At 40.1% G+C, this 72,089-nt stretch overlaps 2 protein-coding genes across 5 annotated transcripts; one reads left to right on the top strand and one right to left on the bottom strand.

The window, feature by feature from the left end:
- Nucleotides 1–2,891: 2,891 nt before the first annotated feature.
- On the bottom strand, nucleotides 2,892–11,177 carry LOC133567356 (cysteine dioxygenase type 1-like). 3 transcript variants are annotated; one of them, XM_061919513.1, is made up of 4 exons: nucleotides 11,086–11,177; nucleotides 7,464–7,618; nucleotides 5,154–5,323; nucleotides 2,892–3,337 (listed from the first exon to the last, which is right to left on the bottom strand). In XM_061919513.1, exons 1-3 carry the CDS (start codon nucleotides 11,115–11,117, stop codon nucleotides 5,157–5,159), a joined length of 354 nt encoding a protein of 117 aa, XP_061775497.1. In that variant the 5' UTR covers nucleotides 11,118–11,177; the 3' UTR covers nucleotides 2,892–3,337; nucleotides 5,154–5,156. The 3 variants fall into 3 exon arrangements, with proteins under 3 accessions (XP_061775497.1, XP_061775495.1, XP_061775496.1); XM_061919511.1 differs by lacking the exon at nucleotides 11,086–11,177 and adding an exon at nucleotides 9,395–9,472; XM_061919512.1 differs by lacking the exons at nucleotides 2,892–3,337; nucleotides 11,086–11,177 and adding an exon at nucleotides 9,395–9,473 and having other exon boundaries at nucleotides 4,853–5,323.
- Nucleotides 11,178–36,869: 25,692 nt separating this feature from the next.
- On the top strand, nucleotides 36,870–69,214 carry LOC133552364 (AP-3 complex subunit sigma-1). Of its 2 annotated transcripts, XM_061899581.1 has the most exons (7): nucleotides 36,870–37,187; nucleotides 48,358–48,449; nucleotides 49,746–49,857; nucleotides 49,940–50,011; nucleotides 50,685–50,792; nucleotides 54,973–55,014; nucleotides 68,493–68,617. In XM_061899581.1, the coding sequence occupies exons 1-6, from the start codon at nucleotides 37,119–37,121 to the stop codon at nucleotides 55,006–55,008; spliced, it is 489 nt and encodes a 162-aa protein (XP_061755565.1). In that variant the 5' UTR covers nucleotides 36,870–37,118; the 3' UTR covers nucleotides 55,009–55,014; nucleotides 68,493–68,617. The 2 variants fall into 2 exon arrangements, with proteins under 2 accessions (XP_061755565.1, XP_061755560.1); XM_061899576.1 differs by lacking the exon at nucleotides 54,973–55,014 and having other exon boundaries at nucleotides 36,872–37,187; nucleotides 68,493–69,214.
- The last annotated feature ends 2,875 nt before the right edge of the window (nucleotides 69,215–72,089 follow it).

The raw sequence follows: 72,089 nt of genomic DNA, 5'->3' as shown, positions 1-72,089 counted from the left end.
TCGAGATGTCAAGACTGCCATTAGAGAGGACCTGAATCCCAGATACACTTCACCCCCTACTCTACAGGACTACTGCCCTCCCCACTGAGATTGTGAGCAGTGCACTGAAGACTGTGATGAAGTAAATAAAAATAATATTATTTAAAATGATAAAGCTAAATCTGGTAGCACGTTGGAAGAGGGGTTAGAGCGTCTGCCTCACAATACGCAGGTCCTGGGTTCAATCCTGCGCCCGGGATTTTTCTGTTTGGAGTTTGCATGTTCTCCCCGTGACTGCGTGGGTTCCCTCCGGGTACTCCGGCTTCCTCCCACCTCCAAAGACATGCACCTGGGGATAGGTTGATTGGCAAATCAAACTCAGCTTCTTCTATGCGACAGTTGAGTCTGTTCTCCACTATGGCAGCGAATGCTGGACCCTGAAGCCAACCCTGGAGAAGTCTCTGGATGGTTGTTACACCAGGATGCTACGTGCAGTGCATAACATCAACAGGAGTGCGCACGTAACCAACAGAATCCTCTACAAGGGAATACCAAGGGTGAGCGAGAAGATTGCTGTAAGAAGAATGAGGCTAGCAGGACACTGCCAAAGACATCAGGAGCTGCCAGCCAGCAAATTGGTGCTGTGGGAACCAACACATGGGCATCGGTCAAGAGGATGTCCCACACTAACATACGTGGACATACTCAAGAAGGATGCAGGAGCTCAGAGTACCAAGGAACTGGCCAAATGTATGGCGAATCGGGATGACTGGAAGCAACGATGGAAGGCTCGTCTGAGGACGACCTAGAGAGTGTAAATGTGAGTGTGAATGTTGTCTGTCTATCTGTGTTGGCCCTGCGACTTGTCCAGGGTGTACACCACCTTCCGCCCGAATGCAGCTAAAATAGGTTCCAGCACCCCCGCGACCCTGAAGGGGACAAGTGAATTTGAACATCAAATATCTTGTCCTTGTAGTGCATTCAATTGAATATGGGTTGAAAATGATTTGCAAATCATTGTATTCTGTTTATATTTACATCTAACACAATTTCCCAACTCATATGGAAACAGGGATTGTAAATCAGAGGCTACCCAGAAGGTGAGATAACTCCAGGAAATGACTGGCTTTTAATGGACAAAGGTATAGCAGTTGTCTGGGACAACTTGGCACACAAACAACTATCTGAAATGCAGCTAATATTACATACAGATAATATGTCATGAACGATGCAAAACTAGATTATATACAAAGAGGATAAAAGTAAAGGATATTAAATGAGCTCAAATATACCAACAAATGAGGCATAATAATAAAATATGTACATACAGCTAGCCTAAAAAGCATGTTAGCATGCAGTCATGCACTGACCAAATATGCCTGATTAGCACTCCAACAAGTCAAATACAATGGTATTTGACAGGGAAGCCAACATGCTACCATACATGGGATTTAAATGGCGCAGGGCGTTCAAGCTCCTCGACATGACCACACTGTGTGTGGACTGAACATGCGCAAACTTCTTTTTTTTTCTCCATAAAGCAAACTGCGGATCACGTGTGTGCCGATCCGAAGATATTAATCCGAACGGATCACGGATCAATGTCGATCAGTTGCCCCACTAGTGGATTGGACCAACAATCACAATATCTATTACTCGGACTTAACGTGACCCTAGTCTATTTGCACAAGGAGGTCTTCGTAGTTTTATTTAGGCATAACAAGCACAGAAGAACACAAACTAATTAGCTCTCTTGTCCTTTCTTTACATATAGATCTGCTCTCAAACACTACTAATACAGAAGAGAATAAAGTGGATTTCATCACAGAAAATTTCTGAAACAAATAAAATGTTCAAACATTTTACAAAGTGATTGCTGCAGACACAAGCATGTCCAATTGTATCCAACAATATGATAGTGATATTTTTAGGAGCCATTTCCTTCCACGGAATTTCGTATTTTCCCTCAATTCATTACCTTTACAAACCATTCTTTTCTGGACTCTATGAAAGTTATTTCCTATCTTTCCATTTGAACGACTGAAACACTCAAAAACAGAACAGCAGTACGGCATTTTCTGCTCAAACTTTACACTCACTCTCACTTTTTTTTAATGCTACGCGTAAGCTGCTTGACCATCGTGTGAAAAAAATGGATGTGACGTCATATGCAAACCACCTATTTCGTAGTATTTTTCTTGTTTTTTTTACATTACATTATTGCTATATTTTCTCCTGGCTTCAGCTATATTTGCTTGCTTTTTTTCCGCCCTATTTGTTTTCGTGACACTTGGTGCAAACAATCGGCCAGTGTCATTTTTTTATGTTAATCCATTGGTAAACATGACATTTTACACTACTCAGAATTCCCTCTCTGCTTTTGGGGTCCAATCTTGACTTGTTCGTAACAATACAATTGTCATTGTCGCAAAGACACACAACAAATTAAATACTGACGCTTTGTAGAAGAAGAGAGTAGAATATCATGAAAACAAAACAATCTAATTGAAAACATGCACAAATGGAGGAATGTTATCAATACATTTTAGCTTCAAAATTTTTGTTTACCTTTTTTTCCATTTAGTATTGCTCATTTTCATGCCTCTGGTCAAAGTCCCAAGTACATGTGCAAGCAAGGACTAGTTCCATTTTTTTATGTCAATTAAGTCGACATCATTCGGCCGGTGTAAGGGGTGGTAAAACAATAGGGTTTCACTGTATCCACTCTGGGATAGAGCCTTGAGAGACACCATCGTGAATTAGAAAACAGTATGAGTTTTACACTGTTGGCGTAACAATTTCAAGACCATATGTCACATATTTTCAACAGTACATCCAAACATGATAAAGAAAAAAACACAACATTAAATCCTGTGAACAAATAATCATGTTTATTGTTCATTGTGATCACATTATTCATTTCTTCATTACACCACAGAAATAAAACCTTCATTTTTTGTTTGTGCTACCGTGCTACTCTCTTCAATTAGACTCCTTCACTTTGTGAATTTAGTCACAAATAAAACAGATACTAAGGTAATTTTGAGTGAAATTGATTACCAGTAAGACAAATAAAAAGTGCTTAACTGTGAGGGAAATTTGGATCACCATCCATCCAAGGAACATGTCCATGGATTATATCATTTAAGAAGTTATAAAGCAGTTATAAAGCCTTCTTACTTAACGAGATGTCGTTTAGAACTAACCTGCAGCCCCGGATATTGCAACATTTTCCATCCATCCATTTTCTAATTTGCGTAGTTAAAAACCCACAATTACTAGAAATAAAGCCTTTTAAAAGCAAAACTACAGATTCTCTGTTGGAAAGCATTAGTTGTTCTCCTTTGCTGCTGTTGTGCTGTAAAATAAAAAGAAGCAAGAGTTAGAGGTGAATAAAACAACTATTCTAAATTATAATTGCAAAATAATTAATCTTTTAAAATAACTGAGAAAGAAGAGCACTGCCTTGTTCTCCCGTGAGCTTATCTTGTCTGTTTGGTGTCTAAAGCAACTCAACAATGGTTTGGTCGTATATTCTTTAACAGCTTGTGGATTTAAATGTAAACATTTTATGAAGTAAATTTTATATAATTATCGTCATTCAATGTGCTTATTTTTTTGTTGTTTAAGATTAATATCAGTTAGCTTTATTTTTCCCAGCATTTTTCCTTGGATATAGGCTGGGAATCTAGATTATAAATTGAGATATGCAGGTTATTTTATGACATTTATAACTTATTAATGCAGTATATTAGTTTGAACATGCATACACGCACACATATATATATATATATCCCATCCATCCATCTTCTACCGCTTATTCCCTTTTGGGGTTGCGGGGGGCGATGGCGCCTATCTCAGCTACAATCGGGCGGAAGGCGGGGTACACCCTGGACAAGTCGCCACCTCATCGCAGGGCCAACACAGATAGACAGACAACATTCACACTCACATTCAAACACTAGGGCCAATTTAGTGTTGCCAATCAACCTATCCCCAGGTGCATGTCTTTGGAAGTGGGAGGAAGCCGGAGTACCCGGAGCGAACCCACGCATTCACGGGGAGAACATGCAAACTCCACACAGGAAGATCCCGAGCCTGGATTTGAACCCAGGACTGCAGGAACTTCGTATTGTGAGGCAGACGCACTAACCCCTCTGCCACCGTGAAGCCCTATATATATATATATATATATATATATATATATATATATATATATATATGTTAGGTCAGGAAAAAACACAGAGGCTATATCATCCCTGCAAGCCTGTTTCACAGGTTTCCTTGTTCGTCAGGGGTTTTTATTATTTAATAATAATCAACCCTACAAGCCTATTTCGCAGGTTTTCCTACTCATCCGGGGATTTTTTTCCCCTGATGAGGGAAACCTGCAGGTTTGATGCCTTCACTGACAATCTACAATGTAAATAGTCAGGAAAATAAAGAAAACACATTGAAACGAGAAGGTGTGTCCAAACTTTTAGCCTTTAACGTATAAATATATTCTTTTGTTGGCGGTGCCGCTACATCACGATATATTGAGTCATGTAGGGCACGTGTTGAGATATACAGAGAGCTGGGTAATTTAACACAAGGGTGTGAGTCTTGCAGGGTATATTTTTGGGTTTATACATCTGTTATAAAACATTGCTTAGTATTTAAAAAGACATTTATTTGGGAATTACTCTCTTGCGTTACAAGGAGTCTTGCAGGGTATGTTCTTGACATTTTGAGAGTTAAAAAAACAACAACATGCTATTAAATTATAATGATCTACAAACAGAAATATTTTATTATTCCCCTAGGGGGAATTCAGATTATTCTATCAATGCATTATCATTTTTTTTAAATAAATATTAGTTTTATCACTATAATTCATTTTCTTTGCTTCTCAGCTGATTCAAATAATGCATTTTTCCAATGCTTTAAGCAGTCTTGCAGGGTACTTTTACATGTTTTCTAATCTTTTTGTTTTGTTATTATGATCTATCATTGATTTTTTTTTGTTTTATTACGAATAAGTTTATTTTCTTTTAGGCTGGAAAAATAATGTGGTCCGATTACGCTCGAATAGCCACTTTTAGGTAACCATGTGCCACGAGTAATAATAATACTAATCACATCATTAGCATGAGTTGGGTGAACAAGTGCACAATAATTATAAAGTGACTTACAGATTAAACCCTCACTCCATATCTGCTATCGTACTCCATTTTGATTGATGACCTGTGGCCGGTGAGCTTGTCAAAGATGTCACAATAATCAATTGGAGGGATGTAAATGTGCAAACTGACTGCACGCTTGGTGTCGCTGACATTTTCCACACAGTGCAAGCCAATGGAGTCTAAAACACACACACAAACAATGTCAATGGAGTGTTTTGAAACACGGTTCATTGCATGAATCAAAGTTTCCAATACATTGTTACCAATAATAGTGATAGTTGACCTAACTGCAAAAAGTTGTGGACCTCTGTTTTTCGAGTGGTTTATGAATTGAGTTTATTTTGAACTTGTGTTCAATTCCAACATAATATAGCACGATTTCCAGTTTCTCTTTTCAGCACATTCGAAAAGGAGTAGGAAAAAGTAGAGTTTGTTTAATCCTACTCCTTTTCCATTTCATAGCAATTGCACTTTTTTGACTTCCTTAGAGGCCTACTGAAACCCACTACTACCAACCACGCAGTCTGATAGTTTATATATCAATGATGAAATATTAGCATTGCAACACATGCCAATACGGCTTTTTTAGTTAACTAAATTACAATTTTAAATTTCCCGGGAGTTTCGTCTTGGAAACGTCGTGTAATGATGACGTGTACGCAAGACGTCACGCGTTTTTAGGAAGTATGAGCGCTACGCACACACACAGGTATATGTTGTTTGCTTTAGCGGCATAATTATACAGTATTTTGGACATCTGTGTTGCTGAATCTTTTGCAATTTGTTCAATTAATATTGGAGAAGCCACAGTAGAAAGATGGAGTTGGGAAGCTTTAGCCTTTAGCCACACAAATACACGGTGATTCCATGTTTAAAATTCCCGTAGGTGAAAATTTACTATGGATCACAGTGCGGTCAAGCAACCATGAATCCAGACCAATAGAGTCTCAAAGGGCTGTTAATTAAAATAAATCACAATTTACTCCATAAACAAAACAATTCTAAACAATCAATAAATAGTCCAACAAGTTCTTTGTACTTTGAGTTTGAACAGTTTCTTAAACGTTTTAAATTTCAGCTCATTTTTGTCTCTCACTGAACCAAAAGTAGTTTAAAGATGCAAGCTAACTCTCCGGTGGCTGCAATCCAAATCAGTGGTCAAAAAAGCTTAAAAATTATCAAAAAACAGAAAGTTTGTTTTGTCGACTGTCCCTCATGCCTTCGTCTGCGAGCACGGCTGCTGGAAGCGCGCCGGCACACGCCTCTGCTCGCTCTTCCCGCATCACGGCCACGCTCCTGCTCAGCTGCAAGCAATCTGTAATAAGTGCACCTGGGACTAATGAGGGCAGGCAGCATAAGGGCCAGTGGACCCCAAGATCCAGCGCCGCAACATAGTTCGATGTATACAGTAAGCTATCGCGTATCTGGCTCCCCTCCCATGTACTTGCTCTCTCTGTGTGTCTTCCCAGTTCCCGTGTCTCATGTCCTTTGTGTTTTCCCGCAGTGCTTTCCCTGTCTCCCGTGATCGAGCTGTGTGCCTTGATTTCCTGTTAGATTCTTTTGAATGTTTTTTTCTCAGGGATCTTTTAAAGGCAGTATTTAGCATAGTTAAAGGGTAGGAGGAATCTACCCTCCGCCTGGCCCCCCGCCTACCACCCTTTGTGACTCTTCCGGATTTTGCAGGAAGCGTCTGGCATCCGCTTTCGCAGGGGGGGTATAGTACGGGATGGCTGTGCTGGTGGGGTAGCACAGCTGCGGCTGGCAAGACAGCAACCACCTCTCATTCGGTTTGCCTGGCCGCATCCACCAGCCAGACTGTTAAAATAATCATGTATACCGGTATACATTATCGCACAACTTTAAAATGCTTAAAGTCCGTTGCTATAGTTATTTGCTAATGTGCTCAAGCTGCATTTTTTCTCTCTGTGTAAGGACAAAACTTCTAGTCTGAGAGGTGGCCTCAGCCACAGATGTTAAAGTACGTGATATATTAAAGCTGCGGGAATCAATAATACAAAAATGCAGAAATAACAAAAAGAAACTGTCCAGAATGGGGTGGGAACAGTTGGAGTGCTGGATTAGCACAAGAATCTAACAGGAAGTCTCATGGCCACTATATATATATATATATATATATATATATATATATATATATATATATATATATATATATATATATATATATTATTAATCATTGAGCTTATCTATGCCCTCTTTTGGTCTGTGCCGTCTACTCCCCCCGTAAACATAACATCGACACAATGTATCAACACCCTGGAGAATAATGCAGACGTGTCAGCAAAAACGCTTTCTTCTTACCGTCCATGAAGGAAACCTTGTTTTCCTTCAGGGTTGTGTGAAACCTCTCAGTCATCTTGCATCCGTCCTGTTTGGGCCAGTCGAAGAGTGTCTCCTTGACATCGCCCTGCAGCATCTTCATGAAGCAGTCGGACTTGGGGTGGTCGTGTTTCTCACTGCAAAGTGGCCACAGTACGCAAGCGTTCAAACCGTGTCAGTAGGTGGTAATTGTACAGTTATCATACATACGTACTCTGTAACCATCGTATCTTTAAAAAATGTTGCGTCGATTGTGTGACGGAGTAGCAAATATTTCCACACAGCACTACTTTAACATGTAGGAAACACTCTAATAATAAAGTCCACCAAGGAGATTGTTGAACCACACACAAAAACTGCTTACATTTTGTACATAATGTACAATACCCAGAACCAGTGAAGTTGGCACGTTGTGTAAATGGTAAGTAAAAACAGAATACAATTATTGGCAAATCCTTTTCAACTTATATTCTATTGAATAGACTGCAAAGACAAGATATTTAATGTTCGAACTGAGAAACATATATTTTTTTGCAAATAATCATTAACTTACAATTTAGTGGCAGCAATACATTGCAAAAAAGTTGGCACAGGGGCATTTTTACCACTGTGTTACACGACCTTTCCTTTTAACAACACTCAGTTCTGGAACTGAGGAGACCAATTTTTGGAGCTTTTCATGTGGAATTATTTCTCATTCTGGTTTAATGTACAGCTTAAGTTGTTCAACCGTCCGGGGTTTTTATTTTACGCTTCATAATTGGCCGCACATTTTCATTGGGGGACAGGCCTGGACTATAGGCAGGCCAGTCTAGAAACCTGCACTCTTTTACTATGAAGCCACCCACGCTGTTGGTAGATGGTAAAATCCCTAAATTCCTTGCAATAGCTTGTTGAGAATTGTTGTTCTTAAACTGTTGGACAATTTGCTCACACATTTGTTCACAAAGTGGTGACCCTCGACCCATCCTTGTTTGTGAATGACTGAGCATTTCATGGAAGCTGCTGTTATACCCAATTATGGCACCCACCTGTTTCCAATTAGCCTGTTTACCTATGGAATGTTCCTAATAAGGGGTTTGATGATTATTCCTCAACTTTCTCAGTCTTTTTTGCCACTTGTGCCAGCTTTTTTTAAACATGTTGCAGGATTCAAATTCCAAATGAGCTAATTTTTGCAAAAAAAAAACGAAGTTTCTCAATTCGAATGTTAAGTATCTGTTATGATCCATTGCGGATCATGTTTTCTTCTGTTAGTTTCGAGTACCTCAGTTCTGTTTTCTGCACCCCTGGGTTTGTGTTTCAGTTGCCATGACTGCAGATTAGTTCCACCTGCCTCTGATTAGTTTTCGAGACGCTCACCTGCTCCTGAGCACTAATCAGAAAGCTATATATTCCCGTATCTTTCTACTATCTGTCACGCCTGTAAGTTTGTTTTGGTTTTGGTCAGGTTATGTTTAGTTTTTTGGACATTTAAGTTCTGTCTTGGCACTTCCTGGTTTGTTTTCGTCTCCATGCCAACTCATTAGTTTTCACCTGTCATGTCATGTCACGTCCCTGTTCTCAGCCTCACACCTGTTTTCACTAATGATCATAGCTATTTATGTCACTCTTTTTCTTGTCTTCGTCCTGGGATCTTCTCACTCGCACACACGCGAGCCATGCTGCACCTCCTTCACGCCCTCGTTTATCTGCTTCATGCCTTATTACGCTGTTCATTTTGTCCAAGTAACTCTTTGTTTATAGTTCATAGCCAATTGTTTTTGTGCAAAGTCCTTTAGTTTATGTCCATCATTTCATGCCATCGAGCAGGTGTTTTTGTTTCATGTTTGTACTGTTTAGCCAAGTTTCTTCTTCCATTGTGAGCGCTTCTTGTTGTTTGTTTGTTTATTAAATAAATGTCATGTACTCACGTCCACGCCTCGCTCGTGCTGATCTTCATCTGCATCGAAGAAACAATCCATGTCCAAGCCAAGTTGTTACACTATCAGTCTTGCTTCCTTGTTTGCATTGCGGAACAGTGACGACATTTTCTACCTGCTTCCATGCAAACCCATACGCTAAGTATTGTTCTATGAATTTTGATTCCTGTTTGTGTGCTAGCTTCCATAGTATGCTCTTCTTTAGTTTTGCCACCCGTGCTATCGGCATGCTTTTGTTTTCTTCTGCATGATTTATGCAAAGAAATCATGTCCTACCTGCACACTGTGTCTGGAGTTCCTGCCGCATTTAGGGAGAATGACCCTCGCACTAAAATGCAACCAAGTTACAGTATCTTGTATCTTAGTCTTTGCAGTGTATTCAATTGAATATAGGTTGAAAAGGATTAGCAAATCATTGTATTTTGTTTCTATTTACGATTTACACAATGTGCCAACTTCACTGGTTTTGCATGAGTAGTAGTAAGAAAAATTAAGTCAGGGGTTCGAGGGTATTTTTATGCGGCGGGAGGCTGGTGGGAAGGACAAGACGGGACAGGCCAGCAGCCAGCTTGTGTGAGGGTGGATTCCATCTTCTAAGGTGTGCTCTGCGGCGTGTAGAGGTGTTTGGGTGGGTGGTTGGGTGCCTGGGTGTCCGGTTCTGTGTTACTCCCCTGCTGGGCTTTGCTGTTGGGTGCCGCACCACTGTCCCCTCTGCTAATCTGTCTCAGCCTGTCCTCCCTTGGCTGTGGTGGTGCAGCTTTCTGACCGCAGTGGCGTACCTGTGGCGTGCCGGCCACCTATCTTGCGGGCCGCCGGAGTGGCTTGCCTGGTCTGTTGCTGACCGGGGCTTTGGGGCTGTGTAGGGGTTGTTCGGGGCCAGATTGGTTGACCAGCCGAGCCGAGTGTGGTTGCCTTGAGGCCCTTGTGGGGACGGGGGGCATATGTGGGCTCAGCTGTTATTGTTGACCTCCTAATTTTAACTTCACAGTAGACAGTTTGGAGGCTTATACACTCCTGCATCACATGCACAGAATAATGTTATTAAAAAAAAAATAACTGATAGGCCATCATGATGTTTTTCTCCAGACCAAAACTAGTTAAAACCGGCTCAACAGCACCTCTGTTGGTTGCTGCAAGTAGTGCATTTCATTCTGCCTTAATATTTGACAAGCCATCAACGATTTAATTAATTCATATGATGCCTGAGCTAATCAGAAATAGTCAAATAACTGAAATTATCATCACATTTACTTATATGTATACATATGTTAATTGTTCCATCCATCCATTTTCTACCGCTTATTCCCTTTCGGGGTCGCGGGGGGCGCTGGCGCCTATCTCATTGTTGTGCCAAATAAATAGATCATTCAAATAATCAAAAAATGTTTAAAGTTTTTTGTACAATGCTGTTGTCAAGCAAGGACTTGGATTTGTTTTGCTTCTTCCACGCAAAGGATGATTGGCACGAGCCAGACGAGAGTGTGAGTACATATTTGATTTATTTAAACACTATAATACAAAACAGGAAAACAAAGGGCGCGCACAATGGCGGATAACAAACTAGACTATACTCAAAAACAAAAACAGCACAATGGCATTGCTATATACAAACGGACAAAAGACACTAACTCTTGACACAAACAAACCAAATACTTGCATGAGGCATAAATAAACAAACTTACGTGGCGTGATCAGAAAACAAACAGCAAGGCATGAAGGTAGATACATGAAATGTCGTTTTGGTATCGGAAGGTAGGATAAAGTTGCCAGGACGAGGACAGGGACAGAATGGCTTAAATAATGACTATAATGATTAGTAACAGATGTGAGGGCTGAGGACAGGGGCGTGACTTGGAGACCAGGTGGAAACTAATGAGTTGGCATGAAGACGAAAACAAACCAGAAAGTGCAAAAACAGAACTGAATGTCCAAAAACCAAAACATAACATGACCAAACATGACAAAAACACAACATAATCCACTGGCGTGACAGCTGTATTATTAACAAAACTGAAAAACCTAAAGGCACTAAACCATCAAAAGGAATATTTTTTGTGGATGAACAAGAACAGAGTGTACTTTACATTTCTTTAAATGCCATTAAATAATATAATTGTGACTTGTGATTAGCCAATGTATTGTTTTTGTACACAATAAGGGCCTAAAAGTTATGTCCTGTCTTACCTGGCGATTCCTTTTTCCCAACCGATGACCATCACAGTGAATTTTCCTTTGCCGTCATCAACCAAGTTCTTTGTGAACCTGAAGATAAAATAGAGCATACTGTTCATGAACATAGCAACTCAGCTCTGTATGTAAAGTAATTTATGAATTTTAACTCAAATCCGAAAAAATTATCTTTAATTGATGTGATTGGTAAACATGCACACAAAAAACAACATTGCAGTGACACCCATGAAATGGTTCATTGACTTTGAGGCAGGAAGGGTTGGGTGTGTGTGCATGTGTGCGTGTGTGTGTGCGTGTGTGTGTGTGTGTGTGTGTGTGTGTGTGTGTGTGTGTGTGTGTGTGTGTGTGTGTGTGTGTGTGCGTGTGTGTGTGCGTGTGTGTGTGTGTGTGTGTGTGTGTGTGTGTGTGTGTGTGTGTGTGTGTGTGTGTGTGTGCGTGTGTGTGCATTTTGCTAGTGTAAAAACATAATGCAGGTGTGTCGTAGAATATAAATATTGAATGCATTAACATGGCAATACATACAAATATTAAATTCACTAAGTTAAAAATAAACAATGAAAAAATATCAACTTAATTTTTCTCATTTGATTTTAAAAGGCAATTTTTTATAACTACTATCAGCTTCCATCACAGCTAACTTTTATTATATTTTTTTTACATCAACATCTTCTTATTATTTAAAAAAATGTTGATAATTTGTAATCGCTGTTTTTGTAATTGTTTTTATTTTGTAGAGTTGGAATTTGCTGCAGACATTTTTATAAGTTTCTATCCATCGATTTTCTAATGTTTGTCCCTGTCGGAATTGTGGGGGTTGGTGGGGTTGGGGTGTTTTTATATATATATATATATATATATATATATATATATATATATATATATATATATATATATATATATATATATTGGTCCTAATGTGTGAATGTGAGTGTGAATGTTGTCTGTCTATCTGTGATATCAACTTAGTATGTTTAAACATTTGCTCTCTTTTAAACATAACTTTTTCAATAAATTATAAAATTTTTGACATTGAGGGCCTAAATTACTCAAATCCAAACGTCACGCAATGAACAGCGTGAGCAATTTATAAAATTGCGTGTACTATTAGTGTGTGTGTTACGTGTAAAAATTTGAAAAAAGGTGAAGATCACCCTATTTAAATAAGGATTTTGCATGTACTGTAGGGGGAATCACCACGGAGACACTCTTATTTAATGCTTTTGGCGTTTTAATGTTTTCAGACCTGCAGGAGACATGAACCACTTTTTATGGGCATTTTAGAAGCAGTCCTGCAGTGCAATGAAACCCCTCCCTCCCCCCTTTTTTTGTTTACCGCAGAATGTGCACTCATTGGTGGGAGGCTGCACTTACTCCGCTCAAGACGCAAAAAAACCCCTAACATGAATCAGTTATTTTCCCATATCAAAACTATTTTATTAATGTATATATATTATGGAGGGCTTCACGGTGGCAGAGGGGTTAGTGCGTCTGCTTCACAATACGAAGGTCCTGAGTAGTTTTGGGTTCATTCCAGGTGTTGGGAACTTTCTGTGTGGAGTTTGCGTGTTCTACCCGTGAATGCGTGGGTTCCCTCCGGGTACTCCGGCTTGCTCCCACTTCCAAAGACATGCACCTGGGGATAGGTTGATTGGCAACACTATATTGGCCCTAGTGTGTGAATGTAAGTGTGAATGTTGTCTGTCTATCTGTGTTGACCCTGTGATGAGGTGGCGGCTTGTCCAGGGTGTACACCGCCTTCCGTCCGATTGTAGCTGAGATAGGCACCAGCGCCCCCCGCGACCCCAAAGGGAATAAGCGGTAGAAAAATGGATGGTTGGATGGATTGATGGATATATATTATGTGAAGATAATTTTACATTATTAAAAAAAAATATTAAATGACACCACAACGCATTAATTGAAATCGTTTTAATCAACAACTTAAGTCGTCAGCTGATATTTCACCTGCACCATGTGACGTTATGAACTGAAGAGGCCCCATTAGGTTAAGTCGGCCCTGCTTGGATCCAATGACCAGTACTTTAGTAAAATTTTTGAAAAACATTTTTCTAACCAAGTCAATGAGTTTTAAAAAAATATTTTCAACATTTAGCAAGACATCAGACTGGTTTCAGGATTAAGCACAGTATTGAGATTTTTTTTTTTATAACATCAGATGGAATTTAGATAATAAAACGCTTACAGTGTTGGTTCTGCTGGATCTGTGGGCCGCTTTTAAAACAGTGGAACATGACATTATCTGGCGATGTGCTTAATTAAGGCGGATAGATGAATGCAAATCATATTTCTGAGTAAAGTGGGTAATGACATATTTTATCGGAAAACAGGGTGAACAGGAAGAACTGCTACTAAGGAAAAGTAAATCAACGGGCTAACATGAAAGCATGTATCCTCTTCTCAACAAGCATTTCGATTGATTGATTAAATGATTGATTGATTGATTGATTGATTGATTGATTGATTGATTGATTGATTGATTGATTGATTGATTGATATTTGTATTAGTAGATTGTACAGTTAAGTACATATTCCGTACAATTGACCACTAAATGGTAACACCTGAATAAGTTTTTCAACTTGTTTAAGTCGGGGACCACGTTAATCAATTCATGGTACAAATATATACTATCAGCATAATACAGTCATCACACAGGTTAATCATCATAGTATATACATTGAATTATTTATATTATTTACAATCCGGGGAGTGGGATGAGGAGCTTTGGTTGATATCAGTACTTCAGTCATCAACAATAGCATCAACAGAGAAATGGACATTTAAACAGCGTAGGTCTTACTTGGTAGGATATGTACAGTGAACAGAGAAAATAGTGAGTTCAGATAGCATAAGTGCAAGTAAATTCATTAGAAGTACATTTGATTATTTACATTAGGTTATTTATAATCCGGGGAGATGGGATGTGAATGGAGGAGGGTATTAGTAAGAAGGAATACAGAGATGCACTTACTTTTATACCTGTTGGGAGTGCATTCCACATTGATGTGGCATAGAAAGAGAATGAGTTAAGACATTTGTTAGATCGGAATCTGAGTTTAACGTGGTTTGTGGAGCTCCCCCTGGTGTTGTGGTTATGGTGGTCATTTACGTTAAGGAAGTAGTTTGACATGTACTTTGGTATCAGGGAGGTGTAGCAGATTTTATAGACTAGGCTCAGTGCAAGTTGTTTGACTCTGTCCTCCACCATGTGCCAGCCTACTTTGGAGAATTGGGTTGGAGTGAGGTGTGATCTGGGGTGGAGGTCTAAAAGTAACCAAACTAGCTTATTCTGGGATGTTTGGAGTCTAGATTTGAGGGTTTTGGAGGTGCTGAGGTACCAGGAGGTGCAAGCGTAATCGAAAAAGGGTTGAATGAGAGTTCCCGCCAGAATCTTTAAGGGGCTTTTGTTGACCAGAGAGGATATTTTGTAGCGGAATCTCGTTCTTTGGTTGACCTTTTTGATTACCTTGGTTGCCATTTTATCACAAGAAAGATTAGCTTCTAGAATGGAACCTAGGTAAGTGATCTCATCTTTCCGGGTGATAACAATGTCACCCACTTTTATAGTGAAGTCACTGACTTTCTTAAGGTTGATATGGTACCCAAATAGGATGGATTCCGTTTTACCTAAGTGTATGGATAGCTTGTTGTCAGCGAGCCAGGTGCAAATATTAAGGAGTTCAGCACTGAGGATTTGTTACACCTGTGACTTGTCCTTGCGAATACCAGCAGGGTCGAGTCATCCGCAAACAGGAACAATTCACAGTTGCATGCTGATGGCATGTCATTTACGTATATTAGGAACAGTAAAGGTCCTAGTATACTGCCTTGGGGGACTCCACAGCTTACTGAGAGGGGAGGGGACATGGTTCCGTTCACCTCTACCACCAATTTCCCTCCACTCCAAGTAAGATTGCATCCAGCTCGATGAGGTTTTATTGAATCCGATTGCTCTGAGCTTATCCAACAGTATAGCATGGTTAATGGTGTCAAAGGCCTTCTGAATGTCCAGAATGACCATGCCACTGTATTTGCCCGCGTCCACCTCATGTTTGATGTGGTCGGTCAGATAGAGAAGGCAAGTGTCAGTGGAGTGGTTAGTTCTGAACCTGGATTGGAATTAGTTTATTAGTAGCATGGTATCTATCAACCTGTTCATAAAGTATTTTTTCCATTACTTTCGAAATGGAACTGAGAATAGAAACAGGTCGGTAGTTACCAGGTTCTAATTTGCTTCCTTTTTTATAAAGGGGGGTTACTCTTGCTATCTCGAAATCCTTGGATACTTGGCCTTGTTTGATTGAGAGGTTTATTATATGTGTGATTATTAGGGCAATGGTGGTGGCAGAGTCCATGAGGAATCTGGAGGGGATATTGTCAAGGCCCGTGGCCTTGTTTGGGTGGAGCGCGCTCAATTCATTAAGCACCTAGTTAACTGAGACCATTTCTAATTTGAAATTGTTGTTGATTACTCCTATCTTTCTGTAGAAGGCTTTAATGTGTTCTTCACCAAAGCGACCAGAGTGATGGGACAGCTTGTTTACGAGTTGTGGCTATGCTGGTGAAAAACGGTGTTAAGTCTACTTGCTACCTCCATTTTGTCTGTAATGAGGGAGTCACCCACCCTCCTTGATGTTGATGTTGGTGAGTCTGGTTTTAAGTTTTTGGCTGCATCTAGGTGTCAGGCTTGGACATGGATGGTGTGTGCTCCTTCGACGCAGCGGGATTACAGGACGAGCCAGACGTGAATTCAGGTACATGTTTTTTATTTATACTCAAAATACAATAAATAAGGCAAAACAAAAAGCGTGCTCGATGGCGGATAATAATTTATACTAAAACTTAGAACAAAAACAGCACAATGGCATGACTATATTCAAACAAAACAAAACTAGCACTGTGGCATAAATACACAAACTTACACGGCATGGAACTGTGGATGAGGGCGTGAAGGTTGGAACAGCATGGGTAGGGTGCGTGCGAGTGTAAAGATCCCAGAATGATGAACAGAAAGAAAATTACTTAAATACTGGCTGTTACAATCAGGAACAGGTGTGGGACTGAGGGCAGGGGCGTGACAAGGTGGGAATTAATGCGTTGGCATGGAAACAAACAAAACCTGGAAGTGAAAAACGTGACTGAATGTCCAAAAACTAAACATAGCATGACCAAAACCAAAACATAACTTACAGGCGTGACACTAGGAAGCTGGTTGTTGAGAATTTTCCAGAGCTCACGTGGCTTATTTGTGTTTTCCTCTATTTTGTCGTTGATATAATTTTTTTTTAAGGATTTAGTCAGGTTGTTTGTCTTATTTCTTAATTTATTGCATTGCTTTTTGAGCGTTGAAAGTGATTTGAGGTTATTATCATTGGGTTGTTTATTTACTTCGGTTTTACACTTTTGGTATTCGAAGTATTTTCTGTCTCTGTCTTTTACAGCAGCTAATAGGTCTGAATTGATCCATGGTTCAGAGCGGGCTTTGATCCTGACTGTTCTCACGGGAGCCATATCATTTAGTATCGCCAGGAACACTGTTTTGAAGCGATCCCAAGCATTTTCAACCAGGTTGCTCGTGAGCACAGGGGACCAGTCCCACTCACCTAATTTGAGGTTGAAATTATCACTGGAGTATGTTTTAAGGGATCTGGATTGAGCTGTTATGTGGCCATTGGCTTTGGGTTTACTTATTTTGCTCGTGCAGAAGGTTATATATTGGTCGCTAAGACCACAGATCATGACCCCACTATTTTTTATTTTATGCCGGTCTGATGTGAGGATGAGATCTATGGTTGATTGGGTGGAATCACACACCCGTGTGGGGAGTGTTATTAGCTGGGAAAGAGCGTGCAGATTACAGAATTTGCTGTAAGATTTGAAGACAGGCGCATCTCTGCGCTGAATATCTGTGTTCAGATCTCCAGTTATAATATTCTACATGTCGTCTACACCAGCTAAGCACTCTTCAAGAGCACCATAAAAATCACTCTGATTAGGGGGTCTGTATATAGTCCCTATCAGTACCGGCTTAGCGTTTGTGAAATTGATTTCTGCCCACACAGATTCAAGGGCATTGTAGTTGAGATCAGAGCGAGTTATGTATTTAATATCCTGGTGAATATACATACAAACACCACCACCATGTTTATTTCTGTCCTTTCTGATGACCGAGAAGTTTTCTATCTCTATCTCTGAGTCAGAAACACTTTCATCTAATTTAGTTTCGGAGAAACACAGGATTTTTACCTTATTGTTGTGGAACATTTCTCTGATTTTGTTGAGTTTATTTCCAGAGAGGCTGCTCACATTAAGATGGATGATGTGTAGCCCACCGGAACCAAAAAGAACATCAGAGTCCGTTGGGGAGAAGTACTGTCCATAAGATGGAGGGATGTTGGTTGTTATTAAGGTTTGGGTGGCAAGACTTGGAGGAGGGAGAGAGAGCCCCATTGTTCGTCATCCAGGTGATGGGGGAGTGGTGGTGGTTGACGTGGTTTTCACGGGTTTTGGTGAGGTGGAGAACAATGACCAGCGGTCCACGAACAGTCCCCGGAAACCTGTGTTGGCTGTGGGGGGTCCAGGTGACGCGGCGATGACCCTCAGAGTTTCGGGAGAGGTTAGGAGGACCTCCGCACTGCCGACTTTAATAGCAGCTAGGGTGTCATCAAAAGCAAGCGGTGCTGCTGTGGACTTGCTTGTTACATAAAAAACACAAAAAGAAGCGGTGGAAGTACAGTGAAGAAAATAAATATTTGAACACCCTGCTATTTTGCAAGTTCTCCCACTTAGAAATCATGGAGGGGTCTGAAATTTTCAAGGTAAGTGCATGTCCACTGTATGAGAGATAACCTAAAAGGAAAAATCCGGAAATCACAATCTATGATTTTTTAACAATTTATTTGTGTGATATAGCTGATAATAAGTATTTGAACACCAACATTAATTTTTGGTAGATGGTATTTGCATCTATGGAGGACGTTGCACTCAAACGCCTGCAGATGGTGTTTGCCTGCTTCAACGAGCACATCCTTAAGCTCTCACCCAAGAAGTGTTTGTTCCTCAGGAGGAATGTGAAATTTCTCAGGCACGTCATCAGTGAGGATGGAGTTCGGACAAATCTTGAGAAGGTCAGAGCCATAAGTGACCTGCAGGCTGCAGGCGTCATGGAATCCGATGGTAAAACACCTTGTCCTAGTAAAATCAGATCGTTTTTAGGCATGGTGATGTACTACCAAAGTTTCATTGAGGCATGTTCTGCGAAGGCTAAACCGCTGTTCAGGCTCACAGCTGAACCTAGCGCTCAGTGCAAGCGCAAGAAAGGTCGCAAACCTGTGAAGAAAGGAGGTCCACTGAAGCTGACTCCTGCTGATTGGTCCGACGCATGCCAGGCCGCGTTTGAGACACTGAAACACGACCTCATGACAACTGTCACTCTAGCCCATCCAGATTTCAATGCCCCGTTCATTCTGGCTGTCTACACATCCTTTGATGGGGTTGAAGTTGTCCTATCACAACTTCCGCCTGTTGGAAAGGTCGCCAGACCTGCCGCCTTTACGAGTAGAACGCTCGCTCGCTCCCAGCTAAACTACCCTGCACACCGGCTTGAATTTCTTGCCTTAAAATGGGCAATATGCAACAAATTCAGCCATTGGTTGAAAGGCAGACACTTCACCACATGGACCGACAATAATCCCTTGACATATATTCTGAGCAAACCCAGACTTGACGCGTGTGAACAGCGGTGGGTGGCGAAGCTGGCTGCTTATGACTTCGAATTGAAGTACATTCCCGGCCCAAAGAACGTCATAGCTGACGCATTGAGCCAGGAGCCTTTTGTCCAGTCGTGTGTGGGTCATCACCTTGTCACCGAACCTTATGCCTCACTGTTGGAACAAGTCAACAATGTGAATGACAGAACCGTACAAGAGGTAATCAGAGTGTCCAACAACTTTCAGGCTGTTGTGGGCGAAGGTGGTGAAATATCAAGACGGCCCAGTGCGAGAGGCAATTTCACCAAACACGAGAGGCTCAGTTGCATCACAGGAAGTCTCTGCCATCTTCAGTCCTCAGTCCACTGGAGGTGTGAGTCACATCATTGGGGCAGACGCTGCCTTCAGTCTCCTACAGAAGGAAAACCAGTCCACTGCACTCCCTCAGAGTCAGCTTGTTGGTCAACAGGAGCCAGACAAGACAATAGGCAGGGCCATGTACTTTGTACGGAGACACAAGAGACCTACAGGCATGAGCGAGCTGTTGAGTCACATAGCATGATCAAGCTTCTAAAGCATTGGAGTAGACTGACCATACAGAATGACATGCTGTACAAGATAAGAAAGGATCCCCAGATGAACAAAAAGATCCTCCAGTTCATAGTACACGGCTCTTTAAAGCAGAAAGTGCTCCAAGATCTCCATGATTCAGCAGGTCATCAAGGCCAGCATCGTACCTGTTTCTGGTGAAGCAGCGATTCTTCTGGATTGGCATGGAGTGTGATGTTGTGACCTATGTTCAGTCCTGTCAGCGCTGCATAGTAGGGAAGACACCCGAGCCACACAGCCGTGTACCTCTTAAGAACATTGTCACCTCTGAGCCTATGGAGTTGTTATGCATGGATTTTTGAACTGCTGAGCATGGGAACAAGTCTGTGGATGTTCTAGTTGTGACTGATCACTTCTCCAAGATGGCACACACCTTCCCATGCAAGAATTAGACAGCCAGGCAAGTTGCTCGTCGTCTCTGGAATGACTTCTTTCTAATTTATGGTTTTCCTCGGCTCATCCATTCGGACCAGGGAGCCAATTTTGAGAGCAAACTGATTAAGGAGCTTCTAGAGATGGCTGGGGTACAGAAGTCCCATACGACTCCGTATCACCCCATGGGAAATAGTGTCACAGAGCGTTTTAACAGGACCCTGAGAAATATGATCAGGTCTCTTCCCCTTCAGTCCAAAGCAAAGTGGCCACAAATGCTGCAGCAACTTACCTTGTGCTACAACTGCGCAGAGCATGAGGCACCCTTCTACCTAATGTTTGGAAGAATTCCTTGTCTCCCTGTCGACGTCATGTTTCAGCATGCTCTCACCAATGACGCTGTTGTCAGTCACTCAGACTTTGTGTCCCAACTGAAGAAGGATCTGCAAGAAGCTGCTCAGATTGTGCAGAGGAACAGTTTTAGGGAACAGACTCGCCACGCCAAGCTATACAATCGCAAGGTCAAGGTTTCACCCCTCATCATTGGAGACAGAGTGTTTGTTGATTGCCAACAGAGGTGTGCCAGGAAAACGCAAGGTTGCAGACAAGTGGGAGTCGACCGCTTATGAAGTCATCTCAATCAGACCTGAAGTCAATGTCTACAGAGTCAAGGATTGCCTGACAGGCAGAGAGAGAGTCGTTCACCAGAATTTACTACTCTCTGTTAGCTTCCTGCCCTGTGACAGAGATCTGGAAAATGTCTCTGGGAACTCTGAATGTGACGCTGCTGCGCATGGAAGTGTTGTATGTCCTGACGTGCCTGATCTGGCGGAAGACAGTGATGTACGTCAACTGGCTGATGCGGACAGGTGAAGAGGAAGTCCATTCTGAAGAGGAGGATGACTCTTTTGACCGGAGGTCTAACGCTGCTCAATCCGACTCTCAGTTATGGCGTCCAGTCAGGACAGTCAGCGAGTCCCTGAAGATGTTGATCATGCTGCTGTTAATGGTGCGGAAGGCTCACCACAGTGCTCTGAAGATATAGTCACTGACACAGACTTGGCTCCTCCTGACAAAGACCCTCAACAAGACATTGCCTCCCCGGACACTGACGCTCCTTTGACAGCCATTCTTGACACTGACTTTCTTAACAGTTACATTCCAGGCCCGCTAGCTCAAGCGATTTGCACACAGCCTGGCCGTTATGGTCTCAGGGATCGTAGTTCCGTGAACCCTCCACAACGCCTTAATTGTCAGATGAATGAGCAAGTAGTAGATGAGGATTCTATGTCCACAGTATCAGTCAGTATCTTGTTTAAGTTCTTTAGAGATGCAATTTCAGTTTGAATTATGAAAGTATTTGAGCAAAGAAGAGTCCAAGTAGTACTTGAAGCTATAGGAACAACATTTCGCATTTCAGAGGTGTAATAGGAGATTGATCACCTTCTTTCTTTCCACACTCTTTTTTGAGAGAGTTTTAGAACTGATTTGCACACCAGTCTTGTTCATAGTAATACACTTATTATTTTTCGTTTTTGTCTCTAGTGTTGCACTCCTATATTTAGCAGAATTTCAGGGGGGCGTATGTAACGGGTATAAGAAATAGTTTGATTATTTGAGTGAAATTCCTGCTAAAATATGTATATTATTTTGTTATGCAATGAGATGTCCAATTGCGTCATCTGCTGGTACCTAAAAGTCTGTAAATATGACAGGAAACCGGACGCTATTAGCAGACTTCCTGCACTCTGGTAATAGTAAGCAACGTTTTGATATTGCTCTGCAAAATATTATAAATTACACTAAAGTTAACGTGAGATTTATTGTAAGATACACAGTTATTTAACAGCAGTTGAAATACTATGTTGTGGAATTTTCGTTTTGAATTGGTTGTTGCTCACGTTAGATGTAGTACTATGTTGCATTGAAGTCGATATTATTTTCCCTCTGTAGACATCGAACCCAGCAGAGGTGCTAACAGCATATTGTGTGTATGTATGTTCTGATCACTCATTACAGCTACCAGTAAAGAACCATATCATCCAATCCAGCCAGTGTGTGTGGATTCTTGGCGGGACAGGTACACAACGGTTACATATATATAAATAACAAATAATAATATGAAATAAACAAGGGAATGGAGTGTGACAAAATCCAAGAGTGTATGGTGTTGGTTCGAGGACCAGTTTTTGAGCGGGTACTAGTTCGGACACCAGCCTTGGAGCGGGTGCTGGTTCGGGGACCAATCTTAGAGTGGGTGCTGGTGCGGGGACCAGTCTTTGAGCGAGTGCTGTGTTGGGGACCAGTCGTTAAGCTGGTGATGGCTCAGGGACCAGTCTTGGCGCGACTGCTGGTTTGTGGACCAGCTTTGACGAGGGAGCTGGCTCGGGGACCAGCCTTGGAGTGGGTACTGGCTTGGGAACCAGCCTAGGAGTGGGTGCTGGCTCGGGGACCAGTCTTGGCGCGACTGCTGGTTTGTGGACCAGCTTTGACGAGGGAGCTGGCTCGGGGACCAGCCTTGGAGTGAGTACTGGCTTGGGAACCAGCCTAGGAGTGGGTGCTGGCTCGGGGACCAGCCTTGGAGCGGTTGCTGGCTCGGGGACCAGCCAAGGAGTGGGTACTACAAGCTCAGGGACCAGCCTAGGAGCGGGTGCTGGTACAGGAACCAGCTTGGAGCAGGTGGTGGTAGTCTAGCTGGTGGTTGTGGCTTGGCTAGCCGCAGCTGTACTACAACTCCAGCACAGCTGTCAGTACTACCCCGGTGCCGCTCACACCGGTGAATGAATGATGAATGAATAATTGGTGGTGGTCGGAGGGGCCAAACTGGCAGCCACGCTTCCGTCAGTCTACCCCAGGGCAGCTGTGGCTACAGATGTAGCTTACCACCCAGGTGTGAATGAATGATGGGTTCCCACTTCTCTGTGAGCGCTTTGAGTATCTAACAATAGAAAAGCGCGATATAAATCTAATCCATCATTATTATTATTTTTATATGGGGCGGATCTTGAATCACTAGGGAAGCGGAGCGTCCCGACAGCGAGTCAAAGTCCTTCTGGGAGGTCTTCATCCTCGCCGGCGCAACCGGCACGGTGTTTCGGCAGTCTTTCCGGGCCAGATGGAGTCGATGCAGACCAGCAAACCCTCGGGGCCCCACATCATACCTTCCAGCTAGCTCCTCGGGTGACTAGCGGAGGGCCTCCGCCATCATAGCGTCCAACGCACACCACGTCCCGGTACATCCCCGCAGTCAGCGTTGCGAAGATCGGATATCCGAGAGTTCCATGCCTCCTCCTCCTCGTCCTTTGAGTAGTAATATGGCTGCAATGGATCTGCCTTCAATTTGGCAAAAATCCTCTTCTTTTGCCGGGTAGAGAGAGACACACCGCCTGGCCGGGACAAATCAAAGCGTCGAGAACGCATGGTCACAGGGAAACCGTGGTGGGCCGAGAAAAGGGCGGGTACTAAGGTTTTGTGCCATCTGGACCCTAATTTTTGGGCCAGAACGTACTGTTGTGTGTACGGGAGGAGGAGATGGTACAGACAACAGGGGCGTACTATTAAGCTCTTTATTTATATATATGAACGATATACTGTATATACTGTATATAAATAACAAATTATAATATAAAATAAACAAGGGAATGGAGTGTGACAAAATCCAAGAGTGTATGGTGTGTGACTATGTGTGGGAATTAATTGCTGAGTGTTGCCCTGAGTGTTGAGCGAGGGAGGTGGACGTCCAACAGGGGCAGAGAGGGTTCGTAGATCCATGAGCAGGCAGGAAGTTGGGGGCTATAGCGAGGCGTCGAAGGTCCATGTCTAATCGTTTGGTCGAGATCCAAGAGGCAGCCAAGAAAACAGAGGGAATGCGGGAAAACGAGTCACACAGCTCGAAACGTGGAATGAAGGCAGACTGCAGGGAGGACAACAAGGAAGACACGAGACCAATCAAACACGACGGTGGAGAAACACAGAGAGAGAATGCATAGAGCTTCATGTTGGATCCGCTTTGGACTGGACTCTCACGACTGTGTTGGATCCATTATGGATTGAACTTTCACAGTATCATGTTAGACCCGTTCGACATCCATTGCTTTCGTCCTCTCCAAGGTTCTCATAGTCATCATTGTCACCGACGTCCCACTGGGTGTGAGTTTTCCTTGCCCGTATGTGGGTCTACCGAGGATGTCGTAGTGGTTTGTGTTGTGGTTTGTGCAGCCCTTTGAGACACTAGTGATTCAGGGCTATATAAGTAAACATTGATTGATTGATTGATAAGTCGGCTTAATGTACAGGAAAAGATGACTATGTTCTGGCGCGGGATAGCAGGTTGTGCAGGCTTATGAAGGCAGATCTGATGGTCAGGTTCAGGTGTGCTGATTGCCGGTGATTGATTGTAGCTGTGCACCGGCGCAAGAAAGACAACATTAAATCAATTTAAAGAAAAACACCAATATTTGTACACAAATGTCGTACAGGAAATGTTTTGAAAAGTTTTACTTGAATGCATGTCATATATTTGTTTAAAACTCGGTGATGGTTTTATCTTAAGTCCAGTCAGGGAGTATTTTGGCATGAAATGTGTTAGCTAGCTAGCTGAATATCCTTCCTTATCTTTGCAGTGGCATATACATTGACCTGATCATTGACTGTATAACAACAAATTGTGGTTTAGGTAAAAAAGCATATATACGGTCAAAATAACTTGTGTGATTTCTCTGAGAGAATACATAATTAATGCAATATTTTTTTGTGATTCATCACCTGAGTTAACTTGTTATTTTTGACAGCCACAATTTTTAGATTATTGATAATATTTATCTTATTTATATTTTTTTAGAATAGAAAAGGATAGAATACAATCACGTGAGCACCCTCTGAGGTAAAAAAAAAAAAGGAAAACCAACGGAAAAAAAGAACATTTCCATGTGCACAAAGTACTGCCACGCAACCTCTCAGAGAAAATTTAGAAAACTAAGACTACATTTCCTGCAATTGGGTGCATTTCTACACTTTATTTTACCTTTGCATTTATTACCAAACTCTCTTTGATGTCTTTTTTACATTTACATGTCCCATGTAATTTACCACATAGTTTTTAGGTTTTATTTAGTAGATAATATATGAACATTATTATCATTGAAAATGTACGGTAATGTAAAATTATATAACATGTATGCAACGAACTCAGAAAACATTTCCCATTTGGCAACTCTATCCTATAGCCACGCCCCCACAGGTAATATAATTCTAGTATTGTAACCTCTGTTTTGTCACGTCAAAAATGTACCTTATTTTATGGTTCGTAAACTAACAGTGTTCGGATTGGAATCATCCAAACAGATTACCGGAAAAGTAAAAATTCTTCAACGTTTTGGCTTGACGAGCGAATGCAGAAAACGACAATAATACGAGCTAGCTAATGCTCTTTGGTGGTACGTTTGCCACCTAGCGAGCTTGTTTGCGATTCAGTGCAGCGTTTGAACAAGAAGACGAGCGAGTATACGCGCCTGAGGCGAGCGTTCAACAAATTTTGTTAAGATCCTATTTTTGGGATATTTCATTAATAAAACTAAAAAGTTATATTTTGTAAAATTTATTTTTAAGAACGCGGATTTCTGTGTTTTCGTGGACATTTCACTTGCTTTAAGATAAATCTGTTCTTGAGGGTAAACATTCTCTTAGGCTCACCAACACAGGAGACGGACAGCACTAAAATACAAACATTGTCATAGATCAAAACTTATAGCAGACAAAAATAAAACTACATCACATGGACAAAGATAAGACCTTCTGGAGGAAAGTTCTGTGGTCAGATGAAACAAAAATTTAACTGTTTTGCCATAATACCCAGCAATATGTTTGGAGGAGAAAAGGTGAGGCCTTTAATCCCAAGTACACCATACCTACCGTCAAGCGTGGTGGTGGTAGTATTAGGCTCTAGGCCTGTTTTGCTGCCAATAGAACTGGTGCTTTACAGGGATTAAATGGGACAATGAAAAACGAGGATTACCTCCAAATTCTTCAGGACAACCTAAAATCATTAGCCCGGAGGTTGGGTCTTGGGCGCAGTTGGGTGTTTCAACAGGACAATGACCACAAACACATGTCAAAAGTGGTAAAGGAATGGCTAAATCAGGCTAGAATGAAGGTTTTAGAATGGCCTTCCCAAAGTCCTGACGTAAACGTGTGGACAATGCTGAAGAAACAAGTCCATGTCATAAAACAAACACATTTAGCTGAACTGCAGCAATTTTGTCAAGGGGGGTGGTCAAAAATTCAACCAGAAGCTTGTGGATGGCTACCAAAAGCGCCTTATTGCAGTGAAACTTGCCAAGGGACATGTAACCAAATATTAACATTGCTGTATGTATACTTTTGACCCAGCACATTTGGTCACATTTTTAGTAGACCCATAATAAATTAATTAAAAAAACTTATTGAATGTTTTTATGACCAACAAGTATGCGCTCCAATAACTCTATCACAAAAAAGTTAGAGTTGAAGAAATGATTGGAAACTCAAGACAGCCATGACATTATGTTCTTTACAAGTGTATGTCAACTTTTGACCATGACTGTAGTAAACATTTATGATCATTCTGTAGTTATTTGCATTGTTTAATACTTTTGTAAAAAAAAATTGGGCATTTCTTCATAATTGTATTTAGTCCATCCATCCATCTTCTACCGCTTGTCCCGTTCGGGGTCGCTGAAGCCTATTTCAGCTGCATTCGGGCGGAAGGCGGCGTACACCCTGGACAAGTCGCTATGTCATCGCAGGGCCAACACAGATAGACAGACAACATTCACACTCACATTCACACACTAGGGCCAATTTAGTGTTGCCAATCAACCTATCCCCAGGTGCATGTCTTTGGAAGTGGGAGGAAGCCTGAGTACCCGGAGGGAACCCACGCAGTCACGGGGAGAACATGCAAACTCCACACAGAAAGATCCCGAGCCCGGGATTGAACCCAGGACAACTCAGGACCTTCATATCGTGAGGCACATGCACTAACGCCTGTACCACCGTGCTGCCCTAATTGTATTTAGTCATTTTTCTATTTCATGTTTTGTATATAATGAACCCCCCCAAACCCCTAAAAAAAAATGTTTTATTTAATGGTATATGAATTTTATTGATCAATGCAAAACAAACATTTTCTTTTGGCGTGGCGCAGTGAAAGAGTGGCCGTGCACAACCCGAGGGTTCCTGGTTCAATCCCCACCTAGTACCAACCTCGTCACGTCCGTTGTGTCCTGAGCAAGACATTTCACCCTTGCACCTGATGGGTGCTGGTTAGGGCCTTGCATGGCAGCTCCCTCCATCAGTGTGTGAATGTGTGTGTGAATGGGTAAATGTGGAAGTAGTTTTTTGTTGTTGTTGTTGTACTTTGTTTTATGTGAAGATTGCCGAAATAAATAAAGAAATAAAATAAAAAAGCGCTTTGAGTACCTTGAAGGTAGAAAAGCGCTAGACAAGTACAACCCATTTATCATTTTATTTATCATTTTAAGTTAAATATTTGTGATAGGATTGTGAGTTTCATGGCTTTCGTTATTGCACAGCAAATTCTAAAATGCTTTCCTGTAAGAGCTGTCACTTCTTTCTCATGGCCAACTCATGTTGGTCTGTCAGCAGGAAACCTAAACTTGGACATCTTGCTTTCACTTTCTGTGGAAGCACTGAGGATACAATATCTCTCCACAAAATATATGTACTGAAGCAATATTTGGAAGCAACTGAATGGAAATACCCTGCATGTGACACAGGTATGAAGCAAAAGGGTCAATGCCTCCCATTTGTGGTGATATGTGTATCTGTACATGTGGCTTTTGTTTTCGGTTTTTTGATTGCTTGATTGATACTTTTATTAGTAGATTGCACAGTTCAGTACATATTCCGTACAATTGACCACTAAATGGTAACACCCGAATAAAGTTTTTAACTTGTTTAAGTCGGGGTCCACGTTAATCAATTCATGGTTATTCATGGTTGAACTCTTGTTGCCTCAATGTTTTGACTTTTTTTCAGTTGCTTCCAAATATAGCTTTAGTACATATCTTTTGTGGAGAGACATTGTATCCTCGGAAAGTGAAAGCAAGATGTCCAAGTTTCTGTTTTCTTCTGACAGACCAACATGAGTCGGCCTTGAAAAAGAAGTGACAGCTCTTACAGGAAAGCATTTTAGAATCAGGAAAGCAAGCCTGCAAGAGCTATTGGAGAATGTCTTGATCACCGATTCTCAAACTGTGGTACGTGTACCACTAGTGGTATGCAAGCTTCATCTAGTGGTACGCCAACAAATCACTTGATTAATTATATATTAATATATTGATTATATCATTATCCATCCATCTTCTACCGCTTATTCCCTTTTGGGTCCGCGGGGGGCACTGGTGCCTATCTCAGCTACAATCGGGTGGAAGGCAGGGTAGACCGTGGACAAGTCGCCCCCTCATCGCAGGGCCAACACAGATAGACAGACAACATTCACACTCACATTCACACACTAGGGCCAATGTAGTGTTGCCAATCAACCTATCCCCAGGTGCATGTTTTGGAGTACCCAGAGGGAACCCACGCAGTCACAAGGAGGACATGCAAACTGGGGCAGTATAGCTCGGTTGGTAGAGCGGCCGTGCCAGCAACTTGAGGGTTGCAGGTTGAATCCCCGCTTCCGCCATCCTAGTCACTGATGTTGTGTCCTTGGGCAAGACACTTTACCCACCTGCTCCCAGTGCCACCCACACTGCTTTAAATGTAAAGATTAGATATTGGGTTTCACTATGTAAAGAGCTTTGAGTCACTAGAGAAAAAGCGCTAGATAAATATAATTCACTTCACTTCACAAACTCTACACAGAAAGATCCCGAGCCCGGGATTGAACCCAGGACTATTCAGGACCTTCGTATTGTGAGGCAGACGCACTAACCCCTCTTCCACCGTGCTTATATCATTATATTATATTTAAACAGAGTGTTACTGTTCAAACTGTGTGTAATGTAACGATGGGTAAATATGTCAAATAAACTTTAATTTGTCTTTTTTAATACCTAGGCCTACTACGCTACTGTATTTTAATTGTTGATTGATTGATACTTTTATTAGTAGATTGCACAGTTCAGTACATATTCCGTACCATTGACCACTAAATCAATCAATCAATGTTTATCTATATAGCCCTAAATCACCAATGTCTCAAAGGACTGTATGGTAACACCCGAATAAGTTTTTCAACTTGTTTAAGTCGGGGTCCACGTTAATCAATTCATGGTAAATGTTTGTAACGATGGCGGTACTTGGAGGGCCAAGTTTTTTCTCAGGTGGTACTTGGTAAAAAAAAAAAAAGTTGGAAAACCACTGTCTTAGATATCGAAGTGTATTAATTAACTAATATCAAGTTCTAAATATGGTGAATGTTCATATTCATCTTGGAGCAAGCACACCTTCAAGTTTGAGTAAACAAATGTATTTCAGTTTGAGTAGCGCACAACATAAGGCTGCGTCATTTGATTTTCGCAGGTGAATTGCATCACTTCTCGTAGGAAGGAGGCCCTAATTGGGACTTAGGAAATGCAAAAGTGATAGCAATATCCTTGAGAGAAGACTACCTGTCTAGTTCAAACGTCAACCTTTAAAGGCCTACTGAAACCCACTACTACCCACCACGCAGTCTGATAGTTTATATATCAATGATGAAATATTAACATTGCAACACATGCCAATACGGCCTTTTTAGTTTACTAAATTACAAATTTAAATTTCCAGAGAGTTTCGTTTTGGAAACATCGTGTAATGATGACGTGTAAGCAAGACGTCACGGGTTTTTAGGAAGTATGAGTGCTACGCACACACACAGCTAAAAGTCGTCTGCTTTAACGGCATAATTACACAGTATTTTGGACATCTGTGTTGCTGAATCTTTTGCAATTTGTTCAATTAATATTGGAGAAGTCACAGTAGAACGATGGAGTTGGGAAGCTTTAGCCTTTAGCCACACAAACACACGGTGATTCCTTGTTTAAACATCCTGGAGGTGAAAATTTACTATGGATCAGAGCGCGGTCAAGCGAACATGAAACACAACGGAATGTCAACCAGCAGGTTTCGGTGAGAAAATTGTGGTTAAAAAGTCGCTTCTTACCGGAGAAAAGCTGAGCTTGCACCGTCCATAAAGCTGCCGTCGACTCCCCTGAGACACTGCGTGTCAAGACACCCGTGGACGTACACCTCCTACTATCTGGTACTGTTAAACTCACTAAAACACTAGCAACACAATAAAAAAGATAACGGATTTCTCAGAATTATCCTACTAAATGCGTCTAAAAACATCGGAATCCGTCTCAATTCAATAGCGTTTTATAATTTTTTTTCTAGTCCGTCGCTATCAATATCGTCAAACACGAATCTTTCATCTTCGCTCAAATTAATGGGGAAATTGTCGTTTTCTCAGTCCGAATAGCTCTTTTTGTTGGAGGCTCCCATTAAAAACAATGTGAGGATGTGAGGAGCCATCAACATGTGACGTCATCTTCTGCGACTTCCGGTAAAGACACGGCTTTTCTCTTAGCACCGAAAGTTGCAAACATTATCGTGGATCTTTTCTACTAAATCCTTTCAGCAAAAATATGGCAATATCGTGAAATGATCAAGTATGACATATAGAATGGACCTGCTATCCCCGTTTGAATAAGAAAATCTCATTTCAGTAGGCCTTTAAGTCATTTTCCAGATACTCACACACGAACATTTCCTTTTATGGTCAGGTGGTGCTGTTTAGACTTAGCACACACCCAGACAGACAAAGAAATAATATATAAACTGATTGTTAGGCTTCTCCAGTTAGGAATACTCCGTTTTTGACTAAGATTCCCCTGGGTACTGCAGACCTGTTTAAATGACGCTTGCTTCTAAGAAAGCGACTTTTGGTTCAGCAAAGCGTCTCAGACGTCTCTTTAGATCCAATTACGCAGCCGCATCATCTCTCGGCCCGGGAAGAGACGGCAAGACCGGAATTACACTCCAATATCACATCAAACTGTACTCTGCATAATGTTCTCAGAATGTGCATGTGTACAAACAACCTATGTGACCATACTTGCCAACCCACCCGGATTTTCCGGGAGACTCCCGAAATTCAGCACCTCTCCCGAAAACCTCCCAGGACAAATTTTCTCCCGAAAATCTCCCAAAATTCAGGCGGAGCTGGAGGCCACGCCCTCTCCAGCTCCATGCAACACCTGAGTGACGTGTCGACAGCCTGTTTTCACGTCCGCTTTCCCATGTCTGCCCAATGACTTTATAACTGTAGAATGATCGAGGGCGAGTTCTTGGTTTCTTACGTGGGTTTATTTTTAGGCAGTTTCATTAACCTTCTCCCAGCGCGGTAACTACACACAACAGCAGCAGTCCGTTTTCGTCTACCGTAAAGCAGTTTGTCTGCCGTTAACAGCAATGTTGTGACACTTTTAAACAGGACGATACTGCCATCTACTGTACATGCATATGGTTAGAAAAACGAGGATGGACAATTCAACCCTTAACTCAACAATGAGTAGATGATTGTTATGTGTGTGTAAATGTGTAAATAAATGAACACTGAAATTCAAGTATTTCTTATATATATACTGTATATATATATATATATATATATATACAGTATATATATATATATATATATATATATATATATATATATATATATAAAACCACGCCCCCCACCCCACCCCCCACCTCCCAAAATCGGGGGTCTCAAGGTTGGCAAGTATGTATGTGACACAATTAATTTGTTTTATGAATGGATGGATTCACGGATTGCGCTAACCTTTATCCATAGGATGCAATGTATTCTCTGAAACATAACATGGTACTTCTTTAGGTGCAGTTATAATAATGTAAAGGCTTATCAAACAACATTTTAATACGCATTGCACAGTGCAATGCATATTCTCTGCACACACATTTTCATGGTAAGATTCACATCATCAACCATCTTCTGTACTTTTCCTCCACCTTGTGGTTGATAGCACCTGGTTCACGCTCACAGGCATTCAGCAGGAACTCGTGACATTTTTCAGACTGATTTTGCAAAAATGCATGAAGGAATTTAGATAGTATTATTCATAGTATATAACCAGACTGGTAGGAGACCCCAGCAGGTGCAATAGCACAATATAATCCCGAACAAGATTGACATTTTGGAACAAATGACAAAAAACCGCTTAATTTCAATATTATTTCTTGTGTGTATCATTCTGAAACAGTTTTAAGCGTCCTAATCACATTGAATTTGACGGAATTGCGCATGCTCACACGCGCGCACACGTTGCACGCATGGGCATTGCTCAGTGTCAGATGTCAATCACGTTTTATGGCAAAAAATTACCATGCGCTTTGTGTAGACTTTATTATATGTGTTTTGGGCTATAATTTATAGCGTTATATGCCTCGGCATCAGCATGAAAATGTATACGGTTAATCTGTACCACTAATATTGCTTCGACTCTGATTAGCGCATGCTCAGATGCGACAATTACCGCGCACGCGCGGTGTCAGAAATCAGGCGAGGCTCGTTTTGAATGGATATTTTCCACTCCAAAATTGCAAACAACATTTTAAAAATCTGATTTAGCTAAAAGTAATTCACCGAAGCTGTGTGTGGAATTTACACAGTGCTTCTAAGTGTCGTAAGTACAAAAAAGCGAAAGTGTATTGTTTTGATTGTGATGCAGTCACACATGCGCTGTTCCAGACTTAAAGGCTTGTTTTCAGTAGATAAAACTTAATCACCACATTGGGGAAATTCCTGTTGCAGTCATAACACTTTCACAAATAAACATGACTTTGATAAAAATGGTTAATTACACTAAATTATAAGAACACGCACGAAATGACTAAATAAATGCAATTGAAGTAGATGTTTTAGAATATTTGTTTTTACCCTCCAAGAGTCTGTTGTCGATACATTTATTTTAGTTTGAATGTGTTTCCACGACATAATGACAGGTAGCAGAACTTTTTAATTTTCAAAACCTTTATTTATAATATTTAACATAGGTTTTAAATATCATTATTAAAGAAATAATAATAATAATCAAAACAATATATATATATATATATATATATATTTATATATATATATATATATATATATATATATATATATATATATATATATATATATATCTCAGCTACAATCGGGCGGAAGGCGGGGTACACCCTGGACAAGTCGCCACCTCATCGCAGGGCCAACACAGATAGACAGACAACATGTAGCTGAGATAGGCGCCAGCGCCCCCCACAACCCCTAAAGGGAATAAGCAGTAGAAAATGGATGGATATATATATATATATATATATATATATATATATATATATATATATATATATATATATATATATATATATATATATATATGTGTGTGTGTGTGTGTGTGTGCCTGTGTGTGTGTAAAGCCATAGCTCACACAATTTCCGTAAATAATCCAAATTTGGAGCAAAGCATCATAGTTTTCACAGATTGTTGGTTGTCAGAGATAGAAAGCGTTTTAGAGTAAAGTTGGAATTATTTTAAAAAAAAACACAAAAAACAGGTCGGATACTGAGAAACTTACATTTATGAATATACAACTTAGCCAATAGTATAATTAGGTTGCAAAGGTAAAATTCCTTTACATTTATTTTTTCCATACGGTGTAAATCCATCCATCCATGCATTTACTACCGCTTATTCCCTTTGGGGTCGCGAATCTAAATAACAAAAATGTGTGCCACCATTACTGTTTTTGACTCTGATTCGCGCATGCTTAAATCCGACACCTACCGCGCACGCGCAGTCTCAAAAGTCAGTCGAAGCTCGTTTTGAATGGACGTTTTGATTTTTAAAAATTTGATTTAGTTAAAAATGATAATTAACCAAAATTGTGTGTGGAATTCACACCGGGCTTTTAAGCGTCGTAAGTACAAAAAAGGCTAAAGTGGTGTATGACGCCATTATTGTTTTGATTGTGATTTAGTCACGCATGCGCAGTGCCAGACTGATAGGCTTTGTTTTCAGTAGACAAATCGCCACATTGGGGAAATTCCTATTGCAATACTAACATTTACATTACATGTATTTAAAAAAAATAATAATAATAATTCTTGAACAAAAAAGAAACAAACAAAAAATAAATACAGTTACATAGAAACTTGAAGGGGTGGAGGGTGGAGTGCCATCTCCGGGTTGGGGAGGAGACCCTGCCCCAAGTGGAGGAGTTCAAGTACCTAGGAGTCTTGTTCACGAGTGGGGGGAGAGTGGATCGTGAGATCGACAGGCGGATCGGTGCGGCGTCTTCAGTAATGCGGACGTTGTATCGATCCGTTGTGGTGAAGAAGGAGCTGAGCCGGAAGGCAAAGCTCTCAATTTACCGGTCGATCTACGTTCCCATCCTCACCTATGGTCATGAGCTTTGGGTCATGACCGAAAGGATAAGATCACGGGTACAAGCGGCCGAAATGAGTTTCCTCCGCCGGGTGGCGGGGCTCTCCCTTAGAGATAGGGTGAGAAGCTCTGCCATCCGGGAGGAACTCAAAGTAAAGCCGCTGCTCCTCCACATCGAGAGGAGCCAGATGAGGTGGTTCGGGCATCTGGTCAGGATGCCACCCGAACGCCTCCCTAGGGATGTGTTTAGGGCACGTCCAGCTGGTAGGAGGCCACGGGGAAGACCCAGGACACGTTGGAAAGACTATGTCTCCCGGCTGGCCTGGGAACGCCTCGGGATCCCCCGGGAAGAGCTAGACGAAGTGGCTGGAGATAGGGAAGTCTGGGCTTCCCTGCTTAGGCTGCTGCCCCCGCGACCCGACCTCGGATAAGCGGAAGATGATGGATGGATGGATGGAGAAACTTGAAGTTAATGAAAATCCGTAAAAGTATTTTGATTGATTGGGGCGGCATAGCTCGATTGGTAGAGTGGCCGTGCCAGCAACTTGAGGGTTGCAGGTTCGATTCCCGCTTCCGCCATCCTAGTCACTGCCATTGTGTCCTTGGGCAAGACACTTTACCCACCTGCTCCCAGTGCCACCCACACTGGTTTAAATGTAACTTAGATATTGGGTTTCACTCTGTAAAGCGCTTTGAGTCACTAGAGAAAAGCGCTATATAAATATAATTCATTTCACTTGAAACTTTTATTAGTAGATTGCACAGTACAGTACATATTCCGTACAATCGACCACTAAATGGTAACACCCAAATAAGTTATTCAACTTGTTTAAGTCGGGGTCCACGTTAATCAGGTAGCCCGTAAGGACCGGATGAGTAGCCCGCTGGCCTGTTCTAAAAATAGCTCAAATAGCAGCACTTACCAGTGAGCTGCCTCTATTTTTTACATTTGATTTATTTACTAGCAAGCTGGCCTCGCTTTGCTCGACATTTTCAATTCTAAGAGAGACAAAACTCAAATAAAATTTGAAAATCCAAGAAAATATTTTAAAGACTTGGTCTTCACTTGCTTAAATACATTCATTTATTTCTTTTTACTTTGCTTCTAATAACTTTCAGAAAGACAATTTTGGAGAAAAAATACAACCTTAAAAATGATTTTAGGATTTTTAAACACATATAGCTTTTTACCTTTTAAATTCCTTCCTCTTCTTTCCTGACAATTTAAATCAGTGTTAAAGTACAATTATTTTTTATTGTAAAGAATAATTCATACATTTTGATTTAATTGTTCATTTTAGCTTCTGTTTTTTTCGACGAAGAATATTTGTGAAATATTTCTTCAAACTAATGATTAAAATTAAAAAAAATATTCTTGCAAATACAGAACATCTTTAGAATCAAATTTAAATCTTATTTGAAAGTGTTTTGAATTTCTTTTTACATTTTTGTTCTGGAAAATCTAGACGAAATAATGATTTGTCTTTGTTAGAAATAAAGCTTGGTCCAATTTGTTATATATTCTAACAAAGTGCAGAATGGATTTTAACCTATTTAAAACATGTCATAAAAATTCTAAAAGAAATTTTAATCAGCAAAAATTACTAATGATGTTCCATAAATTTTTATTTTTTCAAAAACATTCGAATTAGCTAGTTTTTCTCTTCTTTTTTTTCGGTTGAATTTTGAATTTTAAAGAGTTGAAATTGAAGATAAACTATGTTTCAAAATTAAATTGTCCTTTTTTTTTTTTTTTTTACTGTTTTCACCTCTTACAAACCGTTCAATTAAGTGTTTTTTTCATCATTTTTTCTCTACAAAAAACCTTCCGTAAAAAGAAAAAAAATTAGGACGGAATAACAGACATAAATACCCATTTTTTAAATATATATGTATAGATGTATCTATTAAAGGTAAATTGAGCAAATTGGCTATTTCTGGCAAATATTTAAGTGTGTATCAAACTGGTAGCCCTTCGCATTAATCAGTACCCAAGAAGTAGCTCTTGGTTTCAAAAAGGTTGATGACCCCTGGTTTAGAGTGTTTGTTTTTATTGTCCAAAAGTGTGTTGTCGATACATTTGGTTTCGTTTTAATGTTTTTTTTTTCCCACGGCATAGTGGCGGGTAGCCTATCTCGGCTTCCGTACTGAGTGGGTAGGGGAGGAGGGGGAGAGCAGCTCTTCGACGTGGACGATCATTTCCGTGAAGCGACGATGAAGAATTAGCGGCGTGTTACTCTCTCTTCGCCGTCCCGCATTACTCTTAAATCGAGACGGGATTTGTCCGTGAGTCCCCGGTCGGCTTTTGGGTTGACGGTAGTCTCACGCCGACTGATCCCTTGCTGCTCCCCACTCCCTCCCCCGCCTCCTCCATCCGCACAGTTCATCATGATAAAAGCTATTTTAATATTCAACAACCACGGCAAGCCGAGGATGTCTAAATTCTACGAACACTATGTGAGTAACATTTGAATTAAATATATATTTTAACATATCCCTATGGGTATTTTCATTCGACTGCACCTCAGTGGAGCATAAAAGAAGAGTTTATGTAAACACACAGTTGTCATTGGTCTCTCCCTCTTTGGAAACATGTGAATTATTGAACATGTGCAAGCCGAAACTCGGCTATCTTATTGCTGATGAACGCACAATTGACTCCACTGTGTTTGTGTCACATGACGGAGATGACGCCCTGTTGAGGGACTCAAATCCCTTTTTGTGGATGACTTAGCAGAAAAATATATTGAGATTATATCCAGTGTGTCAGACCTGTCCTGAAAATATATATTTTCTTCTGTGTATGCACACAGCTGTCATTTTGTGTCATAATATTCCAAAGTAGGGCTAATTGTTCTCACACGTATACAGTATACTGTATGAAGTTTGTTGGAGAAGACTGGTAATAAATCTGGTAAGAACAAACATGCCCTTATCTAACCTCACCGCCGTCTTGGGTCCATAATGTTCACAATTTTAAAATCAACGTCAATAAGTATGTTTTTTTTTTCTTACCAGGATTTTTTTAATGGAATACTTTCAATTTCCATATTAATAAGATGGCGTCTTGAAATAATTTATTTATTCATTCATTTAATGTTCATATTTGATTAATGTAACATCAATTAATACATTAAGGGTCACCAAACTTTTTGACTCTGGGGCCGCATTCGGTTAAAAAAATTTGGCCGGGGTCCGGGCTGTGTATATATATATACATGTCTTAATTGGATTATCCAGAGAATAGTGCTCGATACCAGGGTAGAGCGCAATATGTATGTGTGGGAAAAATCATAAGACTACGTCATCTCCACAGAACTGTTTCATGAGGGGTTCCCTCAATCATCTCCTGATGATTGAGGGAACCCCTCATGAAACAGTTCTGTAGAGATGACATAATCTTGTGATTTTTCCCCCACGTGTATATATATATATATATATATATATATATTTATATATATATATATATATATATCTTAATTAGATTATCCAGAGAATAGTGCTCGATACCATGGTAGAGCGCAATATATGTATGTAGGTACAGGCAGGCGTGGGGCGTGGTGTTTTAATCACCACGCTCCTGCCTGTACCTACCCGTTCTGTGCCCTATATAAACCATGGTATGTGAATGCTTCCATTAAAATCTCCTGACAATTGAGGGAACCCTTCATGAAACAGTTCTGTAGAGATGAATTAGTCTTGTGATTTTTTCCCCACACATACATATATATATGTGTGTGTGTATATATATATATATATATATATATATATATATATGTATATATACATACATACATGAGCGGTAGAAAATGGATGGATGGATTTATATATATATATATATATATATATATATATATATACTGTATATATATATAGTCCAAGCGCGATTATGTCACGTTATCAATGGGAAAAATGTATTTTTAGGCAATATGATTTGCCTGAGCTGCTAGGCGACACAAAAAATAAGAAGCGGTAAAAAATGGAGTACAGAGAACGGATTAAAAATAAATAAAATAAAAAAATAAAAAAAATACATATATATATATATATATATATATATATATATATATATATATATATATATACACACATTTTTATATATCCATCCATCCATCCATCATCTTCCGCTTATCCGAGGTCGGGTCGCGGGGGCAGCAGCCTAAGCAGGGAAGCCCAGACTTCCCTATCTCCAGCCACTTCGTCCAGCTCTTCCCGGGGGATCCCGAGGCGTTCCCAGGCCAGCCGGGAGACATAGTCTTCCCAACGTGTCCTGGGTCTTCCCCGTGGCCTCCTACCAGCTGGACATGCCCTAAACACCTCCCTAGGGAGGCGTTCGGGTGGCATCCTGACCAGATGACCGAACCACCTCATCTGGCTCCTCTCGATGTGAAGGAGCAGCGGCTTTACTTTGAGTTCCTCCCGGATGGCAGAGCTTCTCACCCTATCTCTAAGGGAGAGCCCCGCCACCCGGCGGAGGAAACTCATTTCGGCCGCTTGTACCCGTGATCTTATCCTTTCGGTCATGACCCAAAGCTCATGACCATAGGTGAGGATGGGAACGTATATATATTTTTTAAACTTGGGACTTCCCGCGGGCTGAATTTTGGACGCTGGTTTGGGGACCCCTGTCATACATTGTATTTATTATTGCTCCATTTATATCACATATGTATGTATACTGGGGTTGTACGGTATACCGGTATTAGTATAGTACCGCAATACTAATGATCAATCAATCAATCAATCAAAGTTTACTTACCTAGCCCTAAATCACGCATAGGAGGAGCCTTTGTTTGTTTATTTGCTACTAAAAGACGAATTGTCAAGTAGGTTCACTATTTTATTTAAGGACAAACTTGTACTAAGAATCATATGTTTAATATACCCTAATTTTTTGTTCAAATAAAGCCAGTAATGCAAATTTTTGTGGTCCTTTTTTATTTAGAAAAGTATCAAAAAGTATCGAAATAATTTTAGTACCGGTACCAAAATATTGGTATCGGGACAACACTATACAACACTACACTATATAAAGTTTCAGTCACTTTTTATTCCAGTATTTATGTTTGCTCGGCCGATTTTCGTGAACAAAATGAGATCGCCCAGGCCAATTAATGCATTTTATACATAATTACAAAGGCCGGTCCGTTCTAGTTGACACTGTATTACATTTTAGGCCCCTGGCTGACAAGCAGCCAGCAGCTAATTATGTGTCTCCATAAGTTAGTGATAGCCTCCTCCATCAAAGCAAATAAACTGCATTATATGCATGTAGCATTATAACTGGAGAACAAGCCTAAAAAATTACACGCTCTGGAAGAGAATAATGGACTTACCGGTATTTAAATATTGTGTTGATATTGTTAAATTATCAATTGCACTCACCATATATACAAACCCTGTCTCCATATGAGTTGGGAAATTGTGTTAGATGTAAATATAAACGGAATACTATGATTTGCAAATCATTTTCAACCCATATTCAGTTGAATATGCTGCAAAGACAACATATTTGATGTTCAAACTGATAAACATTTTTTTTTTGCAAATAATCATTAACTTTAGAATTTGATGCCAGCAACATGTGACAAAGAAGTTGGGAAAGGTGGCAATAAATACTGATAAAGTTGAGAAATACTCATCAAACACTTATGGGGAACACCCCACAGGTGTGCAGGCTAATTGGGAACAGGAAGGTGCCATGATTGGGTATAAAAGCAGCTACCATGAAATGCTAAGTAATTCACAAAAAAGGATGGGGTGAGGGTCACCAATTTGTAAGCAAATTGTCGAACAGTTTTAGAACGACATTTCTCAAGACATGGGTAACTTACACATCTTTGAAGGCACCATTAATACTGAATGGTCCATACAGGTTTTGGAGCAACATATGTTGTCATCCAAGCAACATTATCATGGACGCCTCTGCTTATTTCAGCAAGACAACGCCAAGCCACGTGTTACAACAGCGTGTTTTCATAGTAAACGAGTGCGGGTACTTTTCTGGCCCGCCTGCAGTCAAAACCTGTCTCCCATTGAAAATGTGTGGCGCATTATGAAGCGTAAAATATGACAGCGGAGACCCCGGACTGTTGAACGACTGAAGCTCTACATAAAACAAGAATGAGAAAGAATTCTACTTTCAATTAGTTTCCACAGCTCCAAAACGTATATTGAGTGTTGTTAAAAGAAAACGTGATGTAACACAGTGATGAACATGCCCTTTCTCAACTACTTTGGCACATGTTGCGGCAATGAAATTCAAAGTTAATTATTTGCAAAAAAAAACAAAGTTTATGAGTTTGAACATCAAATATCTTGTCTTTGTAGTGCATTCAAATTGAATATGGGTTAAAAAAGGATTTGCAAATCATTGTATTCCGTTTATATTTACATCTAACATAATTTCCCAACTCATATGGAAAAGGGGTTTGTACATTTAGAAAATTTAATGTTAATAGATGTCAGTTATTTCGGTATTGATATCAGCTCATCTTACTAATGCGTGACCGCTATCAGAATTGTCAGCATAAAATAGTGTTCGGAACATCTTTGGTTTTATTCATTTTATCTTATAAAGCCCCTGGCAAAACATATGGAATCACAAGACTTGGAGGATGTTCATGCCGTTGTTTAGTTTTGTAGACAAAAAGCAGATAACAGACATGACACAAAACTATTGTCATTTCAAATGGCATTTTTTTTACTTTAGGAAGCACTAAAATAAATCAAGAATATACATTTTGGTAGTCAGTAACTGTTTCAATTTTAGATCAAGCAGAGTGAAAATAATATAGAATCACTAAATTATGTGGAAAGAAGTATGGGATCATCCATCCATCCATTTCCTACCGCTTATTCCCTTTTGGGGTCGCGGGGGGCGCTGGCGCCTATCTCAGCTACAATCGGGCGGAAGGCGGGGTGCACCCTGGACAAGTCGCCACCTCATCGCAGGGCCAACACATATAGACAGACAACATTCACACTCACATTCACACAATAGGGCCAATTTAGTGTTCCAATCAACCTATCCCCAAGTGCATGATCATGAAAAACAAAAAAAGCCACACACCACTAGTACTTTGTTGCACCACCTCTGGCTTTTATAACGGCTTGCAGTCACTGAGGCATGGACTTAAACATGTGACAAACAGTACTGTTAATCAATGTTGCTCCCACTTTCCCCTATTGCTGTTATCAGATGAACTTTGCAGGTTGGAGTCCTGCCATGGACCATTTACTTCAAATTCCACCACAGATTTTCAATTTGATTGAAGGTCCGGACTATTTGCAGGCCATAACATTGACCGTATTTATTTATCTTTCTCCCAAGAAACGTTTTTACAGCGTTTGCTCCATGGCAAGATGCATTATCATCTTTTAAAAAAGAAATGTCATCATCTCTCCAAAACATCCTTTCAATTGATGGAATTTGGAAAGTCTCCAAAATATCAATGTAAAAGGGCATTAATTGAGGATGTAATAACAGCCATCTCCGCAATGCCAGTACCTGACATGCAGCAACATGTCATCTAAGTTGTGAAATTTGCATGTTTTCTTCAGGCAGTCATCTTCACAAATCTTCATTGGAATGGCACACACAAGTTCCAGCATTATCACCTTGCCCTATGCAGAGTTGCGATTTATCACTAAATATGACTTTCATCCACTCATCCATAGTCCATGACTGCTTTTCCTTAACCCAATGTAATCATGTTTTTTTTCTATTTAGTTGTTAATGATGGCTTTCATTTAGCTTTTCTATATTTGAATCCTATTTCCAATAGGTGGTGTTTTACAGTTCGGTAAATGCTAGCCTTTTAGGGTCCATTGAACACTAAATCGGATTTTTTTGCACTGAAGTGGGAGAGATTGGATATTTTTCAACAGTCTAAATTGGGCTAGACTAAAACTGATATCCTGGTATTTTTAGGCCGAATGGCGATATATGAAATATAACGGTAACGGTAACATGCAAAGTGCTTAAAAGGAAACTGGCCATTTTTTCCTGGAATTTTGCCTATCATTCACAATCATTATGAAAGGCATGACGACAGGGGATTTTTATTTCTTAATGCATTCTAAATTTTGAATAAATGTGATCAAAAGTCTGCTTACAATGGGGTCCATGGGAGCCGCAGTATTCCCCCTTTGAAACTCTTTAAACATCATCCAAACATTTCCATTAAGGTTTTATATACCGTATTTTTCGGACTATAAGTCGCAGTTTTTTTTTATAGTTTGGCCGGGGGTGCGAATTATACTCAGGACCAACTTATGTGTGAAATTATTAACACATTACCGTCAAATATCAAATAATATTATTTAGCTCATTCACGTAAGAGACGAGGCATATAAGATTTCATCGGATTTAGCGATTAGGAGTGACAGATTGTTTGGTAAACTTAAAGCATTTTCTATATGTTATAGTGATGTAAATGACTCTTAACATAATATGTTATGTTAACATACCAGACACCTTTTCAGTTGGTTATTTATGCGTCATATAACGTACACTTATTCAGTCTGTTGTTCACTATTCTTCATTTATTTTAAATTGTCTTTCAAATGTCTATTCCTGGTGTAGGGTTTTATCAAATAAATTTCCCCCAAAAATGCGACTTATACTCCAGTGCAACTTATACAGTATATGTTTTTTTCCTTCTTTATTATGCATTTTCGGCAGGTGCGACTTATACTCCGGAGCGACTTATACTCCGAAAAATACGGTACATGATGTAACTATATATGTAATGTAGTCACAGGCACATTTTTAATAACATTTAAAAAACACATCACATTTGCTTTTTCTTTTCAAGCAACATTACTGATTACCACTCACTGCAGAATTTATGAGAGCCAACCAACATAACAAAACATCACTTACTGTGCGAGGTCATTTGGATGCCAACTGCCAGGATGTTAAAATAGTCCCATTTAGATTAGGAATAATTTATAATCCTTGTGAAGAAAAGGGGGGAGGATCCAAGCGTGTTTTTGTGTCATTCTTGCCATTCTGAGATCTAAATTGGTTTTCAAAGTGTGCCAACTTGTCAGAATATGTCTTCGTTCTTGGTGTTGGTTCTGATCAGTCGATCGTGTCAAAGTTGGCACTCAAGCTCGTGATCACGGCGCCACGATAAATAGTTAATTTGCGTTTGTGCCTATAATAATGTCACTAGTACTTGTATAATATTGAAGTATCGAAATGTAAATTGAGTATTGTTGGTGCTTTTGGGGTGTTTTTTTTATTGGGTTTTATGGGCGGAATAGAGGACCTCCCATTGGCTGCACTGTAAACCTACTTTTATGTAGGTTTATTCACGAGTTAGAATGCAATTAACAATGCATCCATCGTCACGTCTTTCAAATGCAACCTGATTGCAACTTTTACGTTATCTTTGGGCGAGCTACATCATTCGTGTGTGATCTCTTTCCTTTTTACAATGATGTTCCTCCTCCTCCTGCAGTTGTTTTCCATCATCTGCCTACTTCTTCCACACAACAGCAACGGCACAAACCCACTAACACGCTGGCATCCATGTTTTCTCGTGTAGTGGCGACTTTCTCATTTACGTAATCCGATGTTCTGTCGAAATGATCAGCTTTTTGAAAAAAAAAGGTACCAGAGGTGTCTTATCGATTTACGCAGCTGCCACATCAATAAAATGATACCTTAAGTTTCAAAATGACGATTTAGATATCAAATAAAATATGTATTACAATTATAACTTACTTGTAGCGCCAGTGACAAGTCAACTATTCATCTACAGGATGTAGATCATTTCGACAGATCAACTTTGGTTCAATTTCCTCAGTTTACACTTTATCGAACTAAAAATGCAAGTGATTTTGGGGTCACTTTAGGTCCTATGCACGTTTATACTGGAGTCGGACAAAGATCACGTTTTACTTGCAGTGTAAACGGTCTTAGCTTGAAAAAACTTATTTTGAAAAAACCCAAAAACTGATTAGGGCCAATTTGACCTGCAGTGTAAACATAGTCTTACAACCTTCTAATGTGGTTTGTACTTGGTCCATATTTGAAATATTGACTGTTAACAATGAAACAATTTTGAAACATTGATTGATGTAGATCCTTGAAGAAGTTTGATAATCCTCCGTTTTTTTTCAATTTCAATTGACATCTCGTGTTGGAACCAAGATTCACGTCAATCCACCTGTTGCAACAGCTCTCTATTGTGGGAATACTCCTTTTTAACTGCAGACTGATGACCGGATTTAATCTGATGCAGTCTAATGTGTTTGCTTTAAAAATGAAAATTTACAGGGTGCTTAGGTATCTTTTTCTTAAAAATTTATATTTTCCTCAAGATTGAGTGATTCCATAATGTTTTCTTTCAGCTTATATTTTCCTGATTTGTTTCAGTGTTTCTTAAAGCCAGGATGTTGCCATTTGAAATGATTATAGTTTTGTGTCATGTCTGTTATTTGCTATTTTTCTACAAAATTAATTAACTGATTGAATGTCCTTCAAGTCTGGTGATTCTATAATTTAATAGGGGTTGTATATTTCAGTGGTGGCATTGAGGGGGCTCCATATACAGTTAGAGCAAAAATCACAGAGCATGACATTCTGATAGCAGGAGGTCACACAGATTTTAGCCCTAAGAAAATTCAGACTGCATGCTCTCATTTTCAATCATACTACCCGAAGCCGAATCAATCCAATTTGCTGCTATAGAAAACGATTCTGGATATAAAGTCAATCATTCTTTTTTTTTTGCAATAAATAGGACCACACCCCAAACACAGTGGTATGAGAGGATATTAATGCTTTTTTGAAGCACATTGTTGCTGGATCCACCTGGAAGCAACTAAATGTGAGATAAGATAGTCACTACAGTTGTGAGTGGGGGAGCAACCATATTCTTTTTCTATTTTCGTCTTTATCCTATCAGTGATCGCCACAGTTAATCAGTTGCACGAATGGTTTTAGCTTGGTTTTCAACATTGGATGCCCTTCCTGATGTAACCATGGCGGGAAAAAATAAAATCAAACAACTGAATGAACATCCTCCAAGTCGAGTGATACTATATTTCCTAGGGCAGCGGTCGGCAACCAAAAATGTTGAAAGAGCCATATTAGACCAAAAATACAAAAACAAATCTGTCTGGAGCCGCAGAAAATTAAAATCCATATTACATACAAATAGTGTATCTTGAGATATAAATTGAGTTATGAGAACTGAAAGGAAACTAAATGAGCTCAAATATAGCGACAAATGAGGCATAATGATGCAATATGTACATACGGCTAGCCTAAATAGCATGTTAGCATTGATTAACTTGCAGTCATGCAGTGACCAAATAAGTCCGATTAGGACTCCACACAAGTCAATAACATCAACAAAACTAACCTTTGTGCATTCATGCACAACGTTAAAAAATTGGTGGACAAAATGAGACAGAAAAAGAAGTGGCATTATACACGTCTTAGAAAGTCAGAGAAAGTTATACATGTAAACAAACTACGTTGAGTTCCAGGAGCGCCAAAATTAGTAGGACAAAATGCCGCTCGCCAAATACTCGAATCAGTGGAGCATGTTTAATACAAACAGTGTGCTTTATAACAATTAGGGAGGTTTGTGTCATGTTTGTCCTCCTACAGAAACCATATTAAAACAAAAAATATGTTTTTTTCCCCTCATCCTTTTCCATTTTTCATATAATTTTGAAAAAGCTCCAGAGAGCCACTAGGGCGGCGCTAAAGAGTCGCATGCGGCTAAACTGCAGCATGCAGCTCTAGAGCCACGGGTAGCCGACCCTTGTCCTAGGGGTTGGACTATGTATTCGCTATTTTTTGGTTTTGTTTGTTATTTTGCACTTGTTCTTTCTTTTCTTTGTGCTCTCCCTATTATAACATGTTACCTTCAAATGTGACCATTTAAACTCAGGAAGTGAACTTGCCATCAGCATGATAAGATTTTTCAGTTTTTGAAGTATCCCCAGTCGTACAGTATGATAATAACCACACAATTTACAATTTTTGCAGAAAGATCATTTAAGAATTGGCAATGGTGGTACCTGGAAGTTACACTTACCAGTCTCAACTTTGACCTTTTGTTTACTCAGCTGCAGTGAGTAGCAGGCATTCATTTCAAACAGTGCATGTATTTTAGAGGAGCCTTTGCGTACATATGGGTAGATCTAGACATATTGCTGTTTTTTTTTTAATTGGTTGACTAAGAAGTAATACTTCCACGTTACAATGCGAACGGAATGTGTAACTGCTGACAAAGTAGTGAGAGTAGTTCCTACCAGAGACGGAACTACTTGTTACTACTTGAGCATGCTCTCATGTATGGACTCTTTGAAAAATGCGGCAGCTATCAGTTTTTGTTTTAATAATTATCAATTAGTTTGTCCTATCATTGAGAGTTATCAAATAAAACATACTTTATAGCAGGAGTAGGGAACCTATGGCTTTAGAGCCAGATGTGGCTCTTTTGATGACTGCACCTGGCTCTCAGATAAATCTTAGCTGACATTGCTTAACACGATGAGTAATGAATAATTCTGCTGGTAGTCACAGTGTCAAAAATAACGTTCAAAATATAAAACATTCTCATCCATTTTAAGCCATCCATCTGGTTTCTACCGCACCTGTTCAAGAAGTTGCATTAATCGTAAGAAGTATTTTATTTATTGTTGGTTCGCTTCCGAATAACAGTGTTATTAAAAAGAATAGGAGACTTATTTTATTATACACTAAAAATGTTAAATTTTACTTAAAAATGCACGCATTTAGTTGTGTTCAGTCTTAAAAAAATATTATATGGCTCTCACGGAAGTACTTTTTAAAATATTTGGCTTGTATGGCTCTCTCAGCCAAAAAGGTTCCCGACCCCTGCTTTATAGCCTCTATCTATATTTTGAGGAAAATAAACAATTGTTCTGCTTGCCATAACTTTTGGTCTTTTTTGTAATTCATGCACATCATTAACATTGAAATTGCACTTTTAAAATATGTGCATTATCAAGAAAAACTATCTCTGATGTTTGCCGCCACAAATATCACAGTTCCCACACACCACAGCTATCATGTACACTTTACTGCTGCGGCCATGCAGAAACTGTCAGTTTATTCAAAGTTCCGGGTACTCCATGCAGTGTGGGTTTTGCCATGTTTTAAGTTAAACTCATAAATCAATGAATTCAAGCAATATATTAAAAAAAAATTAAAATTCTAATCACATTGATGGATTTAATCAATTAATCATTGCAGCCCTGCTTTGAGTGTATTCGCACCCTCTGAAAAGGCAGAGGCAACACCCAATGAGGATTGTATTCACTATGTGACTCGTGATATATTATTTTGAAAATTAAAAGGCACAGAGCATATAAATACATCCATATAAAGATATCCTCAAGTGAAGTAAGGCGGTGTTGTATCTTCTGCAGTAAGATAAAATCTTAGCCTGTGTAGCCTTGGGCCAGCAGCATTTGAGTCAATATGACAAAGCAAACAGTGGCTAGTCTGCTTTGTTTTAAGTGACGTGAAGAAGACAAATGAAATCAAGTGCAACTATTCATAAAACACCACATAGGACAAGATGAAGTACGGTACGTAAAAAAATATACTCTTTTTTTGTTTCTGCTGCAGAGTGAAGACACAGAGCAACAGATCATTAGGGAAACCTTCCACTTGGTGTCCAAAAGAGATGAGAACGTCTGCAATTTTCTAGAAGGTGGAATGTAAGTGGCAGGGTCACACTTGTTGTGTTTTGTACAAGTGTATGTCGAAAGGGTTAAAAGTCTGATTATTTTTTCGCTGCATTTAAAACACTTACTTGTGGTCTACATCAGTGGTTCTCAACCTTTGTTCAGTGATGTACCCCCTGTGAACATTTTTTAAATTCAAGTACCCCCTAATCAGAGCAAAGCATTTTTGGTTGAAAAAAAGAGATAAAGAAGTAAAACACAGCACTTTGTCATCAGTTTCTGATTTAGTAAATTGTATAACAGTGCAAAATACTGCTCATTTGTAGTGTTTTTTCTTGAACTTTTTGGAAAAAAGATATAAAAACAACCAAAAACTTGTTGAAAAATAAAAAAGTGATTCAATTATAAATACAGATTTCTACTCATAGAAGTAATCCTCAACTTAAAGTGCACTCTTTGGGGATTGTAATAGAGATCCCTCTGGATTCATGAACTTCATTCTAAACATTTCTTCACAAAAAAAGAAATCTTTAACATCAATATTTATGGAACATGTCCACAAAAAAATCTAGCTGTCAACACTGAATATTGCATTGTTGTATTTTTTTTTCACAGTTTATGAACTTACATTAATATTTTGTTGAAGTATTATTAAATAAATATATTTATAAAGGATTTTTGAATTGTTGCTATTTTTAGAATATTTAAAAAAAATCTCTAGTACCCCTGGGCATACCTTCAAGTACCCCCAGGGGTACGCGTACCCCGCTTTGAGAACCACTGGTCTACATCAGTGGTCCAACCACCAGTCTGGGGTCGTGACACATTTGCTACCTGGTCTCGCACAAAACTTGAAAAAAACAAAAAAAAACACTGCATTTTCTCCGACTTAACTTTCTCCTGCCAACCCTGAAAGGACGGACCAATAAGCTTGTTTATAGTACAATAACACTATATCTTATATCTTATACCTTTGTTACTTAGGACAATACACATAAATGAACACATTACATGTAAATTTGCCAAACTGTAGCCAAAATTTAATTTCCAGCAGCAGCAACGCTCTTTGGGTAAACCTCGAGCATTTATGGAGATATCTGCTGACGTAACTAACACAAAATATGCCATGTAAGTTAAAAATTCCAATCGGCATGTTTTAAGCAAGTTTGAGAGAAGGCAAGTCTCTGCAATTATTCAATGGGTTAATTTAAAATAAAACAAAAACACAAAACATCAAAACAGAGACCAGCAAGTAAGAAAAGTTGGTTTTACATAATAGCACTACTTTAAATTATGGTTACTGATGCCTCCGTGTGTATTGTTTTTCAGGTTGATCGGGGGTTCAGACTACAAGCTGATCTACAGACACTACGCTACGTTGTACTTTGTGTTTTGTGTAGACTCCTCAGAAAGTGAACTAGGAATTTTAGACTTAATCCAGGTAAGAAAATTAATATCTTGCTATCTTTCCCTTCATTGTTTTCATTCCTGTTCTCATCAAATGTTGTCCTATTCCCTATTAGGTATTTGTGGAAACGCTGGACAAATGCTTTGAGAATGTCTGCGAACTTGATCTAATTTTCCATGTAGACAAGGTAAAAGCATCCACTTTTTTTTTTTTGATGATTTAACACAACACATGTTCAACATGTGCAGTTATGTGGAGTTATGAATGGCGTCACAATTGAGGCTAAATGGAGTGCAGTGCAGTGCTTAGTATAAACAGTGTTGATTAAGTTTGTGGTCGGACTTCCTCAGATAACTGTCACCATGAAAGCAATAGATAACCCATGGATTCAAACCTTACAGTGTCCCCCTGCTAAAGAAGTCACATGTCAGGCCCATCGGAAGTTTCCCGATAAACACCTGAATAATACACAGAATGATTGGAAGTACGGCTGCACGAGTGTAAACAAAAATTTTAATTACCTGTATATGAATATTAATCATCATATAATGCATTTATTTTCTTCCATTTGGAAAAACTAAGTCGGTCGTTTTTTTGTTGTTGCCCTCACAACATTATGGCTTGTTTGTCTGCGTTAATTTCACACATAAGTCGCTCCTAAGTATAAGTCGCAGCCTTGGCCAAACTATAAAAAAAAAACTGTAACTTATAGTCCGAAAAATACGGTATATATGTGTGTATATACATATATATATATATATATATATATATATATATATATATACATATACATATACATATATATACATTTATGTATGTTTGTATATATATGTATATATATGTATGTATCTCTCATCCAGGTTCACAATATTCTGGCGGAGATGGTGATGGGTGGAATGGTGCTGGAGACCAACATGAATGAAATCATCACGCAGGTGGACGCCCAGAACAAGATGGAGAAGTCTGAGGTAAGTACGCCCCCGCCAGTGTTGCATTTAAAAGGATGGTACAAAGTATGCAGGCATGTATGTATGCTGCACCCTGCATGTGACTCTCCAGTGACCTTGTGTGAAGCCTTCGACATGATCCTGTTTGCGCGCTCTCTCTCTCTCTTTCGCTTTTGACCAACCTTTTCTCTTGCTGCCGCACTGCTTTAAACACAAATCAACACTGTCACCTTTGTAGGGAGAATTAACGATGATCATTGAATCATTGATTGTGTAAATTATCCTGTTTCATTTTGAAGGAGCACACACACGTGTGTGTGTGTATATGTATGTATATATATATATACATATATATATATATATTTATATACAAACATACATACATATGTATGTATACATGTATATATACATATGTATGTATATATATATATATATGTATATGTGTGTATATATGTATATATATATGTATATATATATGTGTGTGTGTGTATATGTATATATATATATATATATATATATATATATATATATATATATATATATATATATATATATATATATATATATATATATATATATATACATATATATATATGTGTGTATATGTATATGGCACATACACATACAGTGTATATATATATATATACACACATATACATTTATGTATTTATATGTGTATGTGCCTGGTCGGTGGGGTCTCTGTGTGGGTTCTCTTCCACAGACCCACTTTTCACCGGGGAAATAGCAGATGGATGGATGGCCAAATCAAACACGCTGTCCATGTTGCAGTTATTGCTCTTCCAAGGTCTTTTTTTATAACAATTTAAAGTCAGTCTCAACCTGTGTTGGACAAAATCTCGTGCTGGAATTTCGACCGTTTAAATATGTTTTTATTAAGTCCTACCTGGAACACGCCCTTACTTGTCTCTGTAGCTTTAATGCTAATAGGCTGTGTTTGAGTCTGTGGTTCTAAGAAGCGCTATTGTCCATTTTATACTAATATGTGCACACATGAATGTGGGCACAGGGCAATTGCTCCTCCACATTAAATTTGTGTTTCACACATTTGCACAGCAGAAAGCAATAGAAAAGAGTCCATACTAATCCCTAAAGTCAAAATAAAGACATTTCATTTGATCAGTGTGATTACTTCTGTCCCTAGTGGTGTTATTGTACACGCTTCTTCTGCCTTTCATGACAGAGAGCATGTGTAAATTAAGTAATCGAACGATAAATGAGAATTAACTTGAGAACTTTGTCGGTTTTAATAAATTGCCATAGATAGATGGATAGATAGATGGTACTTTATTGTCCTGTTATCCATGGGTGTTTGTTTTCTTTGTCTGTCGCTCCCAATCAGGGTTTAGCAGGGTTCACTCTGTGCATTGCTCTTAGCCCCTGACCAAATTTTTTCTATAGCAGAATTAAATGAACGGAGTGAATCTTCTTTGTCATCCATCCACAATTGTGGATTGGTGGTCACATACAGGCACAGACAGAGCATTGCTAGTTCCTAGTAAGAAACACAGCCAAGTAACAATAATTAGGAGGGAAACATATGATTGCATGATTATCTGTGTTGGCCGTGCGATGAGGTGGCGACTTGTCCAGGGTCTACTGCGCCTTTTGCCAATTGCAGCTTTGATGGGCTCCAGCCACTGAGAGGGACAAGCGGTAATGGATGGATGGATGGATGGATGATTCCCAGTGTGGAAATCTTTTGACTTCAAATGTAATGAGCAAAATGAGCCCATCAACACAGACTAAGGTGCAAGTATGCCCAATTTGTTGGAAAGTGATAGGAACAAAAACTACTTAAATACTCAACACAGTTATTCTAACTGGGGAAAAATGTATCTTCATATTTATTGAAGTTCTATTTTTGTAAAGTAGCTTGAGAGTCCTTTTAGTTTTAATTATTTAGGATAGTTCTTAGTTTTTCCCCACCCATTAGAATACTAACAAATACTAATGAGAACTAAAAGTTGATTGCGTTTGAATGGGTTACTTGCATTATTATCCATCCATCCATCCATCCATTTTCTACTGCTTGTCCCCTTCAGGGTCGCGGGGGTGGCTGAAGCCTATCCCATTATTATTATTATAAGTATTAGTAGTATTATTAGTATTATTATGTACAGTATATCCTTTTTAAAAGGTATGCTACCTATTAAAAAAGGTGCAGTTTCGGGAGAGCCAAACATGGATTAAATTGATTTCAGTTCATTCAATGGGCGAGGCTGCTTTAAGATACGAGTATTCTGAGTTATGAACTTGGTCGTGGAACGCAATGTGCTCCTATGTTGACGTGCCATTTTATTATGATTACATTAGTGCTTAATTCAGTGCTTAATATTATTTATCGGCAATAATTTGGGGGACAATATATCAAGCAGCAAATTAGTTAATGGCCCAGGCCTAGGCGTGGGTTAGATTCCCGGGCAGGGTTCCGTCAGGAAGAGAATCCGGATTAAAAACAAAGCTAAAACCATTCATGGTATTTATTAGCTATTGATTAGTGATCCTCTATTGGATAAAAGCTTTTAGTAGAAAAAGAAGAAGATGAATGTGATTACTCCTGCGCTCGTGATGGAAAGTAGCGGTAAACGCAAATGTAGCAACTATCTCCTCTCACCTTTAATTGCCTCTCGGTCAAATCCAGAGGCAGCCAAAACGCGCTTGAATAAAAGCATTAATATCCTGACAAAATACTGTGTTTGGGATGTGGTCCTATTTATTTAACAAAAAAAGAATAATTAAAATTACATTCACAGTGGCTTTCTAAGGCGGAAATTTAGATGGATTTGACTTCTGGTAAACGTATGGTAGAAAATGGAACAGTCTGAGAGCGTGCAGTCTGAATGTTCTTAGCTGTAAAAACTGTGTGACCTCCTGCTACCAGCATTCCATGCCGTGCTTTGTGACACACCAAATCACCCAAATAAAACAAACAAGGAAGGCATAATGACTCCAACAGCAACCACGTAGACACATCTTTAGTCTAGTTTCAGATTTCACACTTATTTATTCAATAAAGATGAATGTTTAGACCTGCGTTTTTTATGAAAGGTATCAATAAATTACTTTTGTTGTGATCAAGCTCGTTTACAAACAAAAATATTAAAAACACAAATATTTGAGCTGATTTGCGCTCCTATTCGCTAAAGAAAAACCGTAATGATAATTAATAACAATTAATTGTTGATACAGCGCCAAGCTTTATATCAAGACGTGAAGAGCAGCGTTCTTTGTTTTGTCCTTGGGAGAAGTGGTGGCCGCATACACAGGGCAGTGTCATGCATCAGAGGTAGTATCACCTTCATGAGGAAGGAGGTTTTTCCCTTCATGACGTCATGAAAACACAGAACATTTAAAGCGGCCTCTCTTCTTAAAAGTGCAGCAAACAAGAGAGATACACGATCATTTGTCTCACGTTTGCTGCTCATAAACAGGCTCTCGGGACACATTACTGTTAGAGCATCATTAAAATTTGCATAATCGGGGACCTTTAAATGTGTTTTCTCAGTAAAGTATCTGCTGATTCGCTTTCCATGCAATGTGACGTATGGAAGAATTGAGCTCAGACAGCCAGCCAGAGACAATTTCATGAATTAATCCCCCAGAGCTTCTCTAATGATGCGAGGAAAAGCAATGAAAGCATACTTGTAGAACATTTCCTTGTTACTCCTGCAATGAGAAATACTGACAGGAAGCAATATAGTAGTCCCTATTTCTAATAGGCTGACATTTACTGTGTGCTCCAACTTGTAGCAATGTAAATCAGATTTGTGTCAGATTTATTTTAATCCAACAGGTTCTTCTTTTTTCACAATTTGCTGTTCTGTAGGCAGAGTCTCATCAGAGCTGCTCTTGTCTCTCTCTCTCTCCCTCATGGACCTACCCTAGACCACGCTCACGTACTAATTTAAAATGACACGGCCCATTTATAGGAAGGTATCAGGTATAAGTAATAAAGCTGCCCTCCATCAAGCCCGACAAAGACTAATAGCTTCACAGAAGTGCTCAATAAGTAAATGCATGTTGGATCTCGATTGCATCAAGTGTGTGGTCTATGATAGGTCCTCCCACCTTTTTCCTGTGGAGAGAAACTGTTAATTACTTTAACCTGCTTTAACATTCCTCATTCCTCTTTTTCCCTGACCCTGTATAGTTCTTTCCATTTTTCTCTCTCTCTTTACAGACGTTTATCTTTCAGTCTACCAGGCAGGACAGGTAGACGCAGGTACTGCTAAAATCTACAACCAAGTACTGTATAACCCTAACTGAAGTTTACTACTCCACCTCTCCTTTCCTCTTCCTGTCCCGAGTCTCTCTATATGGACCCCCTTCCCTGACCCCTTTAAAAAGTTGATAAATTCACTTACATGCACCGGGAATCTTTCATGACAGACCCAAATAATGACTTAAGTCTATGACATTATTATTTTGTTCCTATTGCTAACAATGGATGTAAAAAATATGTTCCCCAGTCAAACTGTAAAATGTTTACTGTACAAGCAATGTTCTGGGTAGCATTTGTCAACTACTTAATACAAGTGTTTAAGTGAAGTGAAGTGAATTATATTTATATAGCGCTTTTCTTTAGTGACTCAAAGCGCTTTACATAGTGAAACCCAATATCTAAGTTACACTTAAACCAGTGTGGGTGGCACTGGGAGCAGGTGGGAAAGTGTCTTGCCCAAGGACACAGCGGCAGTGACTAGGATGGCGGAAGCGGGAATCGAACCTGCAACCCTCAAGTTGCTGGCGCGGCCACTCTACCAACCGAGCTATACCTCCCCTTAAAAAAAAGAAAATTAAATAAACTGCTGTTAATGTCATTATTATTAAAGATTGTTTCTTAAACAGGGTTTGTAAATAGAAGAGTTTGTATATTGAAGCAAATGTCTCCTTAATAAACAATATAAACATTTATATTGGGTTCCAGCCTCGCCAAAAGTCAGAATTTTAATTAAAGTTTGTACACTTCGAAAACAATATAAATTGCTATACAGTACTGTATATCTAACAACATAATGGGTTGATGGATCAATGACAGTATCTATTTAATAACAAAGCCAAAAAAGCTGAACTTTCCTCATTACACAGCTGCTCTGCTTATGCACACACAGTGTCACTAGCCCTGTGGTGCACTCAGTTTGAAATCCAGGCATTTGAAATGTCCACAAAAAAGTGTGAAACAATGTTTTTAAACATTTGTTTTTGCGTCAAAATATCAATTCATTTTTTTTTTTTTTTGGAATTATTGTAGCGTGTATGGGTAGGAGTCAAAGGAGGAGTGTCAAAAGGTGGACCTAATTGTTTTAATGATGTTCAGACTCTGTATTTTTATCAGCAATCAAGCAGTATCTTCACATCTGTGGCTTCTCAGCGCAACAACAGAAACGTTTCCTGTAAAAACCCATCCAAGAGGATCTTTATATCAGTAACAAAAGTTTCGTGGGTGACCTATGTAAACCCACTACAATATCAAAAATATACGATCCAAGCAAAATTTGTTGAACGCTCGCCTCAGCCGCAAGTACCTGCTGTTCCTGCGGGGGTTGTTGACAACGCTGTGGATACACACCAAATTTTTCAAACCACACGTTGCTTGTGCATTGTTTTCTTTAGACTCATTATCTAGCAACACTAAAAATGTTTTAAAAATGCCCCAACAATTCTTAAAAAGCACACCAATTAGCACATTAGCTGACTAAATGAATGAGCAGTGAGCATGGAAGAGCCATAAGCTGGCCCACAATAGATGTGCTACCAGGCACAAAATAGCTACCCGGCAGGCACACAATGAGTAGATGAAACGTTGGTACACAGAGACAGGGTTCGTACAACAAAGCATATTTTTTTATTCGGTCTGTGGTTTGTAAATCGAAGAGTGTGTACGATGAGGGGTTGGTTTGTAAATCGAGGTTCCCTTGTACTTCAAAACAGTCTTGTGTTGCAAAGTTGAGTTTTGATGCTGACGAGGCTTACACATCTCACAATTTAATATTCGTCTGTGTCACACAAGTGTAAAAATGAGTTAACCACTGTCAAACAATAAAACGGTTTCTCTTAACCTGGAATCTGATTTGACTAGAAGTCGTTTTACTTCATGTAACATCCGGTGTGTAGTCTTCCTCTTTACTCAACATCCCCTAATGAGACCACGCCCATCTTGTGAAAAAAGTGACGCAAAAAGTCTCCAAAAAAGGCAAAAGAAAAAGCTATGAGAAGGAAAAGGGGAAATATTCCTTATATTTACAAAGCAAATACTGTTGAACTTATTTTCATAATACTTCATGCCTAGAAGGCTGTATTCAAATGACTAGGTAGAAGTATGTCTGAAAATAAAAATCCCATTCACAGTATCTTTTACGAATGTGTAAAACCTTTGATAACGTACACTTAGGCCAGCTGTCGGCAACCCAAAAGTGTTGAAAGAGCCATATTGGACCATAAATCAAAAGTAAAAATCTGTCTGGAGCCGCAAAAAATTAAAAGCTTTAAATAAGTGTTATCCTGAAGACAACACATGGTGTTTCTATATTATCCTATTATCAAAATTACTTTAAAAGTCTCGTATAAGTGTTATAATGAAGACAACACATGATGTGTCTATATTAGCCTCCTATCAAAGGCTGACGCAAATCTTCGTTGACAGAAATGTTGTATTTTACATTTTATTCTACACATATTTGCAACATTGGAAATCATTAGTAAAATGAAGAGTTACTTTCTGCAAATTACTGGCTCAGAAGGGCCAAATGTGTTGATGTGTGTGTCCAAGTTTAAGGAAACGGCAGGCTGTCTTCTTCTAATGGATTTATTACAATCTTTGCAAGCTGGGTAACGTTTGCTGTGGTCTGAAACAACATGGCACACAAACAACTATCAGAAATGCAGCCACTATTACATGCAGATAATGTGTCATGAAAGACGCAAATATAAATTTATTATATAATTAATTATTCCATAAGTAAATACAATTAAATGAGCTCAAATATACCACCAAACGAGGCATATTGACACAATATGTACATACTGCTAGCCTAAATAGCATGTTAGCATCGATTAGCTTGCAGACATGGATAGACCAAATATGCCTGGTAAGCACTCCAGCAAATCAACAAAATCAACAAAGCTCACTTTTGTGCATTCACTCACAGCATAAAACATTTGGTGGACAAAATAAGAAAAATAAGGAGTGGCATAAAACATGTCTTTCTGTGGCAGTATCGGAAAAAGTTGTACATGTAAACAAACTTAATATCTGAGTTCAAGGCTTGCGGAAATTAATAGGACAAAACGGTGCTTGCCATATACTGTCATCAGTGAAGCATGTATAACATAAACAGTGGGATTTCTAACAATTATGAAGCTTTGTTTCATGTCTGTTCTACTACAGAAAATACATTAAAACAAAAAATATTTTTCTTCAACTTTTTCCATTTTCACACATCTCTGTAAGATGTCCAGGGAGCCACTAGGGCGGCGCTAAAGAGCCGCGGGTTGCTGACCCCCGACTTAAGCCCACAGTTATATTGCCTCTATATCCCACCACAATTAATCTGAAGCCATTTGTGCTTCCATTGTCAGGGCCACAGACTACATTTATTTAACATGTCATTTTTATACATGCAAACTTACAGGTGGCGTTAAACGGCTTCTTCCGAGAGCTTTTCTTAGTGTCACTCACACACAAACAAGTGACCCGCAGAGATGCAGCTGCAGCACAGAAACATTACATGAACACTTATTTTGCCTTTGCATTTTTCACATGACATTTGTGGTGCCCCCTATGTGTTGAACAGAATACCGATATACTCAATATTTCTTAATCATTTATACAAATGGTCAATGACTTATGGGGAATTAGTTACGAGGTCCCACCCCAGTGACCCTGCAAAGAGGGTTTGCTTGATGGCTGCCATTTTTTTTTTTCAACCAATCTGGGCTAATCTTGTGGTGATTTGGATTAACACTGAAAGTTACAGTGTTTTGAACAGCTTGTTGTGTTGTGTGAGAAATATTAAGTAAATTAGATTTTTGGGGTTTTATAACAGTGTCATAATTTGATGTGTATGTAGGAAAACTAATAGCACTGCAACACAGTAGGGGTACATGTTTATTGTATGCAATGGTTCCTGAGGAGAAGCGTCAGCTTAAACAAAGTCACGATTTTTGGCTGTTGACCTATGATCAGGCCACTGACATTAAATACTGTTTTGTTTACCGTATTTGACATCAATAGGGATTTATTTATAATCAAGCAGTGAGTGATGATCGCTCCAAACGATTCTTATCCGTGTTTGTGGTTTTAACTAAAGCTGAAACGATTCCTCGAGGAATTCGATAACAAAATATCTTCGAGGTAGGGCTGGGCGATATACTCATTATATCGCGGGTTTGTGTCTGATATAGAAAATGACTATATCGTGATATTCGAGTATACATTCTCACGCAGTTGCTTTCAGCTGCTGACATTACACTACAGGCTCTCCTCGCTCTTTCTTGTCTCTCATTGTCACAGACAGACAAGTGCACCTTCTTACATACGTCACATACTGTCACATACCTGTACGACCTCGCGGAGCAGAGAGGTAGCAGCATGATAAATGGGTTGTACTTGTATAGCGCTTTTCCACCCCTTTTTAAGGAGCCCAAGCGCTTTGACAGTATTTCCACATTCGCCCATTCACACACTGATGGTGGGAGCTGCCATGCAAGGCACTCCCCAGGACCCATCAGGAGCAAGAGTGAAGTGTCTTGCCCAGGGACACAATGTATGTGACTAGGATGGTAGAAGGTGGGGATTGAACCAGTTTGCTGGCACAGCCACTCTACCAACTTCGCCACGCCGTCCCCATCCATGCGTTATGTTAGCTGTGATGCTAGCGCAGCCGTGCGAGTGGTAATACGAGAGAAAGAAGGTGCGAATCTGGTAACAAATGAAGGAATTATTAATTCCCCCAAAAAACAGCAGGGGTTTCATCGTCTGGCGGTGGTTTGGTTTCAAGTGGGAATATGTCGAACAAACAACCGTAATTTGTCAATTGTGGGGCAAAAGCGTTTGTACCAAAAGTAGCATTACTGCTAACATGTAGCATCATTTGAAAAGTCACCTGCTAGAGAATGAAGAGTGCTTACTCCGCATGTCAACATCTCCATTCGGTGCAACACGCCCACACCATCAAAATACCGAGGTAAACATTTCCAGATCAACACTGTATGAAAAAATAGCATGACAGTTTAAAATGAGCATATATTAATGCAATATGAAGAATAATGTTTTAATGTAGACACATAGAATCATCATACTGCTGTGATTATATGCATCAAGTGTTATTTCAAAGCTATGACAAAATATCGAGATATATATCTTGTATCATGATACGGCCTTAAAATATCGCGATATTAAAAAAAGGCCATATCGCCCAGCCCTACTTCGAGGACACTTCGCTGCCTTGAGGTTTCGTAAAAATGTTTTTAAGGAATTTTGCCTTGTTTAATAAACAGTAGACTAAAAAAATGGGACCCATCACCTCCCTGCTTGGCACTCAGCATCAAGGGTTGGAATTGGGGGTTAAATCACCAAAAATGATTCCCGGGCGCGGCCACTGCTGCTACCTACTGCTCCCCTCACCTGTCAGGTGGTGAACAAAGGGATGGGTCAAATGCAGAGGACAAATTTTACCACACCTAGTGTGTGTGTGACAATCATTGGCACTTTAACTTAACTTAACAAAGCTCAAGTTTCGCACGGACTGTTCAGATATTGTACAGCGTGTTTACGTCACAGATCATATGCCCTCCCTTGCACTGCGCAACACCGCTGTTTTAAATACGCTTGAGTTTAGAAAACTTTTTCGCCGACATGACTCGCAATGGCAGACGCCGCAGAAAGCAGAGGACAAGAGCCATAGCAAAATGAGGCAATTTTTTAAGCGACGAAAGTTGTCTAAGGCGGTGGTTCTCAACCTTTTTTCAGTGATGTACCCCCCGTGAACATTTTTTAAATTCAAGTACCCCCTAATCAGAGCAAAGCATTTTTGGTTGAAAAAAAAAGAGATGAGAAGTAAAATACAGCACTATGTCATCAGTTTCTGATTTATTAAATTTTATAAGGGGAAAGGCGTGGCGCAGTGGAAGAGTGGCCGTACGAAACCCGAGGGTCCCTGGTACAATCTCCACTTAGTACCAACCTCGCCACGTCCGTTGAGTCCTGAGCAAGACACTTCACCCTTGCTCCTGATGGGTGCTGGTTAGCGCCTTGCATGGCAGCTCCCACCATCAGTGTGTGAATGTGTGTGTGAATGGGTAAATGTGGAAGTAGTGTCAAAGCGCTTTGAGTACCTTGAAGGTAGAAAAGCGCTATACAAGTACAAGCCATTTATATAATTTATAACAGTGCAAAATATTGCTCATTTGTAGTGGTCTTTCTTGAACTATTTTGAAAAAAAGATGTAAAAATAATTAAAAACTTGTTGAAAAATAAACAAGTGATTCAATTATAAATAAAGATTTCTACACATAGAAATAATCATCAAGTTAAAGTGCCCTCTTTGGGGATTGTATTAGAGATCCATCTGGATTCATGAACTTAATTCTAAACATTTCTTCACAAAAAAATAATTCTTAAACATCAATATTTTTGGAATATTTCCACAAAAAATGTAGCTGTCAACAGTGAATTGCAACATTGTTGCATTTCTTTTCACAGTTTATGAATTTACATTCATATTTTGTTGAAGTATTATTCAATAAATATATTTATAAAGGATTCTTGAATTGTTGCTATTTTAGAATATTTTAAAAAAAATCTCACGTACCCCTTGGCATACCTTCAAGTACTCCCAGGGGCACGCGTACCCTCATTTGAGAACCACTGGTCTAAGGTGTGGGAACACTTCACACTAAAATGAAAGGAAAACACAGTAATATGCAGACATTGCGATGTGGAGCTCGCATACCACATTAGCACAAGTTAAATGCTCTAGCACCTGTTGAGAAAGTCTCCCAATGAGGGACGTCCAGTGGCGAGGTAAGTCATCTATTATCAAATGTAAACGTAAAAGTTTTGTTAGTAACATAAATGTTTTTCATTATGATAACCAGGATGTGTTCTCGCACTCCCACCAAGTCATCAAATGCTACCGAAAGGTGTTGAAAACTAACAACGCTGTCCGAGCTGTCGTGTTCAGTAAGCCCTCCATTAGTAACCACGTGGAAGTAGTCGTGCACAGTTATTTGGGTTATTCAAGTCATGAAACCACATGCTACTTGGATAGCTTGCACTCGCACCCACTATATTCTCTGTAGAATGTAAGAGTGCTAAGTCCTTATTCACAGTGGTAGCACTTGAGTGCCAAGTTCCTGTCAGCCATATTGGTTCTGAATACCAAGTTCCCAATTTCATACCTGATCCACTTTTTATGTTTGATATAGTAAAAAACGTTATCGTTTTATTTTTAGTACTAAGAATATATTTTTATTTTAACTTTTTCAGCGAATATTAATTTTTAACTACAAACCCTGTTTCCATATGAGTTGGGAAATTGTGTTAGATGTAAATATAAACGTAATACGATGATTTGCAAATCCTTTTCAACCCATATTCAATCGATTGTTTGATGTTCAAACTCATAAACTTTTTTTTTTTTTTTGGGTAAATAACTAACTTAGAATTTCATGGCTGCAACACGTGCCAAAGTAGTTGGGAAAGGCCCCTGTCTTATATTACCTTTTCTTTTAACAACACTCAATAAACCTTTGGGGACTGAGGGAACTAATTGTTGAAGCTTTGAAAGTGGAATTCTTTTCCATTCTTGTTTTATGGGGAGCTTCAGTCGTTCAACAGTCCGGGGTCTCCGCTGTCGTATTTTACGCTTCATAATGCGCCACACATTTTCGATGGGAGACAGGTCTGGACTGCAGGCGGGCCAGGAAAGTACCCGCACTCTTTTTTTTTACGAAGCCACGCTGTTGTAACACGTGCTGAATGTGGCTTGGCATTGTCTTGTGAAATAAGCAGGGGCATCCATGAACAAGACAGCGCTTAGATGGCAGCATATGTTGTTCCAAAACCTGTATGTACCTTTCAGCATTAATGGTGCCTTCACAGATGTGTAAGTTACCCATGCCTTGGGCACTAATGCACCCCCATACCATCACAGATGCTGGCTTTTAAACTTTGCGTCAATAACAGTCTGGATGGTTCGCATGACACGGGGGTGGCATGGCGTAGTGGGTAGAGCGGCCGTGCCAGAAACTTGAGGGTTGCAGGTTTGCTTCCCACCTATTGACATCCAAAAAATCGCTGCCGTTGTGTCCTTGGGCAGGACAGTTCACCCGTGGCCCCCGGTGTTGCCCACACTGGTGAATGAATGATGAATGAATGATTGGTGGTGGTCGGAGGGGCCGTAGGCGCAAACTGGCAGCCACGCTTCCGTCAGTTTACCCCAGGGCAGCTGTGGCTACAGATGTAGCTTACCACCACCAGGTGTGAATGAAGGATGGGTTCCCACTTCTCTGTGAGCGCTTTGAGTATCTAACAATAGAAAAGTGCGATATAAATCTAATCCATTATTATTATTATTATTATTATTATTATTATTTCCCCCAAAAATTTGAAATGTGGACTCGTCAGACCACAGAACACTTTTCCACTTTGCATCTCGGGCCTACAGAAGCCGGTGGCATTTCTGGATGTTGTTGATAAATGACTTTCGCTTTGCATAGTAGAGTTTTAACTTGCACTTACTGATGTAGCGACGAACTGTATTTATTGACAGTGGTTTTCTGAAGTGTTCCTGAGCCCATGTGGTGATATCCTTTAGAGATTGAAGTCGGTTTTTGATACAGTGCCGTCTGAGGGATCGAAGGTCACGGTCATTCAATGTTGATTTCCGGCCATTCCGCTTACGTGGAGTGATTTCTCCAGATTCTCTGAACGTTTTGATGATATTATGGACCGTAGATGTTGAAATCCCTAAATTTTTTGCAATTGCACTTTAAAAAACGTTGTTCTTAAACTGTTTGACTATTTGCTCATGCAGTTGTGGACAAAGGGGTGTACTTAGCCCCATCCTTTCTTGTGAAAGACTGAGCATTTTTTGGGAAGCAAATCATTGTACTCTGTTTATATTTACATCCAACACAATTTCCCAATTCATGAAAACGGGGTTTGTAATTGTGTATATATATGTGTGTATATTATATATATATATATATATATATATATATATATATATATATATATATATACATATATATATATATATATATATATATATATATATATATTTGTTTTCATCTCAAACATGTTATGATGGCAAAATGAACATTAATTACTGTTTTGCATGCAATGAATGCAGTGAACTGCAACTGGAGAGGCGTGATTGGGAAGAATGGCCGCCCGGATCTGAACCCGAGTGGTGTTTTGTTATTGGACTTTTGTGCTCGTCACAGTTTGTCCATAACAAACACCATGTTCAAACATAAGGGTGCCCATATGTGCACTTGGCACCAGGACACCCTAGGCCGCAGTTCCATGATCGACTTTGTAGTTGTGTCATCGGATTTGCGGCCTCATGTTATGGACACTCGGGTGAAGAGAGGGGCGGAGCTTTCTACCGATCACCACCTGGTGGTGAGTTGGCTGCGATGGTGGGGGAGGATGCCGGACAGACCTGGGAGGCCCAAACGCATTGTGAGGGTCTGCTGGGAACGTCTGGCAGAGTCTCCTGTCAGACAAAGTTTCAATTCCCACCTCCGGAAGAACTTTGAACATGTCACGAGGGAGGTGCTGGACATTGAGTCCGAGTGGACCATGTTCCGCACCTCTATTGTCGAGGCGGCAGATCGGAGCTGTGGCCGCAAGGTAGTTGGTGCCTGTCGGGGCGGCAATCCTAAAACCCCTTGGTGGACACCAGCGGTGAGGGATGCCGTCAAGCTGAAGAAGGAGTCCTATCGGGTCCTTTTGGCTCATAGGACTCCGGAGGCAGTGGACAGGTACCGACAGGCCAAGCGGTGTGCAGCTTCAGCGGTCGCGGAGGCAAAAACTCGGACATGGGAAGAGTTCGGGGAAGCCATGGAAAATGACTTCCGGACGGCTTCGAAGCGATTCTGGACCACCGTCCGCCGCCTCAGGAAGGGGAAGCAGTGCACTATCAACACCGTGTATGGTGCGGATGGTGTTCTGCTGACCTCGACTGCGGATGTTGTGGATAGGTGGAAGGAATACTTCGAAGACCTCCTCAATCCCACCAACACGTCTTCCTATGAGGAAGCAGTGCCTGGGGAATCTGTGGTTGACTCACCTATTTCTGGGGCTGAGGTCGCTGAGGTAGTTAAAAAGCTCCTCGGTGGCAAGGCTCCAGGGGTGGACGAGATCCGCCCGGAGTTCCTTAAGGCTCTGGATGCTGTGGGGCTGTCTTGGTTGACAAGACTTTGCAGCATCGCGTGGACATCGGGGGCGGTACCTCTGGATTGGCAGACCGGGGTGGTGGTTCCTCTCTTTAAGAAGGGGGACCGGAGGGTGTGTTCCAACTATCGTGGGATCACGCTCCTCAGCCTTCCCGGTAAGGTTTATTCAGGTGTACTGGAGAGGAGGCTACGTCGGATAGTCGAACCTCGGATTCAGGAGGAACAGTGTGGTTTTCGTCCTGGTCGTGGAACTGTGGACCAGCTCTATACTCTCGGCAGGGTTCTTGAGGGTGCATGGGAGTTTGCCCAACCAGTCTACATGTGCTTTGTGGACTTGGAGAAGGCATTCGACCGTGTCCCTCGGGAAGTCCTGTGGGGAGTGCTCAGAGAGTATGGGGTATCGGACTGTCTTATTGTGGCGGTCCGTTCCCTGTACGATCAGTGCCAGAGCTTGGTCCGCATTGCCGGCAGTAAGTCGAACACATTTCCAGTGAGGGTTGGACTCCGCCAAGGCTGTCCTTTGTCACCGATTCTGTTCATAACTTTTATGGACAGAATTTCTAGGCGCAGTCAAGGCGTTGAGGGGTTCCGGTTTGGTAACCGCGGGATTAGGTCTCTGCTTTTTGCAGATGATGTGGTCCTGATGGCTTCATCTGACCGGGATCTTCAGCTCTCGCTGGATCGGTTCGCAGCCGAGTGTGAAGCGACCGGAATGAGAATCAGCACCTCCAAGTCCGAGTCCATGGTTCTCGCCCGGAAAAGGGTGGAGTGCCATCTCCGGGTTGGGGAGGAGACCCTGCCCCAAGTGGAGGAGTTCAAGTACCTAGGAGTCTTGTTCACGAGTGAGGGAAGAGTGGATCGTGAGATCGACAGGCGGATCGGTGCGGCGTCTTCAGTAATGCGGACGTTGTACCGGTCCGTTGTGGTGAAGAAGGAGCTGAGCCGGAAGGCAAAGCTCTCAATTTACCGGTCGATCTACGTTCCCATCCTCACCTATGGTCATGAGCTTTGGGTCATGACCGAAAGGATAAGATCACGGGTACAAGCGGCCGAAATGAGTTTCCTCCGCCGTGTGGCGGGGCTCTCCCTTAGAGATAGGGTGAGAAGCTCTGCCATCCGGGAGGAACTCAAAGTAAAGCCGCTGCTCCTTCACATCGAGAGGAGTCAGATGAGGTGGTTCGGGCATCTGGTCAGGATGCCACCCGAACGCCTCCCTAGGGAGGTGTTTAGGGCACGTCCAACCGGTAGGAGGCCACGGGGAAGACCCAGGACACGTTGGGAAGACTATGTCTCCCGGCTGGCCTGGGAACGCCTCGGGATCCCCCGGGAAGAGCTAGACGAAGTGGCTGGGGAGAGGGAAGTCTGGGTTTCCCTGCTTAGGCTGTTGCCCCCGCGACCCGACCTCGGATAAGCGGAAGATGATGGATGGATGGATGGATGAATGCAGTGAACTGTATTGCATTCTTAAAATTTTAAACTGTTGTCATTATTAAGTTAGGTTCGTCTTTTTATATGTATTGTGGGCAGGTTGAAAATGTACAGATGTCAAGTACAATATCACAATAGCGTCTAGAGGGGGCGCCGTTGAGTGTGTTGTGTGGATTAACAGTGTGGATTAACAAGCACGAGTAAAGGAAGGTGTGTGAAGTTTACATGAAGTCTCTGGAGTCTGCTTTCATGTATAGCTCAGCAGATTTGCGTGGAGAAGCCGACGTTAAACGGCAACGTATAATAATCATTAAAAATGCACGAGAGACAAGAACTTTGTTTATGCGGTCACACTACAAAGCACATAGGGCTCTGAGCAAACCTGTTTTTATTAGCACACACAAATTGGCACAATGAAATACAGACACATTTTAGCTGTGTATGTCAGCCTTCAATAATGAAAACAGGCGTTTAGGAAATACAAGACAATGAGGCCAAACACAGTAATTGAGGGCACACTAAGGCCGGAAACATTGGGTCCACGGATAATTTTCAAGATGTTGTCTTCCTATACAAAACCTTATTGGGTTTGGGTTTGAATTGATTTACGTGGACCCCGACTTAAACAAGTTAAAAACTTTATTCGGGTGTTACCATTTAGTGGTCAATTGTACGGAATATGTACTGAACTGTGCAATCTACTTATAAAAGTTTCAATCAATCAATCAATCAAACTAGAGTTGCAGCTATCAAATATTTTAGTAATCGAGTATTCCATCGAATATCTCGATCGATTAATCAAATCAATCATATTTCTGCTTAATTAATGATTACATATACATGTATAATTAATCTTTGTATGTAAATGTCGAGGCTGTGTGCCATGTAGTCAGCATTTCGCGGTCTTCCCTGTGTTTAACACTAAGCTGCAGTGCACATATGACAAGTGGACCATGGAAAAAGTCAGCTGGAGTTGAGCATTCCTAACAACGAATGAATGATCTTCTTTGTTCAACGACTACTGGTCCTTTTTTGGGTCTGTCTGCTTTAAAGATTCAAATGTTGGGGGGGATCTCTAACAACAGTGATTCTCAAATGTCACTTGGAACTATTAATAAAACAATTCTAAGAGCTGAATTACTGTAATTGCTGCATTGAGACATTTAACTTCGACTTGAGACTCATTGTGTTAGAGTGAGTTGTCTCCTCTGTCCTAGGAGCAGATCTCCCAGTCTAGTTGAGCGCTAGCTTTACACCCCCTTCCCACATCATTTATAGTTACACCCCACTGACCTGTTAACAGTATTTTTGTTCCCCCATTCACAAAAATGCAGTTAGGCAGGCAAATTAAAACCTTTTTTTTTCATCAAGAGGTGCAGTATGACCTCCAATGTAGTCTGTATGATATTGTTTTTCTTCCATTTAAAACTTCCAGTCATCACCTTATCCACATCCATTTATTCTGATCTTCCCAATTTTCTTTTTTCATTTTTATTTGATTGATTTATGTTCAATCCCCAAACGGGTTCACTCTCAGCAATGCTGCCTCTGTCTACTCAACGAATGCTCCCAGTACATCTAAAATATTGAATGATCTAACACAGTATGTCCTCACTGTGGATTCATTATTGGCTCTGGTTGTGACCACATATTGCATGTTGCATTTAATAGCATCTGAATGTACACGATGCACACAATGTGTCGTAGTAGCCGTCAGTGCATTTGCATTGTGTCAGCAGTGGATTGTTGAGCACTGTGTAGTGGATGTGTCTGTCTGGTGTCCACTGTTTACCGTGTCCTGATGATGACTGTTTTATTTATACCCTTTGTCTCCTAATCATATTGTGTGTCTGTGTGTGTCTGTAGGCTGGTATTGCAGGAGCACCCGCTCGTGCCGTATCAGCTGTAAAGAACATGAACCTCCCAGAAATGCCCAGAAACATCAACATTGGCGACATCAGCATAAAAGTGCCAAATCTGCCGTCCTTCAAATAGCGGCACGGAACTCTGCTTGTCCGATGTCAGCCAAGTGTTAAACGTGATGCAATCTGTTTACCAAAACCTCTACTAACTCCTTCTGTTTGATGAAATGATGAAAGTTAAACTTCTCTGATTTTTTTTTTTCCTGATTTAAAGAAAAAAATGTTTTATTATGTGTTTTGTTTGAAAAAGAATGAAATATTTATTTGTTTACGGTACATTCCTATCCTTTCCTGATGATGTACAGCTGCTACTGTTCACATCCTTCTCGGTCCTCTTTTCAGCAACTCAAGTGTTTACTTAATTTCAAATAAGTCAAGTTGGCATATTGTGAGAAAGACCAGCATAATCACCATTGACTTGGGACCAGTTGGAATAAACAGTATTGAAAATGTCATACTTTATAGTGTGTGTATAAAACCAAATAAAGCATTGAAAAATAATATTGGATCGTTGCTATGCTGTGTGACAGAATTGTGATTCTATTTCCTGAATTTATATTTTATATATCCCTTCAAATCATTATCTTTTTATTAATTTTATTATGTGCATGACTTAAACCTCTTCCCGTCTCTTTTTACTACATAATAAACAGTTAAAGCTTACAATTGTGACCTTTTTTCTTTCGTACAGTCCATGCTGAGGACTATTATGGGCGGCACAAAGATGTATAAACATATTGTATACATATACACACTACTACACTAAGGGCCAAAAATTGTGGAACATCGTCAAAATTCTAATTTTTAGGGTTTACACACCACCGCAATGTATTTGAAATGAAAAGAATATGCTTGAACTGCACATGTTCCACTTTATTTACATCCAAATTATGTGGACATTGTAGTCTTAAAACATGCCTTCCATTTTTTCTGGGACTAAAAGAACTAGGACAGTTGATCGCCCAGCTGTTGCATGACCAGGTGTGTGTTACTCCCTCAGTATTCTATTTACAAGGATCAGATACAAGGTCCAGCATGAATTTTAAGTTTGCTCTTTTTTATATGGAATCTGGGGTTTTTAACTCAATATGAGATCCAAAAAGTTTTCATTATCTGTGAGGCATTCAATTATTATATTATAACCTAAAAATCAAACCAACCACTAAGTGTGTCCCAATCAACTTGTGTATGTATATATATATATATATATATATATATATACACACACACACACAAACATACTGACAGACATACATACATACATATATATATGTATATATTAGGGGTGTAACGGTACGTGTATTTGTATTGAACCGTTTTACGGTCCGGTTCGGAGGTGTATCGAACAAGTTTGTAAGCTAAAGTCTTAACAAGCTGCTCTGCTTTCTGCCCATGTCTGAGCAGTGAGCACCCAGCATTATCCCGCCCACACAACCATCTGATTGGTTACACACAAAGCCAATCAGCAGTGCGTATTCAGAGCGATGTAACAGCCAATCAGCAGTGCGTATTCAGAACGCATGTTGTCAATGCTTCAGCGTCGAGCAGATATGTGTTTAGCAGCGGACATCGTACTTTCTCCAAATTATAAAAAAAACACTTCCCAGTCACAACTACTACGAGCATCACTATGAGCCCGTTGACCTTTTAGAAACTTAAACTGCAGCTCAGCTCGCTCGCAGTTCTGGCTTGAGGTGAAGGCTAATTAGCTTTTAGCGTAACGTTAGTTCATGTGTGCGTGTGCGTGTGTTAGGGGCAGCAAAGCCCTGTCTGTCTGTTATTTCACATGAACTAACATGAATAGGCTGACCATATTCTGAAATCCCAAAAAGAGGACACATATATGCGTGCCAAGGCGGGCAGCACGCCAAGGCCGGGAGTAGGTGAAAATTTGCCAATGATACTCGAAATTGCTTCATAAATAATATATTTATTTAAATAAAACATTGTTTCTCCTCTGTTGACGGCTGTCTTGGCACTAGGGATTTCTAAAATGGGGTCCCAGGGACCCCATCAAGTCATAAAAATGGGGTCCTACAGTAAATTTTTGGGGTCCCACTTTTTTGTAAGCGTTTTGAAAACAAATGATAAACATATTCATTATCCTGTTGTATCTCACATTCCATATCGTGTTTTGGAAAAAGGCTGTCATAAATGTTACTTAATTCATTTAAAAAAATAACAAAAAAAGAAAACAAATGTGTATACATATGTAAATGTATTCAGTTATAAACATTCATTCACTTTCTTCTTTCCTTCATGGATCTAAACTTTACCGCTGCTGGTGGTAGTTTTTCCTATGTTTTTATTTAATAAGTTGTATTTATTTCAGTATAAAAGTGTAAAAAGTGTTTTGCTTGGGTCATGAAATGATAATAATGGTGTGCCAGGGCATACATACATTTTATATCTAACGCTTAAATCTCTGGAGTCTTACACTCACCTTAGTGTTTACCAAGAAGTCTATTTCCTTTTCCCGGCAAAACTCGAACCAACACTTCCTGCCAATAGCGTCACTTCCCTAACTTCCCCTGAAGTCCCGCCCCCCAACCAAAGCCATTGGCTAACACCCCGTAGCCAGCCGCTGCAATATTTACAGTTAGTGCGATGTTATGAGCCAGGGAATAAGAGGACTACACTACCCAGCATGCAACAGGAGTGACGAGCATGCACGGTAGCCCGGTAAAGGGGGGTGGTGTGTCGCCATGACGGCGTCTTGTATGTTGTGATATGCACGCTCTGAAAGTAAACGTTAAGAACTCAGCCAACAAAAACACGCAACCCTAATTCAAAATGCCGGACATTTGACGCATTTAAAAAAACCCGCCTGGACACGCCGGACAACGCCGCAAAAGAGGACGTGTCCGGGGAAAAGAGGACGTGTGGTCAGCCTAAACATGAAGTCCATGGTGTTCAGGGATGAATAGTCTCTCCTATTGCTATTGTTCTATTTTTTCTGCTACAGTTATATTAATCATTAGTAATGTAGCAGCCTAGTTTTAAATGGCAGGGTCCCTGCTATCACATGTTGACAAAAATATAACATTTACATAATAAAGGTCAACTACAGACTTCCCAAATGCTGTAATAAATTAAGCATGATGAGTTGACTTGAGGGCTTCACGGTGGAAGAGGGGTTAGTGCGTCTGCCTCACAATACGAAGGCCTGAGTAGTCCTGGGTTCAATCCCGTGTTCGGGATCTTTCTGTGTGGAGTTTGCATGTTCTCCCCGTGACTGCGTGGGTTCCCTCCAGGTACTCCGGCTTCCTCCCACTTCCAAAGACATGCACCTGGGTATAGGTTGATTGGCAACACTAAAGGGTCCCTAGTGTGTGAATGTTGTCTGTCTATCTATGTTGGCCCTGTGATGAGGTGGTGACTTGTCCAGGGTGTACCCCACCTTCGGCCCGTTTGTAGCTGAGATAGGCACCAGCGACCCCAAAGGGAATAAGCGGTAGAAAATGGATGGATGGAGTTGACTTGAAACTGTTTATTGTTGCACTTTTTACATGTAGAAGAAAGGTTTTGTCATTTTATTCAA

Source organism: Nerophis ophidion, linkage group LG01 (assembly GCF_033978795.1).
Source record: "Nerophis ophidion isolate RoL-2023_Sa linkage group LG01, RoL_Noph_v1.0, whole genome shotgun sequence".
NCBI lineage: Eukaryota > Metazoa > Chordata > Actinopteri > Syngnathiformes > Syngnathidae > Nerophis > Nerophis ophidion.
The sequence above is the reverse complement of the archived record's forward strand: the minus strand, read 5'-3'. Positions and strand labels throughout refer to the sequence as shown.

Bases quoted from the DNA above. Each gene is read 5' to 3' on its own strand.
- LOC133567356 (XM_061919512.1), bottom strand. From the start codon at position 9,429: ATGCAGATGAAGATCAGCACGAGCGAGGCGTGGAC. The intron at 7,619-9,394 runs GTGAGTACATGA...GCCACTTTGCAG, and splicing joins AGCACGAGCGAGGCGTGGAC to TGAGAAACACGACCACCCCA. The intron at 5,324-7,463 runs GTAAGAAGAAAG...TGTGTGTTTTAG, and splicing joins CAAGGTTTCCTTCATGGACG to ACTCCATTGGCTTGCACTGT.
- LOC133552364 (XM_061899576.1), top strand. From the start codon at position 37,119: ATGATAAAAGCTATTTTAATATTCAACAACCACGGCAAGCCGAGGATG. The intron at 48,450-49,745 runs GTAAGTGGCAGG...ATTGTTTTTCAG, and splicing joins AATTTTCTAGAAGGTGGAAT to GTTGATCGGGGGTTCAGACT. The intron at 50,793-68,492 runs GTAAGTACGCCC...GTGTGTCTGTAG, and splicing joins ACAAGATGGAGAAGTCTGAG to GCTGGTATTGCAGGAGCACC.